The following is a 54,651-nucleotide window of genomic DNA, read 5'->3' as shown; positions in this document are numbered from 1 at the left end:
TATAGTGCTCAGCCTGTAGGCGGATTGGAGGATCAATGTAAGGAGTTTGAGGCGTTGACTTGCTCCGACCAGACTACACTCTGACTTGGGTAGGTTTCACAACTTCGAGGTCTCCGACTAATGATGGTGTGTCCTGCAGTCGAAGACACTACCAGACTCGAGGGAACAGGAGTGTGCTAGCCACCTACTAGGGCTCTGGCCATTAGGTGGGGTTTGGATGACTAGCTACCGTTCAAGCTCCATCCAGGCGGGTACAGATGTACAACGTCTACAGAGTGTATAACCTATAGCTATAGTCGATGTCCACTGGTATGGATAATGTTCTGATCTGTTACTCTGACTAGACTTTATTATACTTCTATCTTCCCTTTTTGAGATAGGTCGGCATTTGCCGTTGAGATGTGAGGTGAGGGAGCTCTCATATCGCCTAGTGTGTTTGGGTGCTAGATTCTTGGGTGAAGGATCTGGTAGTTTGTGATGACTTCCTTGATATGAGGCATTGACCTCGGAGATGGTATTGCTTTGATACATCCTTGATTGCTGCTGCTGCTGCATATACCTCTACAACCATATATAGGTTGATCCATGCATCTAGTATTATTCCCCCAATTCCTTGGCTTGCTGCGTTTGGGAGTTGACATGGCCTACTTGCTTCTCGGTAGATGGTGGCTTTTTAGGGTCGGAGCCCAACTACAACTTCGACAATGATAGATGGGAAGACTAGGGATGGTCCCTCGCTCAAGTTGCTTCTAGAGATGTTGTTCGCCATGCTACATGTTTCCGTTGCGTAGATGTTTTTAACTTTCATGATTCAGTCCTGATGGACTTTCACCAGCATGATCTGAAGTGTTGTACTCGATATTTATGATATTATTACTCTGTTCCTATTCTATATTTCTGTGTTAGTATATATTTTTACTATCTGAGATAGAGATTCGCAAGTGATAACCTTCCTAGGACTATCACAGAGGTGCGTAGGCTTGAATTCTTAGAAATGGGAATCCGGGTCATTTCAGGTGTGGTCTCGAGCTGAGAACAAGCACCGGGCGGCGGATGTGGAAGGAAACCACCGGAGCTGGAACTAGTGGACCGGTCTCGATGGATCGGTTCAACCCACTCATCACTCCCCGTGCTCTGCCACGCTGACCTACTTGCCCCATGCTGATAGGAGGGCTGGTCCCAACCAGGAGCATATCCAGGTGTAACCCTGGGCATGTACCAATCGAAGCCCATCCTGTCGGCACTGTAGGTACGGGAGGTTGTGGCTGTGGCTATGGTGGTGGTGGCTGCTATGACTGCACTCCTCGACATGCTCTTGGTCATCCTGCCAACAAAAACATTGCTCCTACGAGCTTCCTCTTGTGGCTCAAGAGGCATGGTCAGCGACCGGCAATTATACAAATGAAGCTCCGGGTTAGGTAACTGGATCTCATTTGTATAGCTGGGAAAGAAGAAAACCAAAGAATCATCTGGGCCATTCTTGAGTGTGTGGCCATAAACCAAATACACTTCATCTATGTGAGGACGAGGCATCTCAATGAAAGGAATGGTAATCCCATCTAGAGCCCCTTTCCTCATAGTGATGCGAGTGATCAAAGAAGTGCACTCAATGGGACCCGTGATCTTAAAATTCCCAAGCCATTGTCGAACCATTGCCTTGACGAAGGCGATCTTGATCTTCTCGACCATGGCATAGAGAATTATTAACTCATCATTGCGCACGGGTGTAACATCCCTAGTTTCAGAAAACAAGGTTTAATAAAGTGTATAGCACACGAATCATCACTAAACCTTAAGTTGCTGCTTCTAAATTTTCAAAATTCCAAAATTGAACTTGAAAAGCACTCAAAAAGGGGTAAGAGTGGAAAATCAAATCCTAAATAACAACTCAACTTTTGGCCAATATGAAAGTTAGAGAACATTTGAAGACAAACAACTTTTGTTATTTGCACTTTTCCTGATTTTGAGTGGAAGTCATTCAAATTTCAGTTCAAAGTTCAGCAATTTTGGGAAAATTCAAACTCTTTTCAACCCGACATTCTACCAAAGTTTGAGCCTTTCAATCTTCCAAACTATTTAGTTTTTCACCCTTAAGTCTTTGTAGATTTTGTAGAGTGTAGTGTGGACAGCAACTCGTACTTTTGAAATTTTTGAAGTTCAAATTCAAATTTGAGAGAAAAGTTGCCCCAAACCTCCTGCCAGTGCCAGATTGCGGTCACCGCGCATTCCACCACGACATCGCCACGCGGCATCGTGCCCCTGGCGTAGCTGATTCGGCCAACCGCTGGCCAGGATGTGACGGCTCGAGCACCGCCGTTGCCCACTCTGCACACGAGCACATCCTTATCCCTACCGTGCCAAATCCTTCCCTGCCAACCCCCGTCGCGCGCCAACGCGCCCGGCAGAAGCTCGCTGCCACGTCGCCGCGTGCCACCTGCCATTGCCTCCCCACCACTCACCATCGGTGACAAGACCACACGGGCTCCCCTTCTCCGCTGAACGGCGCACGAAGCCAAGAGAACCTCGCATGCCAAAATCCAGCCCCGCTAGTAGCTGTAGCCTGCCCACGCACGCGCCCTAATCCGACCAATCGCCATCGCTGTTGTTCTGCACCGCCAATGGTTCATCGTGCCCCTGTCTCCTCCTCGAGCCCCTCCGTGGCTCCCTGCCATCCCTATCCTCTCCTACAACACCCCTTTCTCTTATAAAAGGGAACCGAGGCTGCTCGTCGGTGCCTCACCGCCGCCAATCACCCCGCGGAATCGCTGCCACTTCGCTGCCGCACCCCACCAATGAGAGCTGCCTTCCGACCTTCGCCGCGACCCCCTAGCCTTCCAGCGCACCACACAAGCCCCACCAGAGCTCCCCGAGCCCTTGCCTGCCTTCCTCCACCGCTATCATCGCCGAAGAAGAAGCTCCGCCACCGTGCCCGAGACCTCCCCGTGGAGCGCCAACGCCAGCCACTCTCCACCCTCCATCCCTACAGTAGAAACCCCTCTGGTGAGCTCCTAACCGCGCCTAAGGACTCCCCTAGCCCTATCAGCACCGCCGCCTGCCGGTTTTTGTGCCGGCAAGCTGCCAGCAAGCCCGGGGACCAATTTGCAAGGTCCCTTTTCATTCTGAGGTTTAGCGAATAAAAAGCCAGGACCTGTCTATGAGAGTTTAAAAGTTCTGAGGGCCCCATTCTAAAACGAGTTTACCTTTTCTGTTTTTATTTTGATTTAAATTGACTGAACTTTGAAAATGCATAGGTAAATGTAGAAAAATGCTAAAAATACAAATCCAACTTTGTTAGGCTCTTGATGAAGAGTAGTTTTACTGAAAAATAGTTTTTTCCCTTCGGATTTTATTGTGTGTTTAAGCCAATAGATGCTTTATAAATCATGGAAAAATGAGAAAAATATGAATCCACCTCTGTTGATTTACTTTTGGCATACTTGTTCTAGGTATGTTTTTGCAACACTAGTTTAGTTTTGAAACTCACAGAGTTGAGTTAAATGCTTGAATGCTAGGTATAATCTTGTTATTTGCTCTATAAATGGAAGAAAATAGATAAAAATGCAAGGTCACTTTTGTTATTTTCTTGATGCCTCTGTTTAACTAGGAAAAAATACTAGCTTCTGGTTGCTACATGTTTTAACTTTCTTAATTAAATGCTTGTTAGTTAATACACATAAAATATGGTAAATGTTACTTTAAGTTGTTTAAACATTCAGAAACATGATGACTTTCCGAATAAAAGCTGAGCCACCCTAAAGTGAACGCACCCTTCTTTTGTGAAGTTTTGGTGTTTAAAACTTTTATGTGTACACAATCACTGTCATAGTCAACCTAAAGTTTTAAATCACAACACACTTTATTTTGCGAAGAAATCAAGTACAAACTCGTACTCAGGGAGATCATGGCCATCGAACCAATGGATCCAACACCTTTGAAATGGTCAGAAGTGCCTATTTCTTTTAGTAGAAAAGATCAATGGACCATGTTCTCAGAACCAGGCCGTTTCCCACTAGTCCTAGATCCGGTTGTGGCAGGCTCAAAGTTAACCAAAGTACTCATCGACGGCGAAAGCGGACTCAACGTTATTTTCACCAAGACATTGAGGAAGATGTGCCTCGACGTTACTGAAATGCTTACTCCAACAGATTCACCTTTCTATGGCATCGTGCCTGGAAATGCGGCTATACCACTAGGACAAGTTGTCCTTCCAGTTACCTTCGGAACTAAGGAACACTACCGTACCGAGTACATCAGATTCAAAGTCGCCAACTTCGAGACATCTTACCATGCCATACTTGGAAGGCCAGCACACGCCAAATTCATGGCCATACCATATTATGTTTACCTGGTACTCAAAATGCCAGGCCCCAAGGGGGAACTCACGCTGCGAGGAGATCTACGGCGATCCTACGAATGTGACACTGAAGCCGTGGAAATTGCTGCGACTACTCAAGCACCTAGTCCCATGCAACAAGTCTTCATAGCTTCCAAGAAGCTCCATCCAACCGAACTAGAGATCCCGGAAAACAAGTCGGGGTCCACAAAGGTGAAACCCGCCAGTGAGCAAGACTTCAAATCAGTTGACCTCCAGACGGGTGACCCTTCCAAGACAGCCCTGATCGGAACAGGGCTAGATCCCAAATAGGAATTCACGCTCATCAGCTTCCTTCAGGCTAAGCACGATATCTTCGCTTGGAAACCGGCTGACATGCCAGGTGTGCCCAAGGAGCTGATTGAGCATTCTCTCAATGTCGATCCTAAAGCTACTCCAAAACGGCAACGACTACGCCGGTTCGCTCAAGATAGACGAGAAGCAATCAAAAAAGAGTTAGCCAAGCTACTCGCGACAGAGTTCATCAAAGAAGTCTTTCATCCTGACTGGCTCGCCAACCCCGTGCTCATTCGTAAGAAAAACAACGAGTGGAGAATGTGTGTTGACTACACCGACCTCAACAAACACTGCCCAAAAGACCCTTTCGGGCTACCTAGGATCGATCAGGTGGTTGACTCCACCGCTGGGTGCGCTTTACTATGCTTTCTCGACTGCTACTCCGGTTATCACCAGATAAGCCTCAAAGAAGAAGATCAAGCCAAAACAGCGTTCATCACGCCTTTCGGAGCTTTCTACTACAAAACAATGTCCTTTGGACTAAAAAATGTAGGGGCAACTTATCAAACGGCCATACAGATGTGCTTCGAAAAGCAACTTCACCGCAATGTCGAAGCATATGTCGACGACATCATCGTCAAAACAAGAAATTGGGAGGAACTCATTGCCGACTTGGAGGAAACTTTCTCTAGTCTACGTGCTTTCTGATGGAAACTCAATCCTACTAAGTGCGTCTTTGGAGTACCTTCTGGCAAACTACTCGGGTTCATCATTAGCCATCGCGGCATTGAGGCCAACCCAGAAAAAATATCTGCCATCACAAACATGCAGAAACTCACAGGCTGCATGACCGCTCTCAACCGGTTCATCTCGAGACTTGGAGAATGGGGACTACCCTTCTTCAAGCTTCTCAAACGCCAGGACAAGTTCAAATGGATGGAAGAGGCAGATGAGGCACTAACACAACTCAAAGACTTTCTGTCAAAGCCTCCTGTACTCACCGCTCCTTCTCCGAATGAAGACTTGCTCCTATACATCTCAGCTACTACTCATGTCATCAGCATGGCAATAGTAGTCGAACGGTCTGAACCGAGCCACGCTTACAAGGTCCAACGACCTGTCTATTTCATCAGCGAAGTACTCTCGGACTCCAAAACTCGGTATTCACTGATACAAAAGCTCTTATACGCAATTTTGCTCACCTCCCGAAAATTGCGCCATTACTTCCAAGAGCATAACATCACAGTCATCTCCAACTTCCCGCTCGACGAAATTCTCCACAACAGAGATGCCACGGGTAGAATCTCCAAATGGGCAGTTGAACTCAGAGCTCTCACCTTGGACTTCAAGCCAAGGAAAGCTATCAAATCCCAAGCTTTGGTCGACTTCATAGCTGAATGGACTGAAAATCAAGTGCCAACACCAGTCGAACGGCCAGAACACTGGGTAATGTACTTTGACAGATACCTCAAACTCGAAGGGGCCGGCGCAGGCGTATTGCTCATCTCCCCCAGGGGAGACCAGCTCAAGTACGTACTGCAAATATTTTGGGAAGCATCTAATAATGAAGCCGAGTACGAAGCACTACTCCACGGCCTTCGCCTTGCAATCTCCCTCAGCATCAAACGACTACTGGTGTACGGCGACTCTCTAGTCGTTATAAACCAGGTCAATGACGAATGGGACCGGAACAAGGACAACATGGATGCTTACTGCAAAGAGGTCTGTAAACTAGAAAACAAGTTCTTAGGCTTGGAATTTCATCACATCGTCCACGACAACAACGTTGCCGCCGACATTTTATCCAAAATGGGCTCAACTCGTGCAGAAGTTCCAGCAAGAATTTTCATCCATGAACTGCGCAAGCCATCCATATCCAAACAAATCACCGCACCAGCAGTCCCGACTGCTGACGTCTCTCGTGAAGTCATGATGATAGAAGTCGACTGGAGGACACCCTTCATTGACTACATCAAAGATCACCAGCTACCATCCGACAAAAATAAAGCTGAGCAAATTGCCGGCGAGTAAAAAATTACATTCTAGTCGGAGACAAGCTCTACAGGAAAGGTGCATCATTTGGAGTACTCATGAAGTGCGTTACCAGAGAAGACGGCCAAGAAATCCTAGAGGAAATTCACAGAGGAATCTGTGGCAACCACGCCTCCTCGAGGACACTAGTTGGCAAGGCTTTCAGAGCAGGCTTCTACTGGCCAATGGCTCTGGCCGACGCTAAACAACTAGTTCAGAAATGCAATGGTTGTCAATTCTTCACACAACAGCAACATGTACCGGCCTACAAGCTAGTCACAATACCTCCAACATGGCCGTTTGCCTGTTGGGGGCTCGACATGATAGGGCCATTACCAACTGCGCCAGGAGGATTCAACCGAGTACTCGTGGCAATCTACAAATTCACCAAGTGGATCGAGGTCAAACCAGTCTCTTGCCCCAAGGCAGACTGGGTCCTCAACTTCTTGGATCAAATCGTACACCGCTACGGTTTTCCCAACAGGATTATCACAGCCTAGGGTCAAATTTCAACAATCACGACTTTTGGGAATATTGCAAGAATAGCGGCATCGACGTCCGCTATGTCTCGATTGCTCATCCACGAGCCAATGGACAAGTCGAGCGTGCTAATAGCATGATACTCGACGCTCTGAAGAAAAGACTACATGACGTTGGCAACACCAAAGGTAGTAAATGGCTCAAAGAGTTACCCAATGCTCTGTGGGGCCTACGTACCCAACCGTGCAAGACTACTGGGCTATCGCCCTATTTCCTCGTATATGGCTCAGAGGCCATCCTACCCACTGACATCATGTGTCAATCACCATCCGTTGAACAATACGAAGAAGAATTGGCAACAGAAACAAGGCGAACAGATATAGACTGCCTAGAAGAAATAATATGCGCAGCACTAGTGCAATCTACCAGATACCTTGACGGTTTAAGGCGTTACCACGACCGCAACATCAAGGAAAGATCTTTCAACTTGGGCGATATGGTCCTTAAGCGTATCCAAGACACATTAGGGTTACATAAACTCAATTCACCATGGGAAGATCCTTACATCGTGTCAAAGGTTACGGGACCTGGATCTTACAGACTCCAAGAGCTTTCAGGAGAACAAGTACCAAACTCTTTGAATATAGAATATCTCTGTCGCTATTAAGCATAGCAGCATCCGAGTAATCGCTTCAAGGAATAACTCATGATGACTACTCGGGCTAACTGCCCGACTACCGACTTCAAGACACCTCAGCTTCGACAAGAGTTATCAACTCAATAAGGATCACTGCCCTGGTACAAAATTTCCGTAAAGTATTTCTTTACTAAACTGAAGAGACATCAGGTTACATACAAGTACAAGTACTCGAAATACACGAAGACTACAAGCAACTGCCTACTGGTAGGCTGCATTTAAGCCTAAGGCTTTTACTATATCACAAGGACACTCAGGTCTGCCGACTACAATGGGAAGGGCCCACATGCAAGGAAGCTGCGCAAAACGCAACCATATCCAGGTCCTCTACCCAAGGCAATGCCAGGAACTCCAGCATTGCCACTGCCTTGACAGCAGCAACGATGAATCCGGCACGACGCGCCTAGAGGGAACCAAGGTTGCTCTTCTGCTAGCCTTGCGGAGCCAATCCACTCTACGGCTGCACCTCCACCTCTCAGAGAGCGGGATAAAGACCGCGGCACTCATCACCCATCACCCACGAGTTCCAGCACGTACTCCACTGGATCACGAGCTGCAAGATGAGGCGTGCGACGAAATCTCCTACAAGGATTCTTCTAGCATCGCGGCTATCCCTACGAGCGCAGGAGTCTGTGGAGGGAAGGTGGCCTCAATCAACGAGGAATCTTCTAGCACCGGTGCACTCTTTGATGGCTCTCTACACTCAAACAAAAGCAACCGAAGGCAATCCATTGTCACTCAGAAACTTGGTTTGGTTCGCTCTCCAACTGGCTCTATTTATAGCCGAAAGATGCAACTACCACCTGCCCAAGAGTTACTATGCGCCCGTGATCATTGAGTCTGACGACTCTTGACCTTTCCCACGTGATGATACTTATGCCACAAAAGACAAAAGAGTACAGTACACCCGTGCATCCACAAAGGACAAAGGAGTACAATAAACCCGTACCCCTCAAAAGAAGAGTACTCGACAGCATTGCGACTACTCGACACTCGGAACTACTCCAAGCCAAGCACGACCTATGCTTACACCATTATCTCGGGGGTTTGGACTACTCTGACCCTCTACTCAGGGGTCGGGCGCACTTGACCCTAGGACTCAGGGTCGGGTGAGGCGGAGCTCCTCCCCCAAAGGGTCAGGCTTAGCCGACCCCAGGACTCAGGGTCGGGCAAGGCGGAGTTTCCCCCCTCGGGGTCGGGCGAGACGGAGTTTCCCCCCTTGGGGTCGGGCGAGATGGAGTTTCCCCCCTCAGGGTCGGGCAAGGCAGAACTGCCCCCTCAAGGGGTCGGGCGAAGTGGAGTTCTTCCCCAAAGGGTCGGGGTCAGCCGACCCTGGGACTTCGGGTCAACACGGAGTAAAATTACTCTTCGCAAGAATATAACCTCAAGCAATGGGCAAATATTTATTTGACCAAAAGTATTGTTCAGATTACTCGACACAGATTCAAGAGTACATAGAAAACTCAAGGCTCTTCTAGAGAGACAAACTCCGACATCTTGGACGCAATAGGCTCCGCCTCCTTGAGGTACTGCGCATATGCTTATTCTATGCAGTTGCGAGCCACGCCGTCACCAGCCGCCGCCAAGTCTGCCCTCGGGTAGCAGGACTTCACGACTGCAAGAACCTATTTGCAGACAGCTTTGCAGAGTCCCGCCACTTTACTCGGGGTAGCCTTCAATCTCTCGACTAGCGATTGCGGCTCTGCGCCTTCTTCCACGGGGGCTATGGCGTTCACCAAGTCTTCAGCTGCTCCAGTTAGCTCTTGGAGTTCGCCCAGAAGTCTTCCCATGGTCTGGGCATGATCTCTGCATGCCACCATGGCCATGGCAAGCATCATGCCATTTTGCGTCTTCCGGTCCCGCTGATGCTCGCAAGCAGCCTGTGCTTCCGTCAGCGTGGCCCGAAGACGTTCAACTTCATCCACCACTCGGTCGTGCGCATTCCTCCAGTCAAGAACTTGGCTCCTCGCAGCCGCCTCTTGCTTCTTGAGCTCTACAAAACAAAACAAAATCAACCACAGCCAACTACTATCGGACATACTCGGAGTATGCAAAGTACTTACCTTGATACTTCTTGTTCAGTGACTTGTAGCGGCTCTCCAGTTTTTGCTATAGGACCGCGTGATCCATGCGTTCCACAGCAAAAGATTTCACTCCAACCTCATGAACCCTCAGGGCTTCCGTCAGCCGTGCACACTCCTGCTCCAGTTGATGACTTCGTTCATGAAAAGGTCCAAGTATGCAATGGTGAGTTAAAAGCCTCACAACTACTCGGTTAATGTGACAATTCAAAAAGGAATTCCACCTGGAAGCTCCGGAAAACATCGATGGCCTTCTGGAACTCCAAGTCAGATGGTAGGCTGATCATGGGTTTTTGAGTACTCTCTACAAGATGAGGAGCTGTACCCAAAACAACACCTACAACATTTATCATTAGTCAACTGCTTGCTACGACTACAATAACAAGACTACAGAAACATACCTGGAGCAGTCACCTCTTTGGCTTTTTCAACACCTACTACGGCCAGCAATCCGCCAGTGGATGTTGATAAGGCAGCATTTCCTGAACCCGATGCAGCGGCGGGAACTTCCACCAAACGGATGACGTCTTGAAGCATCGACATTGTAGCTCCAAGACGACCGGCGTCAACTTTGGGTACCTCCTCAACAATTAAATCCTCAAAAGGAGCAGATAATGTAGTCGGGGGATCCGACCCTACCCCTGTATCCACAGGGATAGTTTCCTCCGCATCCCTGCATCAAGAAAAGTCATTATACGACTTCAAGACAACTTAAAGACGTACACCGGCTAAGCAAGCTCACCAAGTCGAGCGTGGCGGAAATCGCACACATTTCTTCTCGACAACAGGTGGTCGAGTAACTGGCGCCGCAGGAATAGCCGCCGGCACCGTCTTCTCACCAAGACCTGTAAAGCAAAGGTCAAGCCTACAATTCAACTCGGACTAATGAAACCAGCTGAGGCAGAACACTTACCACTGGCGATCACACTGGACAACAAAGAACCAGTAGCGAGCACTGGCGACACTTCCTTTGCAACACTCGCTGATCCAGCAGGCAACCCCAGGACCGCCTGGTTAGTAACGGGCGGCATGGCAGCCGACGAAGCCGGTGCGGATAGCTCGGGGGCTACTCCAACTTCTCTTGATGGCACCTTTTCTGGCACCATGTCAACAGATTCATTACCGACGCTCGGGTCGGTCACGACTACTTCTCCAGAAGCAGCCCCATCAGCACCAAGGGCCATGTCGACAGCCTTTATGAACAAGACGAATTAGTCATAACAATAGCAAGTTCAAATTTATTAGCTACAGAAAAGATCACAACTACATACCTTGGTACCCCGAGACTTCTCAGGGGTTGAAGCAGACTTAGCCGCAGACATCTTGCGGACTACTCTGCGCTTCTTGGCAGGAGGAGAGGGTTCGTCCTCTGACTCCTCGACAACAGTTTCTGATTCTTCTTCCGATTGCGCCAAGTAGCCGGCAAGAACTCGAGACTACAAAAAACAAGTTGATATTAACAACAAATATCACACAAGTGAAAAAGTACAAGTCAAGTGCAAAGACATACCACTTCTGGCTCGTAACAAGTGTCATACTGACGAAGAGCCGCAGAGATTACTAGTACTCCCTGATAGTTCCTAAAGAACTTGGCCAGCAGCACCTCTACATCATCATCAGATATATCCTCATCGGACATACGCGATGGATCCTTGAGACCTGTGTACTCATTTCTCGAGTGAGCACGTTGTTGAAGCGGCTGAACCCTTCTCTTAAGAAAGCTGGCCACAACATTGATTCCAGTCAGACCGAGTGCCTTCAACTCGGTAATCTGCTGCATTAGGTGATCGAGCTCGGGGGTGTCTTCGGGTTCGCTCACCCAGGTTTCTGCGTGCTTGGGCGCGTGACCAGTCACCACAGGCAAGCGAGGATTATGGTTCCCAATGTAGAACCACCTTTTCTTCCATTCCCCATGGGAGTCAATCAAGTTGTACTCAATGTATGCGCCCGAGTTCCTGAGTTGGAACCTGGCGCCTCCAAAGACTTTGGTTCTATGGACACTTGGTTGTGGCTTACAGCGGAACAGTTTCCTAAACAACTCAAGACTTGGAGGAATTCCCAAATACACTTCGCAGAGGTGTACAAATATCGACATATGCAGTACACCATTGGGGTTCAAATGCACAAGTTGAAGCTTATAGTAGTCGAGAATACCTTTGAAGAAGTCGGAGGTGGGCACTGCCAACCCCCTCTCCACAAAGTGCGTGAGCATCATGGTCTCGCCTGGATGTTCTTCAAATTGCCACGCATTTGGAAAGGCGGGGCGCCACTCAAGAATCTCTTTCGGCTGAAGAAGCTTCGCATCAACTAAAGCTTGCACAGCTTCCTCCTTCATCACTGAATGTTGCCATGTTGCTCCAGGCGGCGGTGGCGCAGTTTGGTTCATCGGCCCCACCTTCGGCGCTGGCAGCACCAGCTCTTTCCCCTTCTTGGATTTCTCCTAGCCCGTCGCCGGAGCCTTGCCCTGGATCTTCTCGGGTTTCTTGCCGATCTTCTTGGTGTGCATTCGACGTGCCCAACCTCAAGCTAGAACGGCACCTTCCCTCGGATCTCTCTCAAGGGGCGGCAATGGTGGTGGCGGCACTGGCGGCGGCACAAATGTGGAGCAGGAGGACAGGGGAGGAAGATAATCAGATCTGATTACCGTGTGGTGTAAAAACAACCGAAAGGGGGCCTTACAGTTTTATCTCCGCCAGCTCCGGTTTCCACGTGTTGGTTACGCAACGGACGGATTCTAACAGATTAATTGCAGATTAATCGCCTTAAACACTCAACGGCTACTTTTTTCAACGGACTGCTGACCACTTCAACGACAGAGATCCCCTAAGTGCTCGGGGGCTGCGGGTACCATACCCGTTGGTCCGTTTTTTCTTTTTCAAAGACTGCCGAGGGTAAAACGGACAAAAGACTGGTTTGACCCTAAGCCTGACTCTTCGACTCAACCTAAGGCTCGGGGGCTACTCCATATGGAGTGCGATTGACATCGCACTACCATATAAAATCTTGGAACAGAAGCAACTCGAAGCAACAAAAAGAGTACCTTCCAGCCACGCGACAGTACTCGAGCACTTCGGTCTGCAAACTCTACGACTAGCTACTCAAATAGTGCCCACAGTGCCTAAGACTGTGGCGCACGACTACAAAGTACTCGGGGGCTTGTCAGGCATACACCCCAGGAGTAGACCTTGGATGGCCCACTAAGGGGCGTACTTGGACATGATCAGAACAAGGGATAGGCGTATCCCACTCGAACTAGTCAAGTATGTTTATGGAAAACTACTCGGGCCTTACCGAGTAGAACTCTGTAATAGTACCCAACTACGATTCAAGACTTGTAACCCTGCCCTCCTGTGTATATAAGGGCGGGCAGGGACCCCCCTAAACAACAATTCCAGTTCATCAATACAAACCAACACACATGACGTAGGGTATTACGCGATCTAGCGGCCCGAACCTATCTAAATCGTGTTCCTTGCGTCACCATTGATTCATTGATTCTCGACGACCCTTACCGCACAAAAGACCTCCTAGGGTACCCCCTAGGCAGGTTGCTGGTCTAAAACACTGACACTACCTTAGATGCTTTTGGCAAAATAGACCCCTCAGCCAAAAAGACTTGCATGTCTAGGAGTCGGTGGAGTAGCTACCACCTGACGAGTAAGTTTTGCTGAGTATTAGTATACTCAGCCTTGCCTGTGGCTTGTTTTTCAGGTAATATGTTTGGTGTCGACAAGTTTGCTGCTAGTGTGACTTGGCCGACCCAGCTCCCTTCGAGTTGGACGGTCGAGCTGGACCCATCCTCGGTCGGCGAGGATCGAGCTTCACCATGACATTTTTGTATCGATGACTAGACTTCCGCTTATTTTCGCTGCTTAAAATCTGAAAACTTTACTTTATGCTTTGAAACTCGTGTGATGTAATAATTGAAGTTGGTACCTATGTTTATCTATTTGGATTGTGTAATCTCTGAACTCACTTTGTGTGAGTATGCTTAAGTTCCGATCAGAGACAAGTGGTTTATCGGGTGAAACCCGATAGACTGCCAAGTTAACTCATTTAAAGTGACCATTTGCATTTGAGGCGAGGTTGAGTGCACTTTAGCCAGGTTAATTTGGGTGGTTCTGCCACAGCTGGCATTAGAGCCAGTTAAGCATATACCAGAGAAAGCAACAAGCACTAAACACCATTTTCAATAAAACTTGCAAGAAAAGTGTTTGAAAAATGTGTAAGTTTGTTAAGGATGAAAATTAGTACGTGAAGCCCTAGGGGATTTTGGGTTGTTTTATGTGGCTAATTAACTATTGGTTATTTTATACTGACTCCTAGCACTTTTTAATTCCTGCAACAGTTGGCGCAGGGGTGCGGCAATTCCGTAACGTGCCCCCAGCATCATATGCAAATATGATGGCAACACATAAAAAGTGAATATGCTATCTCAGCATATGAGCGTTGCCCGTACAACGAAAATCATGCAGGTGTTGTTTCTATAGTAAACGGTAATGAATGTGGATGCTTTCGTGAGTGCTAGCACGAAAGGTTCGGGTTGTATATGTGATCTTCTGTAGGTACACTAACCGTGCTTATGTAAGTTAACAACGGTTAGAATTTTCAACTAGTTATTATAGCGAGAGCCATAATTGTTGTCTTGCCACCAGCACTAACCCCGTAAGTCCAAAACTTTTGGCAGTTGTTTGTTTTGTGAGGACGAATACGGCGTGCATGCATCATGATAAAACTTGCAACATAAAAGTGTAAAACGATCTCGCTTGAGTTTCATGTTAACCTATAAAAGTTCTCACAAAATCTCTTACTGTTGCTAAGGATTATCTAGCTTCCTGAATTTCAGCGGTTCGTTGTCCTTGTAAAAATCTTTCGGGCTAGTAACTTGTGTTTGCTCCAGAAACATTCTAGAAGAAAGCTGTCTAAAATTTTCTAAGTAAGAATGCACAACCAATAGAGATTGAATTTTTCAACCCCCTCTAGATCGGTTTCTGTCTAGCATCATAAAAACAAAGTTGTAAAGCACTTGGCAGAGGACCTCCTGGAAAAGTTTGGTAAGTGATTTGGGAGTTATGGTCAGATTTGTGTTGCTCTGTTGCAGAAGTTCCAGACTTGACCACACTGTGAAAATCTGAGTTCATCACCTTTTAAGAGGCTGTGTTAGCAAAGATCTTGAATACCAAACTTGTAGCCAACTATCTAAGGAACCTTCTGGTAAAGTTTGAGAATTTTTGGATGGATACTTTCTGGGTTGTGGTTGTTTCTCTGACTTTCCAGAAATCTGTCTTTACTATTGCTAAGTGACTATCTAGTTCTCACACGTTCTCTTTTGATCTTGTTCTCCAGATGGCTGATGCGGTCTATGTTGTCGTGGACATGGATGGCCAGGTGCATTTAGAGTGCCTGCACTAGGAGAGTTTTCCTTCCATTTTGTGGGACACTTTGCGCGCAGTTGGGTACATTTCTCCACCTCGTTACTCCGGCAGAGAGTATGAGGAGTACGGAGTGCCTCGCTACAGCATGCACCTTACTTTACTCCCTCACCCTGAGCACTCGGGCTGGCAACGCCTTGAGGTGGTGACCGTCGGGCACCGCTTGGATGACACTTGGGAGTCAGCCGCTCTCAAGGGACTCACGCTGTTTTGCCAACAGCACCCTACGGAGATTGTCATGGACCCGATAGGGTTGTTTCCGGCATGAGACAGAGATGACTCTATGTGGTTGGACAGAATGGAGAATATGGAGTTGTTGGGTTTCTTTTGTCCTCAGTAGACCATCTTCACATCAGCTAGGTGCATGAATGCACTTTACATGCTACAGGATCTTCGAGGTAGGGCCATGGCTAGGGTGACAAACCTCGCACAGGCCAATCAAATATCGCTCACTGAGACCACGAGAGAGATGACCGCCTTGTCCGTGGAGTTGATAGGCAAGGGCGTTTAGGTCGTAGAGATGGAAATACAAATCAGTGAGTTACAGCAGGAGTTGGAGAACCAGGGGGCTGACATGTAAATGTTGGCAGAGCAGATAGATGATCTCGACATGGAGTTGGCTAATGCCAACGATCAGCTAGAGATGCAGCATATGGAGCAGGCCGCCATGCTGGCACCTGCCCAGGCCATGGAGGAGGAGGAGGACCCCGAGGAGATTGACGGTGTCTCCAGCATGGACTTTGAGAGTGCAGCACCACAGCCACCATTTGGGGCAGCTCACTCTCCCATGATCAGTTTCGCCTCCGTCAACGACCTCGACGACTTCTAGATGTTTAGAGTTGGTCTTTTATAATCCTCGATGGTGATGTAATAGGCTAGCCTAGAGTTGAGTATCCTTTTGTGTAGCAGGTGCTACAAATGTGACCTTGGTTATGGATGTGCTTACAAACATGATCAATGTTGTAACCCCCATGATATTGACTATTTCCAGCAGCCGTTAGCTTTTGAAATTTTACCCCCATTTCTGTTCATCTCTGAGTGGTGAAATGGATACCAAAGTTGTGGGGAATTTTCTACTCTAACTGCTCCGAAAATTTCAGCCCCATTGGATCTGTCAACCTAGAGATATAAACAAAACCCCACAGCTCAGCCTGCTGAAAAACAGCCAGGATAGAGATGACTAAATGGAACTTATTGACTTGTTAATCCTTGTTTTGGTCTCTGAGACGAATACCAAAGTTGTCATACACAAAGTTTTCTACTCACTGACCAAAGATGAGAAATTGTGGACAAATGAGTTGGGAGATATGAACCTTCCCCTAAGCAGCAGTGTTTCTGCCCACAATATTTGACTGCATGATGAACTTTTTACATTCCGCACATGAATTACCTTGTTTCATCTTCTTATGAGCAAGCTTAACGGATGTGTAACTAATAGAAGAAATTCACTCTTGCAGATGGTGCACGGAGCTCGTCAAACCCCTGCTGGTTTTGCTCCGAGTAGCAGCGAACAGCGGTAGACACCACCACCACCACCTCCCCCACCTTCGATGGAGGCGATCCTCACTGCTCAAATTAAGCTGCTGCGACACATTGTCCACGGACAGCAGCAGCAGCTGCATGGTGGGAGGAACACCCACCATCCTCATGTGGTGAGCTACGAGGACTTCCTGGGCACTCAGCCCCCTCTATTCCACAAGACAGAGGAGCCGCTTGATGTTGACGCCTGGATTCAGACTGTCGAGTCCAAGTTCAAGCTCCTCATAGCACCTTGCCCTGACGAGAACAAGGCAAAGTTTGTAGCAAAACAGCTGCGTGGCTCTGCACGGCTATGGTGGGATCACTACCATGCCATGTTGCCGGCCAATCATGTGGCAACATGGGAGGAGTTCAAGACCGCGTTCAGGGGACACCACATCCCTGACGGTCTGCTGGAGAGGAAGCTGAACGAGTTCCTCGCTCTTACCCAGGGCACGCGCAATGTGTTGCAGTATGCCTAGGACTTCAATGACCTATGTCAGTACGCTGGATATCATGCGGGCACAGACGAGAAGAAGAGGGACCGGTTCTGCCGAGGTCTGAGTCTCAAACTCTGGGAGATACTGAACCCCATTAAGGTGACTACCTTCAACGAGCTAGTGAATCTAGCCATCTCCCAGGAGGACTGCATCATGGCCCTCAAGACCAATAAGAAGAGAAAGGCCCCAATGCTATCCCCCAGTGCCCCAGCTTAGAAGTTCAGGCTGGTTCCACCTCGAGTTCTCCTAAGGACTCCGCAGGAGGGTCGATGGGTTATCCGGCTGCCACAACAGCAGGGAGCTCCTCGCTTCCCCGAATTTCAGCAGTAGGGCCCAAGGCTGAATACTCCACCACCACTCTGCCATGGCAATGGAAATCGATGCTTTAATTGTGGAAGCTTGGGTCACTTTGCCAAGGAGTGCCCATAGAACAAGACCCAGGGCCAAGGGCAGATCTCGAATCAGAACAACAAGGGCAAGAGGCTGAAGGTGCATATCAGGCAGGGAAGGCTCAAATTCACCAACCTTGCAGACCTTCCCGAGGGCGCACCAGTTATGATGGGTACATTTTCTATCCACAACCAGTCGGTCCTTATATTGTTTGACTTAGGTGCATCCCATAGCTTTATCGGGAATAAAGTCGGTCGTAAATGTGGATTGAACTTCTGTCACACTAAGGGATCGTATATGATCTCCACACATGGTGGAAAAATTGGTTCCGACAAGATAAACAGCTTTGTGCCAATCCAGTTGGGTAGACCAATCTAATTATCTTGGGTTTGGAAGGGATAGATATAATTCTGGAAATGGATTGGATGACTCGGCATAAGGTCACACTAGATATTGCAGCACGGGTCATCCAAATAAACTCCCCTACACATGGACCTTAGACTCTACACTTGCTAGCCTAAGAGTGTATCAGTTCCTGTGCCTATCCAATGATAGAATCCCAACTGGAGGATATCCCAGTGGTGTGCGAGTATCCCGACATTTTTCCAGATGACTTGCCAAGAATGCCAACAAATAGGGACATTGAGTTTGCCATAGAGCTGCAACCAGGCACGGCACCAATATCAAAGAGACCTTATCGAATGCCGCTTGTGGAATTGGCAGAAGTGAAAACCTAGTTACAAGAATTGCTAGAGAAGGGTTTCATTCGACCAAGCATGTCACCTTGGGGCTGCCCAGCTCTCTTTGTGAAGAAGAAGGACGATAGTCTGCGGATGTGTGTGGACTATCGACCTTTCAACGTGGTGACCATCAAGAACAAATATCCCTTACCCCGCATTGATGTTCTCTTTGATCAGCTTGCCAGAGCTAGAGTGTTCTCCAAGATCGACGTCCGCTCTAGTTATCATAAGATCAAGATCCGACCATGTGACATTCCTAAGACCGCCTTCTCTATGTGGTATGGACTATATCAGTACTTGGTCATGTCCTTCGGGCTTACAAATGCTTTAGTCTACTTTATGTATCTCATGAATTCGGTATTTATGCCTGAACTTAACAAGTTCGTTGTCATATTCATTGATGACATCCCCATATATTCCAAGAATGAAGAAGAGCATGCTGAGCACCTCCACTTCATTCATTAACAACTTAGAGATCACCACTTGTATGCCAAATTCTCCAAGTGCAAATTCTGGCTGGATAATGTGAAAATCTTGGGACACACTATATGCACTGAAGGCATAGCAATTGACCCAAGCAAAGTGCAAGAAGTGATGGACTGGAAGCCGCCCACTTCAGTGCATCAGATCAGAAGCTTTCTTGGTCTAGCAGGCTACTACCAACGATTCATTCTGGATTTCTCAAAGATAGCCAAGCCAATGACTGAGTTGCTAAAGAAAGGGGTCAAGTTTGTGTGGAGCGAGAAATGCGAAGAAGCTTTCCACACCTTGAGAAAGTTACTGACCTTAGCTCTAGTCTTAGCCCGACCAGCTAACACCAAGCCATTTGATGTCTACTATGATACTTTTGGCACTGGACTCGGATGTGTTCTTATGCAAGACAACCAGGTCATTGCCTATGCTTCATGAGCACTACGGCAGCGGTAATTCATGCTCTGAAGATATGGAGACATTACTTGATGGGTGCCCATTGCAACATCTACACCGATCATAAAAGTCTCAAGTACATCTTCACTCAAGCCGACTTGAACATGCGTCAAAGAAGATGGTTGGAGTTAATAAAAGATTATGATCTAGAGGTGCACTATCACCCCGAAAAAGCAAACATGGCCCATTGCAATTTCCTTTCCGCAGAAAACTTCACAGAGACCTTGTTTGAGGAAGCTTAACTTGGAAATAATTCCTCATGACACACTAAGCCATATCTCTATCGAACCTACACTAGAGACCAAATCATTATGGCATAGCTAGGGAACAAATAGATCAAGCTCATTAAGAAGAAGCTTGCATAGAAGGATGAAGGGTATAAGCATTTCCGACAAGACTGGAAGGGAATCGTATGGTATGAAGATCGATTAGTTGTTCCAGCAAATCCCGATCTCAAAAAGCAAATAATGGATGAAGCGCACCTTTCCAAATTCTCTATTCACCCCGGTAGCACCAAAATGTACCAAGATCTCAAGCAAAACTTTTGGTGGACTGGAATGAAACTAGAGATTGCCAAGTATGTGTCGAAGTGCGATACGTGCCAAAGGGTGAAAGCAAGCCACTTAAAGGTCATCGGAACTCTTCAACCGCTACCTATACCCTCATGGAAATGGGAAGATATAAGAATGGATTTCATTGTTGGATTTGCCCAACGCCTCTCAGAAGCATGACTCCATATGGGTCATCGTGGATAGGCTCACCAAGATAGCACATTTCATCCCCGTCTGAACAAACTATCCAATCCAGAAATATGCCGAGCTGTACCTTGATCGTATTGTTTCCCTACATGGGGTGCCCAAGACAATCATCTCTGATCGAGGTGCTCAGTTTGTGGCACGCTTTTGGGAACAACTACAAGCTTTCCTCGGCACAAAGTTAATCCGCAACTCGACTTATCACCATGAAACGGATGGACAAGCTGAGAGAGTAAATCAAATTCTATAGGAGATGCTTCGAGCTTGTGTCATTCACTATGAAAAGAACAAGGACAAGTGTTTACCTTTAACGGAGTTTTCTTATAACAACAGCTACCAGGCTAGTCTGAAAATGGCACCATTTGAGGCCTTGTACGTTTGCAGGTGTCGAGCTCCGTTAAGTTGGTCCCAAGTGGGAGAACGAAAAGTCTATGGGCCAGACTTGGTAATTCAGGCGGAAGAGAAAGTGAGGATAATAAGAGAAAACCTTAAAGCCACCCAGTCCAAGCAAAAGAGCTATTTTGATAAAAGGAGGACAGCATTACAATTCGCAGTTGGTCACCATGTATACCTCTGGGTTTTGCAAACCAAAGGAGTGCAGAGGTTCGGAGTAAAAGGAAAGTTAGCACCTCGATATATTGGTCCATACGAGATCACAGAAATTTGTGGACCGGTTGCTTACCAAATAAAGCTCCCACCCAGACTCTCTGCTATCCATGACATATTCCACGTGTCCCAACTCAAGAAGTGTGTTCGAGTCCCAGCTAAAATCATCGAGCACAAGGAAGTATGGGTAGAACCAGACCTTTCCTATGTGGAGTTTCCGATCAAGATCCTAATCGCAAGGAAAGGAAAACTCGAAGACAAGTAGTGAAAATGTTCAAGATTCAGTGGAGCTATCATACAGAGGATGAAGCTACTTGGGAAATAGAGGAGTATCTCAACAAGCATTTCCACGGTTTTCTTTTTGATCAGGGAGGTACGTGCACAGCCACACTAGTTCTACTTCACCCGAATCTCGGGGCGAGATTCTTTTTAAAGGGGGTAGGCTGTAACATCCCTAGTTTAAGAAAACAATTCAAAGGTTTAATAAAGTGTTAAGCACTCAAATCATCACTAAACCTTAAGTTGCCGCTTGTAAATTTTCAAAATTCCAAAATTGAACTTGAAAAGCACTCCAAAAGGAGTAAGAGTGGAAAATCAAATTTTAAATAACAACTCAACTTTTGGCCAATATGAAAGTTGGAGAACATTTGAAGACAAACAACTTTTGTTATTTGCACTTTTCCTGATTTTGAGTGGAAGTCATTCAAATTTCAGTTCAAAGTTCAGCAATTTTGAGAAAATTCAAACTCTTTTCAACCCGGCGTTCTACCAAAGTTTGAGCCTTTCCATCTTCCAAACCGTCTAGTTTTTCACCCTTGAGTATTTCTAGATTTTGTAGAGGGTAGTGTGGATAGCAACTCCTACTTTTGAAATTTTTGAAATTCAAATTCAAATTTGAGAGAAAAGTTGCCCCAAACCTCCTGCCAGCGCGCACACACACCGGGCACACGCTCACGAGAGCGCGGTCACCGCTCGTTCCACCGCGACATTGCCATGCGGCACCGTGCCCCTATCGCAGCTGATCCGACCAACCACCGGCCAGGAGGTGATGGCTCGAGTGCTGCCATTGCCCACTCTGCATGCGAGCACATCCTTATCCCTGCTGAGCCAAATCCTTCCCTGGCGCGCGAGGCCAAGAGAATCTCGCACGCCAAAATCCAGCCCCGCCAGTAGCTGTAGCCCGCCCAAGCGCATGCCCTACTCCGGCCAATCGCCACCGCGACTGTTCTGCACTGCCAATGGCTCGCCGTGCCCCTGTCTCCTCCCTGAGCCCCTTTGTGGCTCCCTGCCATCCCTATCCTCTCCCCCAGTACCCCTGGCGCCTATAAAAGGGCACCAAGGCAGCTCGCCGGCGTCTCACCACCGCCAATCGCCCCGCGGAAGCACTGTCACCCCACCGTCGAGAGCTGCCTCCCGAGCTTCGCCGGGACGCCCTAGCCTTCCAACGCACCACACAAGGCCTACCAGAGCTGCCAGAGCCCCTGCCTGCCTTCCTCCGCAGCTGTCGTCACTGGAGAAGAAGCTCTGTCGCCGCTCCCGAGACCTCCCCATGGAGCGCCACCGCCAGCCACTCTCCGCCCTCCCTCTCTACAGTGGAAACCCCTCTAGTAAGCTCCTGACCGCGCCTAAGCACTCCCCTAGCCCTATTAGTGCTGCTAGTCCCCTTTTTTTCTGAGGTTTAGCGTGTAAAAAACCAGGACCTGTCTATGAGAGTTTAAAAGTTCTAAGAGCCCCTTTGTAAAAATGAGCTTTCCGTTTCTGTTTTTATTTTGATTTAAATCGGCTGAACTTTGAAAATCCATAGGTAAATGTAGAAAAATGCTAAAAATACAAATCCACCTTTAAATGCTTGAATGCTAGGTGTATTATTGTTATTTGCTCTATAAATGGAAGAAAATAGATAAAAATGGAAGATCACTTTTGTTAGGTTCTTGATGCCTCTGTTTAACTAGGAAAAATACTAGCTTCTGGTTGCTACATGTTTTAAATTGCTTAATTAAATGCTTTTGAGTTAATACAGTTAAAATATGGTAAATGTTACTTTAAGTTGTTTAAAAATTCAGAAACAGTATGACTTTCTGAATAAAAGCTGAGCCACCCTAAAGAGAACCCACCCTTCTATTGTGAAGTTTCGGTGTTTAAAACTTTTATGTGTATGCAATCACCATCATAGTCAACCGAAAGTTTTAAATCGCAACACACTTTACTTTGCAAAGAAATCAAGTTTAAATCCTTATCTAGGTGAAAATCGTAATAATTCATGAACTGTATCCTGCATATGAAAACATGAAAACTTGAACTATTGCATATGCATCTCGTGTAAAAGCGAACCTTGCTGACGGAACATACGATCTACTATCAGCAGCTAAAGAGGGACCTTCTACGGAGCTACATCAGATCGAGGCCGAACAAGTCCCCAGCCAACCTTCCAACGATAGGTTCACCTTGCAAGGTTAAGAAACTCGATCCAAATCGTCTGCCTCTTATAGTCTAAGACTACTTGATTAGTATGTTGTACTGAGTAAGAAGTGGAACAAGTATGATGATTAATATTGATGCCTGAATTAATTGCTTGATCGCCATGCTTGTTTAGAATAGGTGCTTACCTAGAATGGATAATCCACTAGAACTTGCTACTAAAACTTGAAAGTAAGGACCTACCTTAGATGCTTTTAGCAAAATAGACCCCTCAGCCAAAAAGCCTTGCATGTTTAGGAGTCGGTGGAGTAGCTACCACCTGACTTACCCATCCTTGAGGATGGCATAGGCTTGCTTCTCTTGATCACCTTACAAGTCAAGGTAGGGGGCATTACTTGCATCCACCTCCATAGCTTTGACTTGTAGTTGAGCTTGCTCTTCTTCATAGTCCATCGAGGTTGGTTTTGGTGTTGGTTCAGAGGAGTGAGGAGAGCATGTTCTAGCCCGTGAATAGGACGAGCTTGAACCCATCATTCTCCTGAATGCACTAGCAACCCACTTCATGCTTGCCACCAAAGACAAAGGAAACACAAGAGCAACTCAAAACGGGTTAGCGTAATCGAATGAAATTCTTACCCGAAGTTGCTCCTCCAATGCTTGGCCAATCTTGTAGCAAAGAAATCAAGAGAGAGAGATTGCTTGCACTCAACTTTGAGCAAAACTGCCAAGAAAACTCAAGCGCAAAGAGTGGAGAGGGAGAGAGCAAATGAAATGTGTTGAATGGATGAAGATCACCACCTCAATCCCTCTAATTATAGAGCAAAAATTGCAAATGGTTGGATCCCAACCAAATGCAATGGCTACTAGCCATTGGCTAAAGATAGGGCCCAGCAACGGTCACCTGGGTTCGGTCGAACCCTGGCTGGCCCCACTTGCTGACAGCTTTGGCCCAGAGCTTCCCTAATGGGTACATGACATCAAGCGTGGGTGCCCCGACCAAAGTTTTAGAAGATTTTAACTCAAAAATCATTTTTAGAATTTTTTTATGAAAAGGGAAAAATGGCTAGAAAACTTCCAGCATGCAAATGTGGGTTGGAAAAAATCAAATATGCATTTGAAAAAATCAAATGATGGGAAAATCAAAATTTTGAAAGGGAAATATGAGATAACTACCGATTTTACCTTTCGGCGAAGGGTTCACCATTTTGAGTCCGACAAGCGGGACTTTTCTCCGTCGTTGAGGGATATGGGTACCCCATGGGTCCTCACCAACCAAAATATTGGCTAGACCTGACAAGTGGACCTGTCCGACCAGGGCATGCGGGCCAAGGACATGAAGATACATGGAGTACATGTCAAGGCAACAAGACAGTCCAAATCTGCCCGGATATCATGGAACACGTTTTGAAGTCCATCACAGACTACCTTCCATATAATTACCAAGTAGATTAGATTCAAACTGACTTGTAACTCCTAGTCGTCAGCCTATATAAGGCAGCCAAGGGCACCCTCCCGAGGGTATCCCAACCTCAAATCTCATACCAACAATACAAACCACGCATACAGGATGTAGGGTATTACTCTCCGAAGGCCCAAACCTGTCTAAAACCCTCATGTTCCCTTTGTGTTCTTGTGATCACCTTTGAGCTCTTGGTTTCGCAATCGCCTCTGCCTACAAATTAACCACTTGGGTAACCTCCTGATGGACTGCCGGGCTACTAAATCCGACAATTGGCGCACCAGGTAGGGGGGTTGCGAGATCCTCTTAGCAACCTCGATGGCTTCCCATCCCGACGTTGTTTTTCTCTCGAGCATTGAGGACTTCCTCACAAAACCGTTTGCTTTGGGACCATGCTAGCAGATTTTGATCCGACCATTTCTTTCGTCGACTCGGCATCTTCCGTCGGTGCCCGCAACCAGCTCGGCCTCCGTCGGATCCATTCCGGTGGAACAAGTTCTCCACCCAAGGATCGTCATGCCGCTTGCCCAACAAGTCGGTGAACTATCTCTCTCCGAAAAGGTTCCAGATCTACTCGTCGGTGCCCTCCCACCCATGCCCAACGATCTGATCGCATAAGTTTGTCTAAGGCGGTGCTGCATTCAACAAGGTCGGTGCAAGGTCCATCCTGTGTCCCCTTTGGTCTGTGAAACTCAGCTGCCGAGTAGTTCGCCAAGCTCAACCAAGTTTTCCAGATCCAATCTGGAGGCCCACCCAAACCCGCTCAGTTTTTGAACTGCGTCGAATTCCAAGTGCCTCGCATTGCCCTGACGCCAAATCCATATGGAAGTGACAACAAGAGCAACTCCTCCACGCTCAATTGCGAAGCTTTCATGGTCTCTGCTGATGAGCCACCCCGTGATGGCAAAATGGAATCCTAGGAAGAAGGCCGCAATGCCAGGAATCAGAACCGCGCAGCACGTTGCCAACAGGAGCAAGCCAACGCCTAGCAGCAACCTGCTGCCAACGCAGATGCAACAGGAGACCAGCGCCAATAGCTGCACAATGACCGCGACAATACTGATAAAGGCGGTGCTCGGGAAAGACGCAGTCGCCATGTACGCGCCCACAATTTATTAGCCGACCTCGAGCAGGCCGGCCACAACGTCTTCGCCACACCCCAGGCCAATCTGGGGGCTGTCTTTGCTCACTTGGAAAATCTTCCAGAATTGGACCAAATCATACAGATTCGAGTGCGACTCCAAGTCACCAACTCCCAAATCGAGGAACAAATGAACAACCAACCCGCACATTCTCGGTCCATAGCTACCCGGCACTCTCAAAGCTGATCCGGGCATAGCAGGTCCGACCACCGGCAAGGCGACCACGCGGGAGGTCGGATGGAGCAAATCCGTGAAGAAGTGGTGGATCATAACACCAATCCACCTGCCAACAACAACACAAACCCTCCCATCAACGATAACACCAACAATGGCTGTCTGCATGACAACAACGACAATCGCCGCCACGGCGGGAGAGGTGACGATGAGGACCACGGCCGACTAAGACAGCAACGAGATCTTCGTGATGAGTTGTGCGACCTCTGTCAGCATTACGACATTCGCCCAACCTCGACAATCGCCACCACGCTCGTGAAGAGGCTGAGCTCTACCACCGTGTTGAGTTCGACTGCGACTATGGTGCTCCTGTGCCCAACCGCAACACCGAGCGCGACGACTGCCATCGTTAAGAGGATGAGATGCGCCGCCGCGCTGACTACGACTACATGTACAGCACCACTGAAGACGCCTACAATCTGCCCAGGCACGAATATGATGGATGCCCTAGGGCTCCACCAGTCCAGTACTACCTCAACGACAACGACGTGGTGATCGATGGCTTCGCTGCCTTCACTCCACACCTCAGGGCTATCGACTGGTCGGCTACATTCAAGCCGGCCATCAATCAAAAGTGTGACAGTCGCGCTGACCCAACCATCTGGCTCAAGATGTACAGTACTATGGTGAAAGCCGCAAACGGCACCTATGACCAAATGGCCGCATACTTACTAGTGGTTATGGGTCCTGCTCCGCTCCTGTGGATGAAGAATCTCCCATGATATAGCATCGACAACTGGGGCCCGCTCGCTAGAGCTTTCACCTAGAACTACCAGGCTACCTGTAACAGACCCAGCAGCACAGAGAGACTCAGCCAAGTCCGCCAAAGGATAGGTGAAACCATCCGGGAGTACGCCAACCACTTCTTCGAGAACTGCAATAGGCTGGCCGGTGTTGAAGACTGCAACATCATCATGTACTTCCATTCCGGCCTAATGAACCGCATAATGTTCTGCAAGATGTATGAGGCTGCCCCCAAGATGGTCGGACAGATGATGGAACTTGTTAATAAGCAAGTAGACGTCGAGGAGGTGGCCAAAGTTCAGTTCCAACGCATCAAGCATCGTCCAGCCGACGACTACGATCAACCAATCCATGATGAACCCCAAGCATATCCGGAGTCCCGACTTCAAAAATGGGCCCCTGAAGTCTTCGCTGCTGAAGGCGACCGTGCTAGGTAGACCACCTTCCTCCGGGAAGATTTCGATGGAACACTCAACGCTCCGTGCCCCTTTCACAAGGACGCACGTCATACTCTTCAAGATTGCACAGTCCTGAAGAAAGAGCTTAGTGCCCAAGTGGAGTACAAGCGTCCCCACTGCACCAACTACCGTCGGGATGACAACAGGCATGCCTACCAGCGCCGTGATGATGGCAACATCAGCAACGACCGTCGCCGCGTTGACCGCTATAGCGACGACCGTGACCGCTGCCGCAACGACCGCGACGACCGTGAAAATTGCGACAACCGCGGGCGTGACAACCGTGACGACCAGAACCGTGAGTAACACCATGATCAGCCATGTCAAGATACTCAACGGCCCAGTGCTGACCAAAACGGGGATTTTCAACGACCAGAGTGCCAAGTCAACATCATTGTGGGCGGCCGCAATGCTTTTTGTAGCAACCGCCAACAGAAGTTACACCAGCGATAGGTGCACTTTGTCTCGATACAGCTAGTCTAGTATTTGTGCTAGTCAGAGCAGTCTATAACCTTCTCCAGGCAAGATCATTGGGTCCACATCCCTGATCCCGGTTTCTACCCACTAGTGGTTTCCCTAACCATAGACCGGGCACTACTCCCAAGGTGCTGATTGACGGTGGCAGCAGCCTCAACATCATCTTCACTGAGATCTTGAAGTGCATGGACTTCAACTTCGAGCGGCTCCAGCCCTGTGAAGAATCCTTCTACGGTATCGTCCCTGGCAAAGGGTCCTACCCGATTGGCCGAGTTGTTTTGCCAGTTACTTTTGGCACACAGACCAATTACCGCACGAAGCACCTCACATTTGAGGTGGCAAACTTCAAGACTTCCTACCGTGCCATCCTTGGTAGGCCCATGTTGGTGAGATTTATGGCAATCCTGCATCACACCTACCTTGTCCTCAAGATGCTGGCCCCAAACAGAGTCCTTTCCATCTACAGAGATGTGGAGACATCATACAAATGCAACACAAAGGTAGTTCAGCTCGCACAAGCCCTGGAGTTATCAGCTAAGGCCACCGCTATGGTTGCTGAAGCCCAAAAGATGAGCAAGGACTTGCTCGTGATCCATGAGATGGAGCCAACGTCCACGGCACTGCAGCCTAACCCCAGGGTCAAGAAGATTTGCCTTGGACTAGAAGACCCAACCAAGATGGCCCTCATAGGGGCCCACCTCTTGGAGAAATAGGAACTCGCACTCACTAGTTTCCTTTGGGTAAACTCGAACATATTCATGTGGAAGCCATCTGATATGCCCAGTGTCCTCAGGGAGCTGGCTGAGCACTCCTCGGACTTGAGCAACACTGCATGGCCGGTCAAGCAAAAACTTCATCGCTTCACCCAAGATCGCAAGGAGGCCATTAGGTTAGAATTAAATAAACTTCCAGCTACCGGATTCATCCGTGAATGTAAGCATCTCGACTAGTTAGCAAATCCAGTTCTTGTAAGAAAGAAAACTGGTGAATGGAGAATGTTCATTGACTACACCGACCTGAACAAGTACTACCCTAAGGATCCCTTCCCTCTTCTGCACATGGACCAAGTCATAGACTCTATGGCGGGGAGCATCGTGCTCTGCTTCCTCGACTGCTACTTGGGCTGTCACCAGATTGGCCTCAATATTTCCAAACAACACAAGACGGCGTTCATAATACAAGGCGGCATTTATAACACTCTTCAGCATCTACTGCTATAACACCATGACCTTCCAGTTGAAAAACGCAGGCGCCACCTACCAAAAGGCAATCCAGGGTCGCCTCGCAACACAGCTGCATAGGAACATCAAGGCCTACGTCGATGATGTGGTTGTCAAGACAAAGGATGAGAAAAGCTTCATAGCTAACCACGCAGAGACTTTCAACAGCCTCCAGGCTTATCGCTGGAAACTCAACCCCGACAAGTGTGTCTCTGATGTCTTGTCTAGAAAGCTCCTAGGCTTCATGGTCAGCTAGTGAGGCATTGGCAGAACCACCCAAATTAACCTAGCTAAAGTGCTCTTAACTTTGCCTCACATGTGAATCAACACTTTAATCAAGTTAACCCAGTAGTCTATTGGATTATACCTGATAAACCACTTAACTTGGATCGCCACAAAGCATACTCACTCGATGGTGAGTCCAGAGATCACAACATTCCAGATGAATTAAACATAGGTCTCACTTTAATTTATTACAACACAAGTTCGAAAAACAAAAATAGTTTTCAGAGTGTTCTAGTAGCGGAAAAGTTCATGCGGAAGCTACTCGTCGATACAAAATATCACGGTGAAGCCAACCATGATGTCAATAATAGCGATCCTCGCCGTCCGAGGATGGGTCCCACTCGACCATCCAACCTGGAGGGAGTGGGGTTGGCTAAGTCAAGCTAGCAGCACAATTATCAACATCTATCATAATACCTGAAAAGATAAGCCACAAGCAAGGCTGAGTATACTAATACTCAACAAGACTTAACCGTCGGGTGGTGACTACTCCACCAACTTCTAGACATGCAAGGCTTTTTGGCTGAGGGGTTTGTTTTGCCAAAAGCATCTAGGTGGGTCCTTACTTTCAAGTTTTAGCATGAAGTTCTAGTTGATTATCCATTCTAGGTAAGCACCTATTCTAAGCAATCATGTGATCAAGCAATTTAATTCAAGCATCAATATTATTCATCACCATTTGTTCCTCTTCTTACTCAGTGCAGAAGTGCAGTCAAGTAGTCTCAACCTGTGAGCGGCAGACGATTCGAATCGAGTTTTTAAAACCTTGCAAGGTGAACCTAACCCCACGACATCTGCGTACCACGACGGGTTCGCTTCACTTGTCAGCTATCCCCATAAATCCCTAAGCACGTGATCGGTCCTACTTCCCTTGGATACAAGGCCCCATGGTCCCAGATGACGCCGTACCATGGCAGTGCTTGTACCCACATGCGGCCGCAGGGGACTAGTTCCAGAGATAGTGGGGAGGTACACCCACGTCCCGGTTCAATCAGATACTAGGCTTCCCCATCCCATACTAGGTATGAGATTTGTACTTTCAAACACTTGACCATTGCTCTAACACATCTTGACCTTAGTATTTTTCTTCTAGACAGACGGGGCAATCCACCATCCACCAAAATAGAACATATAGCCCAGTCCCGCCCGTCAATCCTTATGGTTCCAACATAAGTAAATAGGCAACTCCTATAGCTCGCGAGTGACACGAAATCACTCGACTTTTACCGTGTCCCTATTTAGCATTGCAACTACTCGCCTTAACATACTAGTATTCAGCACATAGGTACATAGGATCATGCAACTAGGGTTTCAAGCAACTCCTATGAACGTAAATGCACAAACATAATTAACATAGATATTGCATGAATTTAGAAAACTGGGTTATGCTCCGGGGCTTGCCTTCCTAGACTGGGTTAGTAAGCGGGTTGTTGGAAGCTTCGGGAATCTCCTGCTTGACCTCGGTGTGGTGCAGCTCGGTAGATCCTTCCTCCTTAGCAGGCATCAGCTTGTACGTTCCATCTGCGAGGTTCGCTTCTACACGAGATGCATATGCAATGTTCAAGATTCCTAAGTTTGTGAGCAAGATGCATTTCAAGTTAAATAGACACATTAAGTGCAACAACCACTACACTTAGATAAACATTAAACTTTATATACTAGATGAGTAATTTCATGTTTTAATCCTTAGGTGTATTTGATGGTAATTATGTACACATATATTAGGTTTGTTATTACTTACTAGCAAAAACAAAAGGTACCATCCTAGAGTTGATCAAGCTTAGATCGGAAAGTTATCCTATTTCTGAATGTTTTTTTGTACCTCTTCCAATATTTCTCATATTACCCTTACTATTACTTAATTTGTTTTCATTCATTTCTTTTGGGCTTAACTTCCATAATTTATTTCTACATGCAAACAGTGAGATATGGCACTGAAAATTTAATACGAACTTAATCATGTCAAAGCTAAGCTACTGTAAAAAGTTGGGGCTTGGTAGACTTCTTCAAAAATAATTAAAATTAACCTAAGATCCTATGGTTGATTGCACTTAACTATTTTTATCTCTAGTTTCATAGAGAGTTTGGCTCTAAAATTTTAACAATGAGTTGTACTAGTGCAACAAAGGTTCTTGAAATTTGTCCATGATTTACAGTTAAGGACATCTATTTTCCATATTTTTTCTTCGTTTAAACTTGTACAAAAAGTTAAGCATGTTTCATCAAGTTTCATACAGTGACCCTTATTTTTCGTAGTGAGTGTTTTGCATCCATGATATAACAAAAGTGGTTTTATATTTTTTTTCTCTATATTATTCCGTTTATTGTGCAAAAAGTAAGATTCCACCTAAGGTTTCAAAGTTTATTCTCAAACAGTGTGTTAAAATCTAACTAGGGTCACAACTATTTTATTTAGCACAGGCTTAACATACAGAGCTATCAGAAGTGGATTTGTCATTTTACCATTTTTAGGTGATTTATGGTGCATTTATTGGCTTGAACACAAAATATATCCTAGAGAAATAACTACTATAGTGACATTCACAAAATTATTTTTCTGTGAAACTACTCAACTTAGAGAGTCTAACAAAGTTGGTTTTGTATTTTTCTCATTTTATACGATTTTCTACACATTTTCAAATTTTGCAGCCATTTAATCTAGGAAATAAAAGAAAATCGTGACCAACATGCAAAACAGCCCCCAGATCTAAAGTTTCTTCGCACATAGGTCCCTGAAATATTCCCCATACCCCCCTACTCTTCTTCTCCTTCTCCCTTTAACACCCTCACGCATCATATTTAGGAAGACAGAAACATAGCACGGTAGACTTGGCATGGCCATGGCTAGGGGGATAGCGTGGCAAGGAGGGGGATAGTGGCGCAGCAGCACCTTGGGGACCAGTAGCCTCACCAGCAGGGGCGCACCACAGGGAGGAGGCGGGGCAACGCAGGTTCCAGGAGGCTTCATGGCAACAGAAAAGGGAGCGGATGGGCTCGCCATGGGGAGGACCATCCAGCGAGGGAGAGAGACCGGGAAGCGGCAAAACGGATGCGCGACGGCTTGAGGAAGATGTGGTTGCGAGGAATCAACCCAAGGCTCGCTCACGGCGATGAATTTCACCGTTGAAGGATGCGAAAAGATGGAGCTCGGGTCACTGGTAATGGAGCTGTGGGGGTGTGGGGGAAGCCAGCGCCTAGCTTTATAGGTGGGAAGCGGTGAGGATAAGGTCCGCGTGAAGATAAGGATGCCACGGTGACACGGGACGGCAATTGGCGGCAAAACGAGTGCTGGTGTTCCCTGGCCGCATGGCGGCAGGGGCGCGGGGTGGCCATTGGCCGGCTGGGATGCACTGCAACGGGCATAGATGTGCTCGTGAGGGTGTTGGGCAGTGTGGGAGCTCGTGTTGTCCCATCGACGCCGCTTCCAACACTTAGCAGAAGACTTGAAATGAAGTCATATTTAAAGCTTTTGCTAAACTTAAACTCGAGTTTTGAAAGGGTTTTGCTCTGATTTAGACCATGATCAAATGGACAACATTGTTGTACACACTTCACACTCAAACTCTTAGAAAAGGATCAGGTTCAAAAGAGTGTTAGATTTTGTAATAATCACATGCCAAATTGGAAGACACTCACGTCTTTTAGAAATTTAGAGCAGTGTGCTGAATTTGGAGTTGGAGCTGATTTTGAACTCGAATTTGAAAAGGTTCCACTGCCAATTGGTGAATGCTCAAATTAACAAAGTTGTTGTCTAATGTTCATTCTACAAATTCTATAAAGGCTTCAGCTTCAAACAAGGTCTAGATATAGAGATAATAGATGGCGAGGCCAGCAAGGCACTCGAAAACCTCAAGGCTTTCCGCACCACTCCTCCTGTCATGATAGCCCCAGCCGATCAAGAAACATCGTACCTCTACATCTCCGCAACGACGCATGTTGTCAGCACCATGCTAGTTGTGGAGCACCAAGAGCTCGGCCATGCTCAGATGGTGCAACACCCGGTGTATTACGTCAGTGAAGTCCTCAGCGACTCTAAGACCTGCTACACCCAGGTTCAGAAATTGCTCGATGTAGTTCTGACAACATCAAGAAAGCTGTGCCATTACTTCCAAGCACACAAGATCTGTGTAGTATCCTCTTTCCCCATCGGCGAAATCCTCCATAACAGGGACATAGACAGCCGAGTTGGTAAGTGGTCCCTGGAGCTCGGCGAGTTTGACCTTGACTTATGCCCGTGTCATGCGATCAAGTCGCAAATCCTGGCCAACTTCATGGCTGAGTAGACGGAGCTCCAGAAGCCACCCTCCCTGGAGAGGCCAGAACACTGGACCATGTACTTTAATGGTGCCCTTAACCTCAAAGGAACTAGCACGGGGGTCGTCTTCATATCCCTCAAAGGCAAGTAGCTCAAGTACGTGCTCCAAATCCACTACAAGGCCACGAACAATGGCACTAAGTACGAGGCTCTCATCCACGGTCTCCGCATTGTCGTTTCCCTCGGAATCAAGCCTGTCCTTGCTTATGGTGACTCCAAGGTTGTCATTGAACAAGTCAAAAAGAACTGGGACTGCACCAAGGAATCCATGGATGCTTACTACGAAGAAATCCGCAAGCTTGAGGCTCACTTTGATAGTCTTGAGTTTCATCATGTCCCTAGGGACCACAATGTCGCCGCCGACGTCCTGTCCAAGCTCAGCTCCAAACACGCGCAGGTTCTGGCTAGCGTATTCGTACAAGATCTTTGGAAACCTTCCATGAAAATCCTAGACTCGGACCAGGTCAACGACGCTGGCGCTTAGGCCCTGGCCAACCCAAAACCCACTGACATCATGATGATTGAGGTAGAAGAAGATCGGCACACCCCGTTCATAACCTTGATCACCGACTAGATGGTGCCAGAGGACAAGATAGAGCACGAAAAATTAGTGCAACATAGTGCAAACTACGTCATCATCAGCAAGGAGCTCTACAGGGAAATTGCATCTACAGAAATCTTGACGAAGTGTATTCTACGTCGTGAGGGCATTGTACTTCTGCACGAGATCCACTTGGGAATATGTGACAATCACGCTGCCTCGGGTACTTTGGTCGGCAAACCCTTCCACTCTGATTTCTATTGGCCAACAGGGGTAGCCAACGCAAAGGACCTTGTCCAAAGGTGCAAAGGGTGTCAGTTCTTTTCCAAGCAACAACACCTTCCCTAGGCACTATCACACCATGCTAGGGGCTGGACATGATCGAACCCTTTAAAACCGCTCCGGGCGGCTACACACACATTTTCGTGGCAGTTGACAAATTCACCAAGTGGATTGAGGTGAAGAATGTTACCAGCATCGAGTCAGCTAAAGCTGCTCTATTCATGGAAGAAAATATGCATCACTTTGGAGTGCCAAACAAGATCATTACTGACCTTGGCACACAATTCAGAGGCTCCGAGTTCTGGGATTTCTACCAGGACAACCTCATCAACGTGTACTACTCCTTAGTAGCACACCCGCACTGCAATGGTCAGGTCGAACGTGCAAATGGGATGGTCCTCTAGTCCCTCAAGTCGCGCATCTTTGACGACGCATCCAAGTATGCCACCAAGTGGCTACGCGAGCTACCCCATGTCATTTGGGGCCTGCGAACACAAAAGAGTCGGGCTACCGGCTACCCTCCTTTCTTGATGGTGTACGGCTTAGAGGCTGTCCTGCCATCTGATGTGACCTTTGGCACCCCGCATATCCAGTACTATGAGGAAGGCGAGGCAGAAAAAAGTTGATGAATCAACTTCGACACTCTTAAAGAGCACCATGTAGCGGCCATCATCCAGCATGCACGCCATGAGCAGCAGATACGGCGCTACCATGATCGGAATGTCAGGGAATGCTCCTTCAATGTTGGTGATTTGGTGCTTCGCCAGGTCCAGTCCACTAGGGACATGCACAAGTTGGCCGCCCCTTGGGAGGGTCCCTTCATCATCAAAGAAGTCATCCAGCCAGGCACCTACCAACTCTAATAGGCAAACAGCTCCGGCGTCCCCAATCTATGAAACATCAAGCATCTACAGCGCTTCTACCCTTAGATCTAAAAAGCTATGTACCCTGTTTCCCTTCTATATTGAATAAATAAAACCCTTCTGGTCCTTTTGCGTACCTACTACCTTACTATTCTCCTTCCCAAGCTGTCCTTGATGCTCGGGGGCTATCTGACCTATTCAACAGCCCGCTCAATCATAAGCTTGGTGGCATCCCTCAAGCACCGACCTCTGGGTTCCTCATTTCTCTCCTCCCCCTCTCAAGGCTATGACTAAATCGTGTGGTCGGTGTCCTACCTCGAGAAACCTGGACAACCTTGCATTCACCCTTCCTACAAGCTCGAGATCCGGTCTGACCAGGATGCTGGTCAGGCAAGGCTAGGTGCTTAGCGGCTACAGGCCTCAGCTACACACTGTCCTATCGTATACACCAAGGGAGGGATGGAGCTTGTTTCCACCACATATGATTAATAACATTACATTAAAACATTTTATCAAATAGTCTGATACATCTTAAAGTTCTTCCTACAGGTCCAAGTCATTTGCAATGGTTTCGGCCACATCATGGTAGTTCTCGACCACCTCAGAAATCATATACTCCTCGAAGTCAGCTGTGACTCCTGTCATAGTGTGCTCCAAGGCCAGCTTTGAGAAGTGTGATGCCAGCAGAGTGAAGGTGTTCTTGACACATTCCACCATAGTATCCTTCAGTAGGGTCTTGAGCCGACCTGGTGCGACCTTGAGACGGTCCAGCAACGGTGTTGGCGTGGATGGGTCGGCGTCCAGGTGGACCATGTCCATCACATAGTTAGCCGCCTTCTATAGGTCCTTCTGTAGGTCCTTCAACTCTAACTCCAGTCATGCAATTACATGTTGGTCATTCTAGAGATTACTTACAGTAGCCTCTAAGCAGTGCTCAATTTCTTTGCGCGCATTCGCTTCGTAGGTCAACTTTTGTGATACCGCATACTCACGCTTGACCGTCATGTCATGCTCCTACTGAAGGCGTGCATTGGAGTCCTCACACTCCTTGAGCTACCGCAAGAGTCTCTACTTCTGCAATGTGGTATCTGCATATTCGCACAGGCTCACATCAACATCAAGATTGCAAGGACACAATTAAATAAAATAAGTCGGCACAGCATACCTTTCATGTGCATGGCGAGCACATCCTTCTCCACATTCCGCTGCAGAAGCTGGTCGACGGCATCCTCTTTGGCCTTCTTGAGCTCAGTCTCAAGGCGCTCCACCTTCAAATGATAGTGCTCGGCCCTTCCGAGTTCCTTTCGCCCTTTTTCTCGCACGGGAGGCTAGATTTTGTTCACACTTCAACATTTAGAGTCCTGCAAGGAAACTTTAATTCAAATACAAGTTGGCTAATGCACTTACAAACACCAGCTCGCCAGCGTCCAAGGAGAGCTTTCGCAGGTTGTACAAGCCTTCCTTATCCTGCACCATGTCCTCTGCCAGATCCTCATCAAAGAAGTCCTCGGGGTTAGACTTCTCCTGAATCACACCAAGGTCAGCCTCCTCGGTGGACCTCTCTAGTGGTAGGTCATCCCCGGGCAGCTCATCTGGATGAGACTCAGCACTACCATCCTCCTCAGCCTTCTTGTAGACCTCGGGGTCGACCATGGTGACGTCCGCAGTCTTGGAGCAGTCGGCTTCATCCTGTTGCGGCGCTGGGGTCAGCACAACTTCCTCGGTGCAATCCATCTTACTAACTCCGACCTCTGTGGGCGGCGGCTGCTCCTCAGTGCAACTGCTGGTCACCTCGGTCTGGGCCAAGCAGTCCTGCATCGCTAGTACAGCAAGAAATTCACACATGTTAGTTGGCAACTATAACTATAACACAGACAGCATAAGCAGGCGGCACTTACAACATGCTCTTCTTCTTCACTCGATACTTTGGGCGCAACAGTGGTGGCGGTGCTGATGCATCTTCATTGGGCCCGCTGCATATTTTGGCCTTCAGCACCTCCTTGATGCACGCTGCGTTAGCTGTGGTGGTCTCCTGAAGCTTCGACCTCTTCTTCTTTGCGGGCGGCCTTTTCCTTCTCCTTGCTGGCCATCTTCTTCCTCTTGCCACTCAGCTGAGGCACCTTGGAGACAGCTTGCTTGTGCATGCCTGTCGTGTCCATCGCCCAACTAGCTCAACGCCTTGACCCTGGCCGACCCCCTCCGTCACACCCTCATCCGACCCAAAGGAAGACTCCGAATCCCACTAAAGGTCGACAGGTGGCACAATGGGCTCATCGGTCAAGCGGATCATGGGTGGTTTCACCTTGGCCCCTCCAAGAAGTGGTGCTGGGCAAAAATATACAAATGCATCATCCTGGTCAATTCATTGCCTTACTCAGATACATCAGAAGTATATAAAATGCATGAAATCAATGTTGATGACAATCTTAACAGGTTGGTTGGCGGCCTCTTGAATGAAAAAGCTTTGGGGATGTCCATGTTGCTGATCCGACCCTTGAAGAACTCGACCACCCTGTTGGTGACCTCTGAGGTAGGTACCTTGTGCTGGCCCTCTCGGGTCGGATCATCTAGCCCCGAGTACACATACACCAGGTGCACTCAGTGCTTGATCGGTTGCGTCAACCTCTGACAGAAGTAGATGCTGATGCCCCCAGCTATCAGTCCCCGTGTTTTCAAGTCGGCTAGCTTTGCCAGTAGTTCATTCACCTAGACCTATTCCTCTGAGGTTGGTTGGTTCGACCACTCGGGCACTGCTACTAAACCGTATCCTGTGCGTGGAAGCAGCTCGGGCTGCTGATTGGCAATAATGAACCACTCACAGTGCCAACCTTTGTTGGACTCCTTTAGTTGCAGATTGAAATACTTTTGTACTTTCTTGGGGCGCAATGAGAACCCACAGCCCCCAACTACCCGACCCTGTTTCCCCTTACTGATCAAGTGATACAAGTAACGCTATAGATTGAAATGCGGGGGAATTCCAAGATAGGCTTCACATAGATGGATGAAGACAACAATATCCAAGATTGAGTTTGGATTAAAATGTACAAGTTCAATCTTGTGTTAGTGGATAAGGCCATGGAAGAAGTCCCCACACGGGATCCCAAATCCACGCTCGAAGAACAGCATGAAGACCACCGTCTCCGCCGTGTCCTCCAATGGGAACTCTTGGCTGGCAGTGGGCTTCCACTCCAGTAGTGCTTGCGGCCCGAGGAGGCCCTGGTCGATGAGGGCTTGGATACGCCTTGCATCATCATGGACTTCATCCAAATGGAAGATGGCTCCAAGGCATTCACTCGCACCATTTCTTCAAGATCGACACCTTGAGATTTAGATCTAATGTTGGCTAGGGTTTTGCTGTGCCTACGGCGGCGCGGCGGTTCGGGTTGTAGCGTCACGGCGGTGGCGGAGTACACATGAGAGGAATGAGGATTACGGCAGCGTGGCCTAGAGTTCGTGAGCGTGGTGGCAAAGTACTCAATGGGATAAAGGCGGCGGCACTGAAAGTGTTCAAGATAACATTGAAACGGCTCCGTGACCCCTTGTGTTTTTGAAGGGGTTGATGGTGTAACTCACGGATGGAAATTGCGGGCCTCCCGTTATTGCGGCGCAACGCGCTGGGCAAAACTTGAGGGTTTTTAGGTTACCACCGCGTGCGTGGGACGGAATTTGCGGGATTTCTATTGCGCTTTTAATGGCACACCTCTGTGGCTCCATCAGTCCTTGTCTTTGGGGTTGGCTGCCTATTTCTACTCGACGTGCATCCGTGGCTCTGCCAGCCCTCGCCCTCAGGGGTAGGGCATGCAATTCTTCTCGGCGTGCTTCCGCGGCTGTATCAGTCCTACTCGGGGGCTGGGCGCCTAATTCTACTCGGCATGCCTCTGTAGCTCCACTAGTCCTTGTCCTTGGGGGCTGAGCATCTAATTCTACTCGGCATGCCTCCGTAGCTCCACCAGCCCTCGTCCTGAAGGGCAGAGCACACAATTCGACTCGGTGTGCTTTTGCGGCTCCACTAGTCCTCCTCGAGGGCTAGGCGCCTAATTCTACTTAGCATGCCTCCATGGCTCCACCAGTCCTCATCCTCGGGGGCTGGACGCCTAATTCAAGTTGCCACGCCTCCGTGGCTCAGCTAGTTCTCGACCTCGGTGGCTAGACGCCCAGTTTCAAGTCAGAATGCCTCCACAGCCCCATAAATCCCCTAAACCAAATGCAGAGACATCTTTCACTCAGCTACAATTCCATTCACTGGAAAGTTTACTAGCAAAACATATTACAAGTGATTGTGAACAACTCTGGGGCAGCTGACATCCTAGGATAAGAAGCTACAACGTAGATAAAGAAAACAGCACAATACAAGAAAGTTGCGTGACACACTTCCCTAGCGGTGTCCTGGACAAAGTGCGGGGTTCACGATATAGCCTCCTCACGAGGATTCTTCCAGCATCGTTACCTCCCGACTTCACCACAGAGACTATGAAGGGAAGGAGCACCCAAGTTTTCTTCACGAGAATTCTTGTGGCATCAGGCTTCCGGGCGGGTGTTATTTCCATCAAAAACTACAAGTTTCAAGCCTACAAGTGCTATTGTTTGGGCCATGGCTTTTCGTGCTGAGAGTTGGTTCTTCGTGTTGAATCCTGGTGTATTTATAGCCTGGCTGCTAGCTAACATCCAAAGTGCTACATTGGACTCGTGAGGTTGCACAACAAGCATTTCCCATACTAGTACGGCTCTAATTGGCTCACGTGATACTCAGGCTAACCCACAAGTATTGCTAGGAATCTTGAAGACGCTCAGATGGTGCAGTACTCCTGTGAGCAGGCATTTTTTTTGCATACCTATCATTACACGAGTCCTCATCTCCAGAGATTTTGGATGGGTACTTTTGGTCGGCAAGCCTCGGTGGCTACGCCTATCCTTGTGCTCGAGCATTGGGAACTGCTTCAAGAGGCATTTTTTTAATTCTTTGAACATTGGACCGATTATCCTAATCGCTTCAATGCTCAGGGGCTAATCCCACGGAGTGCGTCTTGCGATGCCCTCCATAACCTTCTCTTCAACCTGCTGGATGCCAGCATCCATCAACTCAGCACTTGTCTTCGCTCTACGTGTTGGCTCTACATTCACTAGGATTTTTTCTTTTTGAGCACTGTGGAGCCTCTGCATCACCATGACGCCATCACAGCTTCAGCCAACTTGATTTCAAGCTTCGTTGTGATGATCTCAAGTTCCTGTTTGCCTACACATCGCTCGAGGGCTTTAGGGACATAGGTACCCCATGGGTCCCCACCGACCAGGATACTGGCCGGACCTGACAAGTGGGCCCGCTGACTAGGGCGTGTGGGTCAAGGACACGAAGATAGTTGGAGTACACGTCAAGGCAACAAGACAGTCAGAATCTCTCCAGATATCATGGAACACATTTTGCAGTCCGACTCAGATTACCTTCCATTTAATTACCGAGTAGATTAGATTCAAACCGACTTGTAACTCTTAGTTCTCAGCTTATATAAGGTAGCCAAAGGCACCCCCCCCCCCCCGAGGGTATCCCAACATCGAATCTCATACCAGCAATACAAACCATGCATGCAGGACGTAGGGTGTTACTCTCCAGAGGTCCGAACCTGTCTAAACCCTCGTGTTCCCTTTGTGTTCTCACAATCACCTTCGAGCTCTTAGTTTCACAATCACCTCTGCCTACAAATTAACCACTTGGGTAACCTCCTGGTGGACCCTGCATCAGCACATGAGGACCTGGGAGATCTGCTTAACTCCAGTGGAGAATCCAAATCGGCAAGCGTGGTGTGCGTGAGCATGCCAATCAATTTGACCATTCAACTGATAAGGAGAAGATGATCCTCTTGATGTCCGAGGCAACCGGCCAATCAGGCCAATGTGATCCTTGATGAGCGTGAATGTTTTATCGGCCATCCAGCCGATTTAATATAATTTAGCAATAACCATCGACTACAAAGGCGATAGGAAATGGAGCGCCGTCGAGCTCTCGCTCCACCATAGCCAGATCCACAAGCCGATGAGATCTAAACTGATGTCACCACCAATATTTCTAGATGAAACTACAGTGATGCGCCCAGTAGTCGCAGCCTAGAAACACTCAACGGGACATCAATCTGAACCCCGCTAGCCGATGAATCTAATCACAATGGAACTTACTCCCAACAGCGCTCGAAGGGTAGCCAAAATTAAGATGCAACATGCTATTAAATGATCTATCATTTATGATGAACCGATCTAAAGCTAATTAAAGCAAACTGAACAGCAAGACGAAAGAACAGATAAATATCAGCCGATGCAAGCTTAATCAAGGCAGGATAACTAGTGAATACTGTAGATCGAGACAGAAGCGATGCGCCATAAGTCAAAGATCCAAGATGTTGGGATACGAGGTAGGCTACGCTAGCACAAAACAAAAATTTTCTTCCGCGTAAACCAGGAAAACTGCCGTAAATGGATCACGGGATTACCACTCGACGCACAGGTGTGGAAGATGTAGAAACGTGTCGGGGCAGCAAAGTCGATCACGCGTTGATGCAGTGTAGTCGAACACGTCGACGTCGAACAGTGGCTCAACAACTCATCCACGTGCAGCAACTCCCTCCTCGTGCCGCGGCTCGTCACGTTCCTCGTCGGAGCTCTCGTGTGGCGGCTCCTCCAAGTGCTATAGATGCAACACCTCCAAGGTATCCACACGTGCGGGGAGGAAGCGTTGCAAGCCGGATTGCTAGGTCCGCGAGTTGCAACAACGTGAGGGCGTGGGAGGTGCGGCTGTTGCTGGTGCAAAAAGGGGTTAAACCATAGGCACCCCCACCCCTCAATATATAGGGGTTCCTAACGGGCCTATGGGTTCGAGGCCCATTAGTACTCCTAAACCTGGTCCAATTCAGATCACGTCCGAATTGGGCTTCCAGCCCTTTAAGTGTGTGACCCTATAGGTTCATATACATATAGACATGGCCCGAGTACTCCTACTCGACCAATAGTTAGTAGTAGCCTCTAGCAAGACATACTAACTCCTATACGCACATGAAGATCATATCAGACAAACCATCACAAAATCACATACATGCTATTCCCTTTGCATCATGATATTCGGTCTAGCTCCAAGCTGACCACTCTTTCTTGATGCTATGATTCGGAATCCCTTTCTAGGTTAACTCTTAACCTCACGTAGCATGGCCATGCATTTCCGGATCCGATCACTCGAGGGGCCCAGAGATATCTTTTTCAAATAGAGAGGGGCAAATTCCATCTTGACTGACTATGCCTCACAACATGCTTCTTGACAAACCCGAAAGCTACCTTTATAACTACCCAGTTACGGTGTAGCGTTTGATAGCCCCTAAGTAAGTCGATCCACATCTTGAGTACATGCGACAGTCTCAGGTCTAAGGACAAAGCGTACACGTTGTGTAAAGAGAGAACTATGTAACTCGTGTTGGGTCAGTCCTAGCACATGTCTCTACATGTGCCCACATTATTAGTTTGACATCACCATGTCCATGACTTGTGAAACATAGTCATCAACTAATACGTGTGCTAGTCTAAGATTCATGTGTGTCCTCACATGAACTCTGACTAGGGACAACTTTTAGAATAACCATACAAGTAAAGAGTTTCATACACAATTCACATAATTGCAAATCAATTCAAGTAGCCTTTAATGGATATTCAAGGAACACAATATAAAACATGGATATAATGGAATATCATTATCGCTATGATTGCCTCTAGGGCATACCTCCAATACAAGATACTCAATAACTGGTAGATGAAACCAGACCCAACGACAGTGATGCGCCCGGACGTTGAAGTCTGGAACACCTGGTGACGGAACTCGCAGCTTGCTGGAGATCGAGGTCAATGCAGCCCAGCTTGCTGGAAGGAACTCGTCGAGAAGCTATATTACTCCTACTCCTAATGCAATGGCCTGAAGCCAAAAAAGTAGATATGTAAATATATTTGTTTATTGATCGTGTGATTAAAATTACAATGACCACGACACTTTATATTTATAGGGTGGATGGCCTTTGACGCACCACGTACAAGGCAAGTCACGTACACAATCTTTTCTAATCAAAACTCTATCTCTAACTAATCCAACTCTATCTCTAATCAAGCTTATCCCTAACCAACTCTATCTCCAAAATATTTTATTCAACTCTTGCCATGTACATGTGTGCGTCGATTTCCTTCTTTTAATCTTCTAGCTTTATTGCTTTCTCTCTTTTCATGCATACATTCCTGAATTCTGCGGCCAGCTCACAAATAGCCTTATTTAGGAGATTTCATCATTTTTTACATCATCGGTCGATTCCTTCCTTTCAAAGCATATTTCCAAATTTTGGTCTGTTGGTGTCCACAGCTGGGCTACTAAATCTAACAGTCATGTTTTACCACTCGGCATCCCATCCTCGAGAACTGGATGAAGGTGCTCGTTCCACCTTCTGCCACACCTTCTTTGTCTTCTTAGGTTTTTTCAATTCGGTTGGTGGCTTCTAGGATTGGGGATGTGGCTCCGTCCACTCCCTGTGCCACTCATCATCTTGATGGATTAGGTAGAATTGCTCCTCCCTTGGTTGAAACTTGAACATCATGTTCTTCCTCCCAATGTGGAAGCGGATTTCTCCAGCTACAACATCGATCCTTGCTTTGGCATCATTTAGGAATGGTCGCTTGAGAATGAGTTGTATTCCCAAGTCACCTTCCATATTGAGGAACATGAAATTCGTGGAGATGTAGGAACCTCGGATTTTCACCGGAAGATTCTCTACTATTCCCTCAGGGTATCGGATCGTCGAGTCGGCTAGCTGCAACCTCATCAATATAGGGGAAAGAGTAGGATAGTTCAACGTTTCGAACATTACCTTGGGCATGATGTTGACGCTTGCTGCAAGGTCACAACTGGCCTGCTCGATGTAACAGCCACATATCAAGCAGTTGTTCATCGGGTATCCCGGATCTTCTATGCTTGTAGCTACTAATTCATCTCATGATTCTTTCCTTGGTATATGGGCTTTTCCTGCATGGTTTGCAACAAATGGCCTCCGAGATGGCTTACCCCATCTGGTGGTCACTGCACTAACATTTTCACAAGAAGACTCGGGTTGCCCTAGAATCTTCCCAATCTCAGTAGAAAGACCAGCAGCAGCCAGCTAAGCTAACTGAGTTTCTAGCATCTTATTAAAGCTCAGCTGGTTCTTGAAACCAGAAGAAAGACCATCAAGTTTTATGTGGAGGCTATCCAAGGTTTTCTCGTTGGCAGCTAACTTTTTAGTGAAACTTTCATTGATCTTAGCTTGCCCAAAAATGAGATCTATGAAGGAGGGTTGGTTAGGATTGAAAGAATTAGCGTTATTACCTCCTTGATAAGGGCGTTGCTGATTCCACCCTTGGCCTCCTTGTGGATGACATCTGTTGTTGTTGCGGTTCATGTACAACACGTCCTCCTGAGTCTTGGGGTAGCTATTCCCCAAGCGTCCAGTGTTTCCACAAACCTTGGATAGTGTTGGACATGGTGGCTTTCTCTTTGGTGTAGTCATCCAATCATGAGGAGCTCCATCTTAGTGATAAGCATGTACGCTTCCTTGACGATATGCGTACCTCTCTGTCGGGGTTGGAGTCGTTCATCGCTCCACCCTTGATTGGAGACCATCTTCTCGATCAATGTTGTAGCAGCATCAATGGTAAGCGAGAAGAAGGCTCCTCCAGTAGCAGCATCAACATGGCCTCGGGATGTCGAAATCAACCCGTTGTAGAAATTCTGAAGAATGAGCCCATTATCGATCCTGTGGTGAGGACAGGCCAGGATGTACTCCTAAAGCCTTTCTCACACCTTAGAAATTGACTCCGTAGCTACTGCTGGAAACTCGAAATCCTTCCACGAAGGGCATTGGTTTTGTCCAACGAAAAGAACTTTGCAAGGAATGCTGCCGAGCACTTATTGAATGAAGCTAAGCAATCCAAGCATCATGCTTGCATTGTTAAGAACACTCCAGCCGACCTGAGTTATTGTGACAAGGGCTGAAGCCGCCATAGAAATGGCCACTGAACCAACGTCGTAGCATAAATCAACTAAATTATACAAGGTATATATGCACATAGAGTATGTACTGAAGCATGGTCTCAAGGCATACGTGGGTGTATATAAGCCTATACTTCGATAGCAAGGGTATACGACTAGCATACGAGCATACAAGCCTAGCACATCAACATAGCAAGGGTATATAGCTAACTCATGCATATAAGAACCAAGCACAATACTATATAAGAAGATGTATACTTTGAATAGAATAAAGTCAACCTAGGAATAAAAGATATAAGAGCCATATCCAAGACTCCAAGGAGACCTAGAACCTGAAGTAGAGCTACTCTAGCCTAACTCCACTAACTTGGAAACTAAGAGGGAGAGAGTGAATCACTAGTTGTGTCCTAGAATGGAGCCCCTCCCTTCATATTTATAGGCTCCAAAAGGCGGTTCTGCGAGGGAATCTTCGGGGAATATCCCATAACCAACGTAAGGTATCGCCACGGGGAAGCTGGAAACGAGAGGGGACAAGAGCGGTTCGGCTGAACCCCTTGTTCAGCTAACCTCTTGTGGACCCACCTCGGAACCGCCTTTCTCCGAGTGACTGCCTGGTGGGTCCCAATGGCAGTTGTGTGCGTTATCTGATGGATTGAGGTGGTTGTGGTAGTTTGTGGGCCCTTCCATCCATGGGATGTACGCGTGGCAACCTCCCATTGGTCAGAAGCGTGTTTCTTGGATCCATAGAGGATGCTTTCTCCATCCTGTTGTGCTTTTTCACCTACAACCAAATATTCTCCAAGGACAAGTGGAACTACATTATTCAAAACCAAATATGCATGTAAAAAATGCCAATCCTCCTTAATTCTTGAGTATATTGATGGTTATATTTGGTACTTAACGACCATCAACAGTCGCTTGGTTTGGGGACGGAGCGGAGCATCATTGCCGCGGTGGCTACGTTCTGACTTGCTCGTGGGAAGTGAGGCACGTCATCAGCTACCTAGACGATCTCATGGTGGACTTGCCAAGCCACCGAGCGTCTCCTCACCACTGCCGTTGGGGTTCCAGCTCCGCTGTTCCCACTCCAGCTGCTGTCACTCCGCCTCGAGCTTTGCACTTCGGGTTTTCAGGTGCTCCGCCCGCTCCCGATGGTAGGCCTCGCGCTGCTCTGTTGTTAGCTGATCTGGCGGGGTGCGCGTAGTGGCTTCCTCGACGACGGGGGCTTCCCTGAGGTCTGCCATGTTGCACTTCCATGATTGGTGCTCGTTGCTGTAGAGTCCCGATTCCGAGCTTGAACCATCGCTAGCATCATCATCGAGGAGGTTGTGAACAGACGCTAGGGCGTAGTCCATCATGCCAACGAAGATGGGCACGTGCGGGGCGTAGATGGTGGCTTCCCGTAGCTTCCGTGAGTAGCCATGGGCTACATTCTTCAACCTGAAAGGGAAGCCAATCGTGCCTCACGGCCGTGCTCCTCCATTGGCTCCGAGCCTCCCACCGTCAGTTGGAAGAAGATGTTCACCAGCGCGTAGAGCATGGTCTCGATCTCCTCGCGGGGTGGGTTCGGCCCAAGGTAGCTGTTGATGCAGTGGGCAATCGTGTCTGCGTCGACATCGAGGGAGGTGTCACCAACCGCGATGTCCACGCTGATGATGTGTGGGGTCGTCGGATCACCAAGCTTGAGGTCGTCGTTCACATTGGCGATGAAGCTGAGGCTGCTGAAGCGTAGCACTTGTCCTCTCGCGGGCAGTGTGATGAGCTGGAGGTCGCCCGAAGTGGTGGTGTCAAAATCCAAGCTCCCAAAGCGGATGCCGCTCCCGAGGACAAAGGTTTAGCCATCGTGGGCGAGGGGGAAAGCCATCCGAAGAGGGATGATGATCACGCAATAGGCCCCTACCTGGCGTGCCAACTGTCTATGTTTAGTAGTGTCAACTAGTGAAGATTTGTTGTGTGAGTCCTCAGATGGGTTAGCTTGTAGGACACGGGGAGTTTATATTGGTTCAGGTAGCTTCCCAACATCTAGTTCGTGGCGTGATTCCTTATTCTTGGGCTCAAGTGCTCAAGTTTGTAGTAGGGGGTTACAAACGGTGTGTGCGTGTGTGTTGTTTCTCTAATCGAATCCCCTCTCTCGTCCCCCCCTATGCTTATATACACAGCTCATGGGGAGGATTACATTGTCGATCGTCATGGGATTCCCATCCAGTGGGGCGCCTCCCTTCGATTGGTCGTCGTGGGTCCCGTCCTTAAGTTGGGCATCTTCCTGCTTGGTCTCCGTTGAAACCTCTAGCCGAGGCCCGCCTTCTGGCCGTTTTGGTCATTGAACCCATCTTCTACACGTATCTGAGGACAGCGCATGCCCTGATCACATCACCTGACGCCGTCATGATGGCGAACAGAGAATGGGCATGCCTGACCAGGTACGGTCTGAGACAGCGCTACAGCACCATTCCCGACCGGGGACCTTTGTCCGGACGTAGTTCTCCTGCCTTTCTGGGCACAGAAAATGGCGCGCCCGACTGGTCGGCTCGTGCTTCCTTGCCTCAGCCCACGCGAGCTCAGCTGCGGCCATCCCATCAAGCAGGCCTAGCTATGTCTTAGGGTCGTGATAGGCCTGGCCCATCATTACGCCTCGGCCCTTGCACGACATCTTGGGCCATCGTAGTGGCCTGTTCTTTTTGATTCCTAGGCCTCGGGTACTGCCGGCCAATCAGGCGACCATGGCGGTAGACCCTTGTTTGGCCCAATTGGCTTTGTTTCCTGATCCCTCCTTTGCTTAGGTTTATCGATTGTTTAGAGTATCCCTAATCTGGATACCCATCAATACCCTCTATCTGAATTTTTGACACATTGGTTTATGTGCTACTGTTTTTGTGGCGAGGAAGGTATAGATTTGCTAAATGTTCATCCCATGCATTTCTACTAGAAAAATGACTTTCCATCCCTGATGTAGATATCGGTAAAATTTGAACCCGTTACTAATGCTGGCAATCTCCGAAGGCCTTTTAATACCGGGTGGTAACACCAGTAGTACTAAAAGGATAGGTTTAGTATCGGGTAGTAAACACCAACATGTACTTTACAACATGTAGTAAAGGGTCCACGAGTTACTTCAATAGGAAAGCATGTCTACCCAATCACATGTGTTGTATAGGTGAATGGTAAGGACGATACACGTATGTGCATATTTCGTATGACTTGTGATGTGACTTAGGATTTTGAGGTTTAGGGTGTGTAAGCCTCTCCAAGGTTTAAAATATTTTTTTAATATTTTTGGGCACCAACCGGTGCTAACCGGTTACTAAAACTTGAGACTTTTTAGTCTCGGTTTTTTTTAATATTCCCAATCGGTACTTAATGTTGCATTCTCCGGTAATGATAGGAAATAAAAAAAAAAGTCAGCACCATCTCATCACCCCATCTTATATCGCACCTCTGCGAGAGCAGGTTCAAATCTTTGACTTTGTACAAGTCTGGGCTGTCTTCAGTCTCAAGGGCTAGTCCAATCTCTGATAGATGCTCATAAGAAAATATTCATTACTTATGAAATTTAAGTTCATTAAATAAAATATCCAAGAACCAGATGACGCAATCCTTTTTTTGTTGGCATCATTCTTTTATAGTGTAATTTTTACATAATATATCCTCGAAGAACGAACAGTTATCCAGCTTCAGAAAAAGAAATATTCATTATCCTTCATGCTCAAGTTCCAACAAGAAAGGTACATTGGAATAATGTACACGATACAACAAGTTCCAACGGCGCTTCCACTGAGGAAACATAGCAAGCCAGATTGCATGGCACTCAGAAACATCTGCGATGTGTATCTAAAGATGAACAGCAGTGATGGTCATGCCTTTAAATCACACCTGTAAAAGACGATTTTCATTTTAAGGAAATTCGTTTGTACTGCCTCATGGTGTTTGTGATAGCTTGCTCCACTGGCAATCTTTCCATGCTTGATGCACCATAGAATCCATGGACCCCTTTAGTATTGTTTAAGATGAACTCCGCCTCTTGGGGTCCAGATATGGGACCTATGAAATCATGCATGCAAGTTAGATTACATGCACAACCAAAAGCATCACAAAAGAGCATCGACAAACAGTATATTACACGAGGCCTCCAGAAGATAAGAAGTGTACCTCCGTGACAGAGAATAATTATATCAGGATTAACCCTAAGTGCTGCATCCGCGATGGCCTGAACACGTACAGTACTGTCATCTAAAGTGACAGCTGTCTTTGCCCCAATAGAACCTGCAGTTGTCAAACCCATATGTGCCACTATGATATGAGCTCCTACTTTTGCCATGGCAGCAGCTTCTTCTGGATTGAAAGCATATGGAGTAGTAAGGAAACCCATGTTATGAGCCCTTGAAATCATCTCCACTTCCAAGCTAACAGGGATAAGATCAAAGTTAATACAACCTAAAATAATCGTGTCCTTCCCTTATGGAAAAATTCAAAGCAGTACTCATACAATGACTCATGATAATAATAGTAAGGCATGGAGAGAATGCAGTTCCCAAATTTAGACCATGATGAACTTATACCTGTAGCCCATTCCAGTTTCCTCCAAGTTCTGTCTAAAATTCCCATCAAACAGACCAACTGTTGGGAAGTTTTGTACACCACAAAATCCAATGGTTTCTAGTTGCTTGAGAAAGTATTCCATTCTGCGGAATGGATCAGTAGCGCAAACCCCAGCAAGAACTGGAACTCCTTTAACTACCTAAATTCAAATCATATATCAATAGTTGTCCAAAAAAAGTTGACCAACATAGTAGTGATGTTGGATTCTGAACTACTTACAGGCAACACTTCATTGGCCATCTCAAGTACAATGGCATTTGCATCAGCAAATGGCAAGAGCCCTGCCAGTGAGCCCCTTCCAGCCATTCGAAACCTTCCAGAGTTGTATACCACTATAAGATCAACCCCACCAGCTTCTTCGAACTTTGCAGATATGCCTGTGCCAGCACCAGCTCCAATAACTGGAATACCCTCACTGATGTGTTGCTTTAGTTTATTTAGTATTGACAATGTCTTCTGCAATGTTTCTATCAGCATAGAAAAGCAATCAATTAAGGCATCCAGGTTTGAAAATGCATGACCATACACGGCCAAAAAAAAAAAGAATCTAGTGCACCCTTCAACATGTGCCAGATTTCTTGACAAACAAATTAGAGTAAAATGAGTATAATTGGGTCATAGGTGCAGCAATTGATTATTTATTCTGCCATGGTTGGTTACTGGTATCATAAGAACCTTGTGGAAATATGAAGATGCCTATTATAGTATTATGTACTATGATTACTGCATGGTTTGAGTTTTGCTAGTGATATCATTGGTTCAAACCAATTAATGTGTGCATATTTGTCCATTTACTTGACAGCACCCTACTTTGACCCTGAAACAAGTTTTAATCGACTGTCATATTCTTTAACAGTAACAGGGCATATGAGATGCAAATAGAATCAGAATTTTCTGGGGGGTTAAACCATAACTAACCTGGTTTCGCCTCTGGAAAATCCACCGGAGGTCTCCATACAATGGAACTATCTGAACTTTTCTGTCCTGAACAGGAATTTTTCATTTTCCCATCTTGCTGAGGTTGGACTGTACTACAGGCCTTTACATCCATACTCAAGAATGCATCTACCAATGCATTTGCAAATTCAGGATCATTTATGTGATAAGGAAGCAGCTTCACCTGTCCAAAAGCCATCAAACTCTGTTAATATATAGACACCCTAAATATGCATTCGCATTGATAATTATGAGACATGGAGTAACCTCTCGGATGTCGGTTCTCTGTATAAGGGTGTTTAATTCGCCCAATAGTGTTGACGTAGCTTCTGGATCATAGAATGGCATTCCTGGAGCATCTATTGCAGATATGCCCTTCTGGGGAAGGCAAACAGTAACTTGGGATGAAGATTTGTTTATCTTATCAGCAATGAACCTAGCAAATTTCTTGTTCTCTTCCACGGTCGTCCGCATCAATGAAACCTTCAATAGTTACACGGTTGTTAGGTGATGGTACGAGAAATAGAAACCTTATTCTTGGAAATAACTGAAGGTAACAAATGCGCAGGAAGGTTCACATGCACACTGCATAGAACTTGTAGTCAGTCATGCAAGTTTTATGTTTTAACAACAAGGCAGTGCTTGTATAAATTTCAGATTAATTCTTTAAGAAATTGCACATACCTAGAGGAGCCATTAAGACAACCGACATGTGTTTGTAACAAAACACCCTTATGCTTTGTCTAACATCATTCTGCATATTAAAATCCCTAACGATACTCCTGTTGTGGCAAAGCACATGTATGGGTAGTGATATTTACAAAAAAGAATCCCTAACTTTGATGACTAGTGATATTTACAAAAAAAATAATTCCAAATAGAAAAGAATCGTGAATTATGAAAAAAAAAAAACATGATAAATCCAATAACATCAACATTATGTTGTCAATCTAAATGATTGTTTAGCTATTGATGATCAAAGCTGATGTAGGATAAACCTAAATGGACTCATATTTGGGGTTGGAGCTAATAAAAAATTCACTAATAGCAACTGAAGATATTGATATATAACCTGCTCATTATGAACATGGATCTTTCTGTCAGCAAAAGCAGGAGGAATTGTATCTCGAGCTCCAAAGTTAACCATATCCAGGGCTCCAACACTAAGAACAAGAGGGATCTTATTATCTATAATTGCATCAAACCTGGACTCATCACAAGCCATGACACCGCCTACAATATGATCTGCAACTTCTGTTGTCGTTACATCCAGTACACCCTATATGCATTCATATAGAAGTAACATGAGAGTCTACAAACATGAAAAAAAAAAACTGAATAGCTGTATTTGAGCCAGTATGTTAACCAGGAAAGTTCAGATGTTACAAAACACAGATTGGAAGTGAACTAAAGTAAACAGCAATCCTATCCTAACAAAGATTGGTCCGAGTACTGGGTAGAAAAAACAGAAAAAGAACAACCATTACATGGAGAAAAGACATAAAGAGTCAAGAAAGCACTACCTGTATGAAACCACCCCTAACTAATTCTTCCATTGCTTTGCCTCCTACACCAGTGGCATGGAATACAAGCGTCTCATACCCTTCTTCGTTCAGTCTATCCTTGACAGCATTTACGCATGGTGTTGTAACACCAAACATAGTAATACCAATAGTTGGCTTTGCTGCAGTTTCATCAGACTCATTGGATGCCGACAAGATTCCATGTACCATTCCAGCAAAAGCTGCAGCAGTATTAGACAATATAACACGGCTAACACTGTTTATTCCGCATATGTCAACAACTGAAGGAAACAATACCAAGTCAGATGTTCCAACATAAGGCGCGGTGTGACCACTAGCAACAGTAGATACAATAAGCTTAGGCACACCAAGTGGCAATGATCTCAGAGCAGGAGCAATTAGTGCAGTTCCTCCACTGCCCCCTAAACCAATAGCACCCACCAGGGTACCACTGTCATACTTTTTTTTCAGAAAGTTCTGAAGAGCCTTTGAAACTAGTGCAATTGCTTCGCTTCTGTTATCTGGAAGGTTATGTTGCTCAACACCCAAAAGACATGAAAGAACTGTATTTCTCGGGATAAATGTGATGTCTTTAAGATCCTGTGCTGTTGTCTTTTCAGTTGTGGAGACATCCACTATGCTCACTTGAACCTGCAATATCATCTCAGTCTACTGAAACCAAAGAACGAATCGACAATAATATCTGTTGAGAGTGGAAATTTTTAGTAGAGAATTCCTTCACTGGAAAAAGATGATACAAGTGCGGAAGTGCCAACAGTATTGCATTTCCATATGGAGGTATCTCAATGAGCAATGAGCACCTCTTTTATGGGAGTTATTTTGCCCTTTTACTATTACACCAACACTCAACACTACAAACTACACTTTGCAGATTGGAATAAGAAGAGGCGTATTAGAGCTTTTGCAAGTTGCAACCATACTATTCAACCAATTCAATCCCTAAATCCCAGTTAATGCACCATTAGGCAGAGGACCTACTGAAAGAATGGCTACCAATCTACCATCCCATTCAATTCGGAACCGATTTTCTCATCAAGAGGATTAGCACTGGCCGCAGGCAATTTTAAACCTCTCATACTCTTAAATTCTACTGGGGGACCGGAGGAGGAAAAGACCAAGCAAAGACTCTGCACGGGTATACCTTGGGGTCAGAGCCAGAGGCGGCAAGGGCGGAGCGGAGTCTGGCGGCAAGGAACACGAGCTCCTCCAGCTTGGTGTCCGCCGTCCCGATGCAGAGCACCTCCATTTCTTCTCAGCCGAAGCGGAGCGGAGCGGGTGAGATCTGCGGGGGCCCGAGGAGGCAGTGCGTGCGTGAGTTGAGAGCTGACCGCTGAGATGCTTATGTAGGAAGAGACGATTGGTTGCAGATTTGATGAAATCGACTCGCACCTGCCGCGACGATCTCCCGCTGCGCGCCACGCTGCGGCGCGCGTCACCGGGGGACACGGCGGCGAAGCATGATCCACCGGGATCGAAAATAATACTACCTCCATCGTTAAATATGACGTATAGGATTGTCATAAACGTCGAATATTTAACAACGGAGGGTACCATTTTTAATAGTTTATTGAGGATTCTGTTATCTCCACTCCACCGTAGAAATAATTCGTCATGGACCATGGAAATATACTCTAAAGCAATTTCTACTTGTAGTTTCATACGGGTTTTATACATATTAAATGTAGTGCCATATCAGCCAATCCGATAATATGGTAGGAAATTTAAAAGGGAAGAGAAGAAACTAGTTTCATCTTGATGAAACTCTCTTAGCATAAAAATCAACTCTGAATATGTCATGAAATTAAATGTTATATGGTGCTTATGAAACAACAACATAAATTGTCAATTGGAAGGGTAGTTTCAAACACAGTTTCGTCTTTTTATTGATGATGTGGCTATTTTGGAAACATCGAAATGAAATTCTTCGTTGGGATTAGTCTAACTCCTACAATTTCATTTCCCTGCACACACCGGATTTAATATACATGTGTGTGCTGATATTTCTTTGTTTTCTTCTTACCAAGTCACAGGGACTGGATCTGTGTTGATGGGGAACGGCTCAGGTGCTGCTGTTTGTGGTGTTGGTACGGTCGATCTGAAGTTTACTTCGGGAAAGACCGTGCGGCTGAAGAATGTGCAGCATGTCCCCTCAATAAATAAAAATCTTGTTAGCAGATCCCTTCTTTGTAAGGATGGTTTTAAGTTGGTGTTTGAATCGAACAAGTGTGTTATTTCTAAGTTTGGCTCCTTTGTTGGTAAAGGATATGACTGTGATGGTTTGTTCCGTTTATCTTTATTGGACTCTTGTAATAAAGTTGTGAATCATGTGTGTGGT

General features: G+C 47.0%; 1 protein-coding gene across 3 annotated transcripts; it reads right to left on the bottom strand.

The window, feature by feature from the left end:
- Positions 1-48,824: 48,824 nt before the first annotated feature.
- LOC117852785 (toMV susceptible protein tm-1(GCR26)) lies at positions 48,825-53,829 on the bottom strand. 3 transcript variants are annotated; one of them, XM_034735038.2, is made up of 10 exons: positions 53,706-53,829; positions 53,458-53,598; positions 52,296-52,946; positions 51,845-52,051; positions 51,040-51,255; positions 50,755-50,956; positions 50,056-50,303; positions 49,797-49,975; positions 49,387-49,640; positions 48,825-49,278 (listed from the first exon to the last, which is right to left on the bottom strand). In XM_034735038.2, exons 2-10 carry the CDS (start codon positions 53,560-53,562, stop codon positions 49,127-49,129), a joined length of 2,214 nt encoding a protein of 737 aa, XP_034590929.1. In that variant the 5' UTR covers positions 53,563-53,598; positions 53,706-53,829; the 3' UTR covers positions 48,825-49,126. The 3 variants fall into 3 exon arrangements, with proteins under 3 accessions (XP_034590929.1, XP_034590928.1, XP_034590930.1); XM_034735037.2 differs by lacking the exon at positions 53,706-53,829 and having other exon boundaries at positions 53,458-53,656; XM_034735039.2 differs by lacking the exons at positions 51,845-52,051; positions 53,706-53,829 and having other exon boundaries at positions 53,458-53,657.
- Between the last annotated feature and the right edge of the window lie 822 nt (positions 53,830-54,651).

This window comes from Setaria viridis, chromosome 4 (genome assembly GCF_005286985.2).
Source record: "Setaria viridis chromosome 4, Setaria_viridis_v4.0, whole genome shotgun sequence".
Lineage (NCBI taxonomy): Eukaryota > Viridiplantae > Streptophyta > Magnoliopsida > Poales > Poaceae > Setaria > Setaria viridis.
The sequence above is the reverse complement of the archived record's forward strand: the minus strand, read 5'-3'. Positions and strand labels throughout refer to the sequence as shown.

Excerpts from the sequence above, each read along its gene's own strand:
- LOC117852785 (XM_034735038.2), bottom strand. The coding sequence starts at position 53,562 with ATGGAGGTGCTCTGCATCGGGACGGCGGACACCAAGCTGGAGGAGCTC. Across the intron at positions 50,304-50,754 it reads TTTTCCAGAGGCGAAACCAG|AAACATTGCAGAAGACATTG; the intron begins GTTAGTTATGGT and ends CTATGCTGATAG. Across the intron at positions 49,976-50,055 it reads TGGCCAATGAAGTGTTGCCT|GTAGTTAAAGGAGTTCCAGT; the intron begins GTAAGTAGTTCA and ends ATTTGAATTTAG.